At 47.3% G+C, this 60,948-nt stretch overlaps 2 protein-coding genes across 3 annotated transcripts; one reads left to right on the top strand and one right to left on the bottom strand.

Moving 5' to 3' along the window:
* Positions 1-8,577: 8,577 nt before the first annotated feature.
* YAE1 (YAE1 maturation factor of ABCE1) lies at positions 8,578-13,018 on the bottom strand. 2 transcript variants are annotated; one of them, XM_001507196.5, is made up of 3 exons: positions 12,843-13,018; positions 9,776-9,897; positions 8,578-9,058 (listed from the first exon to the last, which is right to left on the bottom strand). In XM_001507196.5, the coding sequence occupies exons 1-3, from the start codon at positions 12,969-12,971 to the stop codon at positions 8,623-8,625; spliced, it is 687 nt and encodes a 228-aa protein (XP_001507246.1). In that variant the 5' UTR covers positions 12,972-13,018; the 3' UTR covers positions 8,578-8,622. The 2 variants fall into 2 exon arrangements, with proteins under 2 accessions (XP_001507246.1, XP_028917930.1); XM_029062097.2 differs by lacking the exon at positions 12,843-13,018 and adding an exon at positions 10,490-10,762.
* Positions 13,019-24,060: 11,042 nt separating this feature from the next.
* Positions 24,061-54,666, top strand: RALA (RAS like proto-oncogene A). The gene is made up of 5 exons (XM_029063495.2): positions 24,061-24,169; positions 38,488-38,632; positions 42,027-42,235; positions 48,974-49,148; positions 52,627-54,666. The coding sequence occupies exons 2-5, from the start codon at positions 38,519-38,521 to the stop codon at positions 52,747-52,749; spliced, it is 621 nt and encodes a 206-aa protein (XP_028919328.1). The 5' UTR covers positions 24,061-24,169; positions 38,488-38,518; the 3' UTR covers positions 52,750-54,666.
* Positions 54,667-60,948: the final 6,282 nt, after the last annotated feature.

Raw genomic sequence — 60,948 nt, forward strand, 5'->3', positions numbered from 1 at the left:
CCTGAGTTTTGGGCCTCATGTGGGTACTGTGATTTCTTGCTGCCCCCTTGTGTCATCCTTCTTTCCATGCTATTGACCTTGGAGCCTGGACTCACGGCAGGACCTGGCTCCTGGGCTGCAGAAACCAGAGGAATCTGGAGAAGCGGTGAGACCGAGTGGAAGAGCAGGGGCCTGGGAGTCAGAGGATCAGGGTTCTAATCCTAGCTCCACCACTTGTCTGCTGTGTGACCCTGGGCAAGTCAGCCTGGTCTAGTGGATAAAGCACAGGCCTGAGAGTCAGAGGACCTGGCTTCTAATCCCAGCTCCTCCACTTGTCAGCTGTGTGACATTGGGCAAGTTCACAAATAGTCTCTGTGCCTTGGTTTCCTCATCTGTAAAAATGGGGTTTAAGACAGCGTTCAACCTAATTAGCTTGTTTAAACCCCAGTGCTCCCTATAGACTGTAAACTCACCGTGGGCCGGGAGTAAGTCTACCAACTATTTAATTGTCCTGTCTCACGCACTCAGTACAGTGTTCTGCATACAGTAATCGCTCGGTAAATATGACTGGGCACATAGTAAACGCTTACCGTGTAACATGATTGTTATGATTATTATTAGTATTGAAGTATCACCATCCTTCTTCCAGCTGGCCCCTGTGGCATCTCGCTGACTGTCATCACTATTGGAAGTTCTCAAATCTTCGGGTCGGCTGAGCGCAGGCAGCTATCCTTCTACTCTACCGTTTCCTCTATGTATGATTTAATGTCAGTCTCTCCCACTGTCAGCTCCTAGATGGCAGAAATCATGTCTCCCAAATCTCCTGCGCTGCACTCTCCCAAGTGCTTAGCACAGGGCTCCGCACATGGGAGGCACTCAATAAATGTCATTGATTGACTGCATTCATTCATTCAGTCATATTTATTGAGCGCTTATTGTGTACAAAGCACCGTACTATGATTGATACAGAGACCTGGAAAGCCAGCGGTTGAAAATGGAGCTGTGGGGAAAAAAAAGATTGACACCTGAGAGAAGCAGTATGGCCTAGTAGGAAAGGCCTCAGTCTAGGAATTAGTGAACTTGGGTTCTGATCCCACCTCCACCAGTGCTGCTGCGTGACCTTGGGCAAGACACTTAACTTCTCTGTTTCCTCTTCAGTAAAATGGGAATCAAATCCTACTCCCTCCAACCTAGACTGTGAGCCCTATGTGGGACAGGGACTGTGTCCAGCCTGATTATTTTATATCTACCCCAGCACTTAGAACTGTGTTTGGCACATAGTGCTTAATACTGAAATTATTATTATTATTACCTAAGGGGACCAGATTTTCAGGTGCCCACGGTTAGGACAGGGGTGTGGTAGAGAAGAGGAGAGGAGGAAAAGAAGAGAGAAAGGAAGAGACTGAGAGAGGTAGGGAGAGAGACAGAGGGATAGACAGAAAAGTCAGGAGAGAAGGCCAGAGGAAGAGGGTGTGAGAGGGGCCTGGCCCACTACCATCATCCTCTGACTTGTGGGTAGGGAATGTTTCTATTTATTGTTGTATTGTACTCTCCCAAGCACTTAATACAGTGCTCTACAGACAGTAAGTGCTCAATAGATATGATTAAATGAATGAATGAAATGTATCTGAAACCCTTCCGGAAACTCCTGCAATGGCCTGGGAAGGGCCAATAATAATAATTATGGTATTTTTCAAGCGCTTACTACATGCCAAGCACTGTTCTAAGCACTGGGGTAGACAGAAGATAATCAGGTTGTCCTTTGTGGGCCTCACAGTCTTAATCCCCATTTTACAGATGAGGTAATTGAGGCCCAGAGAAGTGAGTGACTTGCCCAAGATCACACAGCAGACAAGTGGCCAAGCCAGTCAGAGGTGGCAGGAGAAGCAGCAGGGAGTCACTGGGTGTCGCTGAAGGAGGGGAAGGCGTTGGCACACGTTCTGCCCCAACCCCCATTGCCCACCTGCTTCGCCGTCCCCACTCCTCCTACCTCTCTTGCAGGGCCGCTGTCACCACCACCCCTGCCACCCAGCCACCATGTCCCCCTCTCCGCATCTGGGCCGAATGCCAGTGGGGGAAAATGTCCCAACCCCTTACCTACACCGTGCTCGGAGGGACCAAGGAAGAAGCATAGCCTAGTGGACAGAGCCCCGGCCTGGCAGTCAGAGGACCTGGGTTCTAATCCCCGATCCGCCTCCTGTTTTGTGACCTTGGTCAAGTCACTTCACTTCTTTGTGCCTGTTACCTCATCTGCAAAATGGGGATTAAGATTGTGAACCCCATGTGGGACGGGCACTGTATCCAAACTGATTAGTTGGGATCTACCCCAGTGATTAGAACTGTGCTTGACAAATTGTAAGAACTTAACAAATACCATCATTATCATTATTATTAGGATGGGAAGCGGGAGCACGGGGTTGAGGAGAGAGGCCTAGGAGAGGGGAAGATGGCACTATGGAATCAAACTCGTTATTTTTATTTGCATCTCTGGGTCTGTCACTTCTGTAGAATGCCGTAGCAGTTGAAGATTATTTGCTTTTTGTCGGTGCTAATTCCCTCCCTTGGCTTTAAGTTTTCACAAGCAATTAAACAGATATTCACAAGCAGCTAGTTCATGAGAGGGGCGGCACGGTCAAGAAAAGAGGGGATCAATCCGGGAAGCCCTACAGTGGGAAGTTTTTGTTGTTGTTTTTTCCAAAGGCCTGTGAGATGAGGAGCAGCGTGGCTGGGACGAATGGAGGAGAAGAGGAAGTTCCAGACAGGAGGAAAAGCGACAATGAGTCAGAGGTTGGGAATCAAGAGTAAGGCACGATTAGGACATTAGCTTGGAAACAGCGAAGACAAGCTGGAGTGAAGCAGAACAGAGTGGAAGCTAAGAGGGAGGCAATTGGTGGCAAGGTGGGGGCTTTTAACCCCAATGAATAGTGGTCAAACTTATGGAATTAAAAGACGACTGGGTTTTGACAAAAGAAGGGAAAGGACTCCTGAACTATATGGGCAAGATGGTGGCGGCGTCACCATGGCTTGAGGGAGTCCTCGGGGCGGGTGAAATGTCTCTAACAGAGAGACCGACGGATATCTCGTCCCACGTGGGGCTCACAGTCTTAATCCCCATTTTACAGATGAGGGAACTGAGGCACCGAGAAGTTAAGTGACTCGCCCACAGTCACATAGCTGACAAGTGGCCGAGCCGGGATTCGAACCCATGACCTCTGACTCCAAAGCCCGTGCTCTTTCCACTGAGCCACACTGCTTCTGTACCTCCCCCAGCGCTTAGAACAGTGCTCTGCACATAGTAAGCGCTTAACAAATACCAACATTATTATTATCGATAACAAAATAAATAGAGTAATAAATAATATATACAGATATGCACAGTACTGTGGGGAGGGGAAGGGGGAAGAGCAGAGGGCGGGAGAAGGGGGAATGGGGAGGGGAGGAGGAGCAGAGGGAAAGCTCGCTCACCCACCAACTTGGACACACACTTGATCTCATCATCCCTAGTGCTGTACAATCTCTGCTCTCACCAACTCTGAAATCCCTCTTTCTGACCACAGCCTTCTCACCCGCCTTCTCTCCCACACGCCTCTTCCCGGCCCACCCGTCTTGTTGTCCGCCGGAGACCTCTCTGACCTTCCGAACCCATCCAGTTTTCCCGGTTAGCCTCCGTACCCAAACTCCCTTCCTTTGGTGACCAAACCGATGCTCTTGACACCTCCCTTTCTACTGAACTCAGCTCATTCGGCTCCCCTACGCCCTTGTCAATCCCGTACCACTAATCGACGGCCCTGGATCGCTTCCTTCACTCCTGTGCACCAGCTACGGAGTGCTACTGGCAAAAATCTAGATATCAGGTCAACTGTGTCCCCTTCCAGTTTATCCTAGAGTGCTTTAACTCTGCCCTCTCCTCTGCCTGGCAATATTATTTCTCCATCCTTATTAGACCGTTGCCCTTGGCCAGTTGTTCCAGATGTTTAACTCCGTCAATCCCCCTGCCCCCCCATCTCTCTCCCTTAGGTCCCGGCCACCTACTTTATTGAGAAAATTGAAACTGTCAGGCGCGGCCTGCCTAAAAGCTCCCCTGCTCTTCCCCGGCCCCTCCCTCCTCCCACTCCTCCTTCAGCTCTCCCATGTTTCCCGGTAGCTTCACAGAAGGAGACCTCCTGCCTTCTCTCAAACTCTACCCCCTCCACCTGCCCATAATAATAATAATAATGTTGGTATTTGTTAAGCGCTTACTATGTGCACAGGACTCTTCTGAGCGCTGGGGTAGTTACAGGATGATCTACCTGGGGTAGATACAGGTCCCTCGTGAGGCTCCCAGTCTTCATCCCCATTTTCCAGATGAGGGAACCAAGGCCCAGAGAAGTGAAGTGACTCGCCCACAGTCCCACAGCCAAGTGGCGGAGCTGGAATTTGAATCCATGACCTCTGACTCCCCAACCCAGGCTCTTTCCACTGTGCCCCGCCGCTTCTCTAGTCCAACCCCATTCCTTCGCACCTTATCAAAGCACTTGTCCCCTCCTTTTTTCCCTCCCTAACTGCCATCTTCCACTGTTCACTCTCCAATGCAAGTGGGAGCGCTTGGCCACTGCTTTCAAACCTGCCCATGTTGGTATCTGTTAGTGCTCTGCACTAAGCGCTGGGGTAGATAGGGGGTCATCAGGTTGTCCCACGTGAGGCTCACAGTATTAATCCCCATTTTAAAGATGAGGGAACCGAGGCACAGAGAAGTTACCCCTACCCCCCCACAAAAAACCCTGCCTTGACCCCATGGCTCCTTCCAGTTATCGCCCCATCTCCCTCTTACTGTGCCTCTCCAAACTCCTTGAGTAGTCTCCACTTTCTCTCCTCCGGTTTTCTCCTTGACCCCCCCTCCAATCCGGCCTCTGTCCCCCTTCACTTCACAGAAACTGACATCTCAAAGGTCACAAATGATCTCCCAATTGCCACATCCAGTGGCCTCTATTCCATCGTAGCCTCCTCGAACTCTCAGCTGCCTTTGAACACTGTCGATCCAACCTTGGCTTTACTGACACCGTCCTCCCCTTTTTCTCCTCCTTAATAGCAATAATAATGTTGGTATTTGTTAAGAGCTTACTATGTGCCGAGCACTGTTCTAAGCGCTGGGGTAGACACAGGGTCATCAGGTTGTCCCACGTGGGGCTCAAAGTCTTAATCCCCATTTTACAGATGAGGTAACTGAGGCACAGAGAAGTTAAGTGACTTGCCCACAGTCACACAGCTGACAAGTGGCAGAGCTGGGATTTGAACTCATGACCTCAGACTCCAAAGCCCGTGCTCTTTCCACTGAGCCACGCTGCTTCCTTTCTCTCAGACTGCGCCTCCTCGGTCTCTTTCACTGGCTCCTCCTCGGCCTCCCATCCCGTCACTCTAGGAGCCCTTCAGGGGTCAATTCTGGGTCCCCTTTTAGTCTCCATCTACACCCACTCCCTCGGAGAACTCATTCGCTCACATGGCCTCAACTACCACCTCTAATTGGAAGATACCCAAATCTACATCTGCAGCCCTGATCTCTCCCTCTCCCCCCTTCCCCCCCGCAATCCTCTCTCTCTCCTCTCTCTCTCTCTCTCCCCCCTCGCATATCCTTATGCCTAAAAGACGTCTCTACTTGGATATCTCACCGGCACCTCAAACTTAAGATATCCAAACTGTAACTCCTTATCTTCCCTCCCAAACCCTGTCCTCCCCTTGATTGTCCTGTCACTGTAGACAGTACCACCATCCTTCTTGTCTCGCAAGCCCGTAACCTTGGCGTTATCCTTGACTCATCTCTTTCTTTCAACCCACGTATTCCATCTGTCACTAAATCCCATCAGTTCACCCTTCACAACATCACAAAAATCCATCCTTTCCTGCTATCACGATAACCCAAACACTTATCCTCTCCTGCCTTGATTACCGCATCAGCCTCCTTGCTGACCTCCCTGCCTCCTGTCTCTCCCCGTTGCAGTCCATACTTCACTCTGCTGCCCATTTCATTTGTCTACAAAAATGTTACGTCCACATTTCCCAACTACTCATGAACCTGCGGAGGCGGTCCACCCAGATTTATTTATTTATTTATTCAATCGTATTTATTGAGCGCTTACTATGTGCAGAGCACTGTACTAGGCGCTTGGAATGTACGATTCGGCACCAAAAAGAGACCATCCCTGCCCAGTGACGGGCTCACAGTGTAATGGTATCAATGTCTGTCTCCCACTCTCGACTGTGAGCTCATTGTGGGCAGGGAACGTGTCTACCAACTCTGTTGTATTGTGCTCTACGAAGGACTTAGTACAGTGCTCTACACATAGTAAGTGCTCAGTAAATACAATTGAGTGATCGATTGGAAGGGCGGACTGTGGTTTCCGAGCCATGGGGAGATGTTTGCAGGGTGACATTTTAGAAAAATGAACCTGGCAACAGAGCGCAGATTGGAGCACATTAATGACTGTCTCACCATTTAGACTTTAAGCCCATTGTGGGCAGGGAATATACTGTACTCTCCCAAGCGCTTAGTACAGTGCTCTGCACACAGTAAGCGCTTAATAAATACCATTGATCGCATATAGAGGCAACATGACCTGTTGGAAAGAGCACCGGCTGGGGAGTCAGAGGACGTGGGTTCTAATCCTGGCTCCGCGACTTGTCTGCTGTGTGACCTTGGGCAAGCCATTTAACTTCTCTGGGCCTGTTACCTCATCTGTAAAATGGGGATTAAGACCGTGAGCCCCATGTGGGGCAACCTGATCATCTTGTATCTGCCCCAGGGCTTAGAACAATGCTTGGCACATAGTAAGCGCTTAACTAATGGCATCTTTGTTATTATTATTGTTATTATTATATAGCAGGTGCTCTGAAGATGCTGTGGATTGATGGGCGAGCCCAGGGCCGAGCAGTGGGCAGCCAGCACTACCGCCCTCCTCCCCTCCTGTTGCCAGTGGAGGGGCCCGACTCGGAGTGGGCTGAGCCCGTGGGGAGGGCAGTGGTGGTGAGAGAGGCCATCTGGGCCTCTCTGGAGAGCCTCAGCGGGCCCGGAACAGGAGGGCGAGTGGCCCCAGAGTGGCCCCTTTCCTGGTCTTCAACACCCTCAGTTTGGGTTTGCCTCTCGGTGGGCTGGCCCGCCTCCACCACCGACCCCCTCGGCCCCCTCACTTCTCTCCGGCCGAGGAAGGGAGACTTGGCTAGGACTGCACAGGTTGCCCATCCACCTATGCCTCAGCATTGGTTTTAAAACACTCAATCCCCTTGCCCTCTTCTGCCTCACCTCGCTGCTCTACTACTACAATCCACCTTGCACACTCCGCTGCTCTAACCTTCTCACTGCGCCTCGATCTCGTCTGGCTCGCCCGTGTCCTGCCTCTGGCCTGGAATGCCCTCCCTCCGCAAACCCTCCAGAGCCCCTTCCCTTCCTTCAAAGCCTTATCGAGTCTGTGACCTCCGTGTGGGACAGAGACGGTGTCCGACCCGATTCGCTTGTATCCCTCCCAGCCCTTGGTACAGTGCTGGGCACACAGTAAGCGCTTAACAGATACCAGGATTATTATTATTGTTGTCGTTGAGGCCACATCTCCTCCAAGAGGCCTTCCCTGACTAAGCCTTCCTTTCCTCTTCTCCCACTCCCTTCTGCATCGCCCTGACACGCTTCCTCTGTTCTCCCCCCGCCACCAGCCCCACGGCACTTATGTACAGATCTGTCATTTATTTATTTCTATTAATGTCTGTCTTCCCCTCCCAACTGTTAGCTCGCTGTGGGCAGGGAATATGTCTGTTTACTGTTGTAGTGTAGTCTCCCAAGTGCTTAGTACAGCACCATCCCCCCTTTACCTCTCCGCAGCTTAACCCTCTTTTTCCTCTTTTTCCCCTTTTCCCTCTGCTCCTCCACCTCTCCCTTCCCATCCCCACAGCACTGTACTCGTCCGCTCAACTGTATATATTTTCGTTACCCTATTTATTTTGTTAATGAATTGTACATCGCCTCGATTCTATTTAGTTGCCATTGTTTTTACGAGATGTTCTTCCCCTTGACTCTATTTATTGCCATTGTTCTCGTCTGTCCGTCTCTCTGTCCGTCTCCCCCGATTAGACTGTAAGCCTGTCAAACGGCAGGGACTGTCTCTATCTTTTGCCGACTTGTTCATCCCAAGCGCTTAGTACAGTGCTCTGCACATAGTAAGCGCTCAATAAATACTATTGAATGAATATCTACTATCAACATGCAAACGTTTTGGGGTCCAAGAGCAGAAGCACACTAGCAGTGAAATGCGTCCTGAGAATCGGCTTCCAAGCGTATGAAACAAATTTCCCCGAGAAGATTATGCAGACTGAAATACCACTAAGGCTCAGGAAGTGTTTCCACAACTTCAGAGTAATGAGTGGGTCCATAATGAGTTACTAAATGAAGCAGAGAAAGGTGCACCTCTAGGCAGACTGCTTAGGCAATACAAGAGCCATCATGCCCTCCTACCGTTGGGCATGGGCAGTGGACACCCACTGGGCAGTGACAAGGACAATAATATTACTAATAAAGTGTCCTATATTGAAAACAGCTCTGATAGACCAGCCACGGCATGAATGGAAAGACACAAGAACTCTTGTGCATAATAATTTTATTATATTTTTGTTGGAAAACCGAATTTAGCTTGTCAAGTTCTTGATGTGCTCTAATATGTCTAACTGTATACCGAGCTGCTCCGTTAAAGTGGAGGTTTCTTGTACAATCCAAGTGAAATTCTCCTGCGTGGAACGGATGTGCTCCCATGTTCTAGGAGCTGTAGACAGTGAACTGTCCGTTCCCCCATCAATCTTGTTGCATGTTTTCTCCAGCTCGGCACTGTACTCTGCAGATCTTCCCTCTTCATCTCCATCCTCCCTTTTCTGTGTTGGAGCTGCGGCACAAAGGTCCATATCCTGGATAGAATCCAAGATGTCCACAACGTGAACCTCGGAAGTGACAGAAGTCAAACACCTGAGCGCCGAATCTTCGCACTGGTCAAGTGCGTCCAAAAGGCTGTTGATTCTCCCGATGGCTGCTGAGCCATTATCTTGAAGCTGACACCAGGAGAGCAAGGCACTAGGCGAGATCAAATTAATAAAAGAGAGTTACGCTGCATGGCCTAGAGTACAGAGCATCGACCTGGGACCCAGAGGAACTGGGTTCTAACCCCGGATCCGCCACCTGCCTGCTGTGGGACCCTGGGCAAGTCATCTAACTTCTCTGGGCCTCAGTTTCCTCAACTGCAAAATAGCGATACAAATCTGTTCTCCCTCTTTTTTTAAAAAGGTATTTGTTAAGCAATTACTGTGTGCCAGGCACTGTACTAAGCACTGGGGTGGATACAAGCAAATCAGACTGGACACAGTCCCTGTCCCACGTGGGGCTCACAGTCTTAATCCCCATTTGACAGATGAGGTAACTGAAGCACAGAGGAAGGGAAGTGACTTGCCCACGGTCACAGCAGACCAAGGGCAGAGGCAGAATTAGAACCCAGGTCCTTCTGACTCCCAGGCCCACACACTATCCTACTTAGAATGTGCGTCCCATGTAGGACAGGAACTGTGTCCGAAATGATTCACTTGTACTTACCAGAGTGCACGACATGTAGTAAACCATGAAAAAATACCATAAAACAAAAAAACTAAAAAAACCCCACCACCATCTAGAAAACCAAAAGATTGAGCAGAGGGTGGTCTAAAAGCTACATGGGATATCAATATGCTTGTCATCACCATCAATCTCATTTATGTCTCAGGTGTTCAGTAAATGCTGAGGACGACGTGCTCCCCTTACCTTAATGTTCCCCTGACCTGTCCATACATCAGAACTTTCTCGGCCGCCTGTCTGTAACCTTGACGGAAGCCTTGTTCAAGTGCAAAGGCTTTACCTGCATCCACTCCCTCTCTGTAACCTTCCTAGAAGATAACAAAGGAAAGGTCAGTAAACAAAAGCTTCAAGACCCAATCAGAATATAGGGTTGTTGATGAGTGGCACGTGCCGAGTGAACTCTGTAGGCTGCAGGTGCATGGGGGAGTCAAAGCAAACATCAATCAATCTGTGGTATTTATTGAACGCTTACTATGTGCAGAACACTGTACTAAACGCCAGGAGAGTACAATGCAACCGAGTTAGCTGACATTCCCTAAGTTCACAGCAAGCTTACATCAAGGGCATTTGGAGTGCCCTTAGACTGTGAACCCCATGGGGGACAGGGACTGTGCCTGACCTGATTATCTTGAACCTACCCCTTCCTTTAGAACAGTGCTTGGCACATAATGCTTAACAAATTCCACAATCATTATTACTAAGTGGCTCCATCAGCAGAAGACTCTCCCAACTCAACAGGCTAGGATCCCCAGCGAATATCTCTGAGTTTGGTTTCCTCAACCTATGTATGTTCCAGGAGGGCACATTAAGAGCCACTTTACCAGCACAGAGATATGACCCAACACAAGGCTGCCCCAGACTGAAGTTAGGAAATGGGTTGTTTCTGAAAAATCCAAGTACCCAGAGATTTTCATCCACAGTGCAGACCCGAATACTGGGACAGTCTTCCATCTAGGCAGCTCGTTATCCAAAGAGGCATGAAGGGATGAGGAAGAAGAAAAACCCAGGCCTGAAAGTTAATGTGCTTTTAGAAGACTGGGAATTTAGGAATAACAGGGAATTGAGAGGTAACCCAAAGATGCTCAGTTCAAGGCAGCCAGGAGAGGATTGAGTATGGATTTTATTTTTTTTATGTTTTTTTTTGTAATTCTTTAGGCCTCAGTTCCTTCGTCTGTAAAATGAGGATTAAGACTGTGAGCCTATATGGGACAACCTGATTACCTCGTAATCCCAGCATTTAGAACAGTGCTTGGCACATAGTAAGCATTTAACAAATACCATCGTTACTATTATTAAAATGTTTACTATGCATCAGGCACTTTACTAAGTACTGCGTAGATCCAAGCTAATCAGGTTTGACACAGTCCATAGCCAACATGGGGTTCACAGTTTTCATCCCCATTTTTCAAATGAAGTAACTGAGGCCCAGAAATTCAGTGACTTGCCCAGGTCAAGCAGCATACAAGTGGAGGATTTTGGGATTAAAACCAGGTCCTCCTGGTTCCCAGGTCCATGCTGTTGCCACTAGGCCACACTGATTCCCTGGATGAACTACTGACAGTCTGATTTGCTCCAAGCTCACTCTTCCTCTACAAGCACTGCACCAACAAGTCGCCTCCCACCCTTCAGAGTGGGAAACATGGTAATTAATTAATAAGTGTATTTGTTAAGCACTTACTATGTGCTGAGCACTGTACTAAGTGGTGGGGTGGCAATTATAAGATTGGAGAAATCTTAAACATCAAAACAAGTACACAGGCATCGATATAAACAGAATTACTTGTCTGCTGTGGAACATTGGGCAAGTCACTTTACTTCTCTGTACCTCAGTCATCCCATCTGTAAAATGGGGATTGAGGCTGAGCCCCACATGGGACAGGGACTGTGTCCAACCCCATTTGCTTGTATAATAATAATGACGCTATTTGTTAAGCTCTTAACTATGTGCCCGGCACTGTACTAAGCACTGGGGTGGATACAAGCAGTGTGGCTTAGTGGAAACAGCACGGGCTTGTGAGTCAGAGGTGGTGGGTTCTAATCCTAGTTTTGCCACTTGTCAGCTGTGTGATTTTGGGCAAGCCACTTAACTTATCTGTGCCTCAGTTCCCTCATCTGTAAAATGGGGATTGAGACTGTGAGCCCCACGTGGGACAAGTTGGTATCTATCCCAACGTTGGCACATAGTAAGCACATAACAAATGCCATTATTATCATGTGCCAGGCACTGTACTAAGCGCTGGGGTGGACAGAAGCAGATCGGGCTGGATACAGTCCCTGGTCCACGTGGGGCTCACAGTCTGAATTCCCATTTTACAGATGAGATAAAGCAGCATGGTGGAGTGGATAGAGCCCGGGCCTGGGAGTCCAAAGGTCATGGGTTCTAATCTCAGCTTCGCCACTTGTCTGTGTGACCTTGGGCAAGTCACTTCACTTTTCTGGGCCTCAGATATCTCCTCTGTAAAATGGAGACTGAGACTGTGAGCCCCACGTGGGGCGGGGACGGTGTCATTCAATAGTATTTCATTCAACAGTATTTATTGAGCGCTTACTATGTGCACAGCGCTGTACTAAGCGCTTGGAATGTACAAATCGGTAACAGATACAGTCCCTGCCCTTTGACGGGCTTACAGTCTAATCTTGTCCAACCCGATTTGCTTGTAACCACCCCAGCACTTAGTACAGTGCCTGGCACACGGTAAAGGCTTAAAAAAAGCAAGTGACTTGTCCAAGGTCACAGAGCAGACGAATGGAATCCACCCCGGCGCTGAGAGCAGTGCCTGGCCCATGGCAGGCCCTTAACGAAGGGCGTCAGGATCAATTATTGTTAGTACAATACAATGAGAGAAGCAGCGTGGCTCGGTGGAAAGAGCCCGGGCTTGGGAGTCCGAGGTCACGGGTTCGAATCCCGACTCCGCCGCTTGGACGGCTGTGTGACCTGGGGTAAGTCACTTGACTTCTCTGGGCCCTCAGTTCCCTCATCTGTAAAATGGGGTTGAAGACGGGGAGCAACTTGTAGCCCTTGGAACAGGGCTGGGCTTCTAGTAGGCGCTTAAAAATACCAACATTATGATTATTATGAATAATCCAGTCTTGGGAGGAGAAGCGCTGGGGGAGAGCGCTCTGCACCTAGTAAGCGCTCAAGAAATTGAATGAATGAATGAATGAATGAATGAATAAGTTGTCCGAGGGCGCCTCCTGCCGTTGTCCCTTAGGTACTGCGGGCCGGGCCGCGCGGGGCCTGGAGGCGCCGGACCTTGAGGCGCCGGTCCATTCGGCTCTTCCATTCCCGCCGGGCCGGCAGCGTCTCGTCCGCCTCCTCGTCGAACACATCGTCGTCGTTGTCGGCGGCAGCCAGAGCGGCGACCGCCCGGACCCACGACATGACCCGGCCGGGCGGGCCCCAGCGCCTGACCGGGGTCAGCGCCTAGTCCTTCCGGGTCAAGGCGCGCGGCCCGGCGGCAACCGCCGCCATCTTAGCTACGGGTCGGCGGCGAGACCAATTTTTCTCCGGAGGCGCGGTGCCCCGCCCGGCCTCGCGAAGGTCGCTCTAAACCCTGGCAGCGGGCAAGGGGGAAGCTATTCACCCACTGGGGTCTAGTAGTCGTCAGAGTAGACGTTAAGTGCTTAATGATAATAATAATGAGAGCATATGAGAAGGGTTTATTGATAAGAATGAGAGTGTAAGTTAAGTGCTCGATGATAATAATAATAATAATAAGGCTATATGTTAAGTCCTTATTGATAATAATGAGAGTATATGTTAAGTGCCTAATGATAATAATAATAAGAGTACATGTTAAGTGCTTATCCATAATAAGAAGAGTATACGTTAAGTGCTCAACGATAATAATAATGAAAGTATAGGTTAAGTGCATATTGATAATAATGAGTATATGTTAAGGGGTTAATGACCATAATAATAATAAGAGCACATGTTAAGTGCTTATCCATCATAAGATGAGTATTCGTTAAGTGCTCAACGATAATAATAATAAAAGTATAGGTTAAGTGCTTGTTGATAATAATAAGAGTATATGTTAAGGGCTTATTGATAGTAAGAGTATTCGTCAAGTGCTTATTGATACTAATAAGAGTATACGTTAAGTGTTCAATGATAATAATAAGGCTAGATGTTAAGTGCTTATTGATGATAATAAGACTATATGTTAAGTGCTTAATAATATAATAAGAGTATACATTAAGAGCTTATTGATCATCATAAGAGTATATGTTAAGTGCTTAATGTTAATAATAAGAGTATATGTTAAGTACTTATTGATAATAATAATGTGAGTATATGTTAAGTGCTTAATGGTAATAATAATGAGAGTAGATGTTAAGTGCTTAATGATAATAATAATAATAAAAGTACATGTTAAGTGCTTATCGATAATAAGAAGAGTATATGTTAAGTGCTTATTGATAATAATAAGAGTATACATTAAGTGTTCAATGATAATAATAAGGCTATATGTTAAGTGCTTATTGATGATAATCAGACTATATGTTGAGTGCTTAATGATAATAATAGTAAGAGTATACGTTAAGTGCTTATCGATAAGGGTATATGTAAAGCGCTTATTGATAATAAGAGTATAAGTTAAGTGCTTATTGATAATAATAAGAGTATACGTTAAGTACTCAATGATAACAATAATAAGGCTATATGTTAACTGCTTATTGATGACAATAAGACTACATGTTAACTGCTTAGTGATAATAATAATAAGAGTATACGTTAAGCGCTTATTGTTAATCATAAAAGTATATGTTAAGTGCTTAATGATAATAATAAGAGTATATGTTAAGTGCTTATTGGTAATAATAATGAGAGTATATGTTAAGTGCTTAATGGTAATAATAACGAGAGTATATGTTAAGTATTTAATAATAATAAGAGTAACAATAATAATAATAATAATGTCACTTCTCTGGCCCTCAATTCCCTCGTCTGTGAAATAGGGATTAAATCCTACTCCCTCCTACTTAGGCTGAGAGTGCCGTGTGGGACGATCAATCAGTCAGTGGTACTTACTGAGCACTTAATATGCCTAGAGTACTGTATTAAGTGCTTGGGAGAGTACATTTGAATAACTTTCTTCTACCACAGGGCTTAGTTCAGTACTTGGCACATAGTGAGGGCTTAAACAGTATAATAATGACAATAATAATGACAACAACAATAATAATAATAGTAATTATAGATACCGGATCCTCCCACAAACAGGAAGCTTGAGGGGCAGGCCCCAGAACCCCAGAGCCCCAAGAATAACCCAGTCCAGGTCACTAAGAGCTTTCTCATGCCTCCTTCCCTCACCACCTCCAAATGAACACCCTTTACACCTTTCTATCTTTGACTTGCTTCTTGTATGTGTAATAGAATCAGAGTTAACTTAGAGATGCGGTTCTTCCCAAATGTATGTTTTCCCAGGAGTTTGGGACAGTTTCAGTCATTCAATAGTATTTATTGAGCACCTATTATATGCAGAATACTGAACTAAGCGCTTTGGAGAGTCCAATGCAACAGAGTTGTTAATAATAATAATAAGTATGGCATTTGTTAAGCGCTTACTATGTGCCAGGGACTGTACGGAGAAGTACTAAGGTAGATACAAGCAAATCAGGTTGGACACAGTCCTTGTCCCAAGTGGGGCTCACAGTCTCAATCCCCATTTTACAGATGAGGAAACTGAAACCCTGAGCAGTGAAGCAACTTGGCCAAGGTCACACAGCAGGCAAGTGACAGAGCCAGGATTAGAATCCATGACCTTCTGAATCCCAGGCCCGTGCAGCCACGGTCCCTGCCCATAACAAGTTTAGAATCTAGAGGGGGAGATGGGCATTCATATAAATAAATAATTTCAAGAATGGTGTTAGACACTTGGGGAAAGGTCCCCTGACCACGCACATCTATTTAGGTAGGATGCATCTCTATCTCTAGAATCCATGTTGATGTCAGAAAACCTGGTTATGCTTCTGCACACAGCATCAGTCATGGCATATGTGAAGCAGCGTGGCTTAGTGGAAAGAGCCCGGGCCTGGGAGTCAGAGGTCATGGGTTCTAATCCCGGCTCTGCCACTTGTCAGCTGTGTGACCTTGGTCAAGTCACTTAACTTCTCTGGGCCTCAGTTCCCTCAACTGTAAAATGGAGATGAAGACTGTGAGCCCCACATGGGACAACCTAATTCCCTTGTATCTACCCCAGTGCTTACAACAGTGCTTGGCACATTGTAAGCGCTTAACAAATCCCAACATTATCGTTATTATTATTATTATTATTATCATCATTATATGTACTTGAGGGTGAGTTTTCCTTAATGAAGATTCATCAGGAACATCACCCAAGTGTTATAGAACTGAGCGTGCTCTAATTGCACCTTCTATTCAAGAACCTCAAAGAATTTTGTGGATATTAATTCCTCATAACATACCTGTGAGTCAGACATCTAGAAAGTCTGGCGTGGTTTCCCAGTGAGAGAAATTAGAGCACTGAAAAAATGACTTCTCCGATCAGGGGAAATTCACAAATGAAAAGAGGGCTGGATATTAGATCTCTGACTCTTCCCAATGCTCTCTATAGGGGAAGAATTAAGGCGATAATACTGCGCTTGAAAGAAATGTAGAAATTTTTAAAAATCAGGAAATTCAGAATAAAGACATTCATCCTATTATCTATATAAAGTGTACATTGACCATTATCATACTGGAAGGTGATTCATGTCTGCAGATAAGATTGAAAGGCCCATACAAAGGCAGTTCTTTCTAGGTTTTTGTTTTGTTTTGCTTTGTATGGTATTTGTTAAGCACTTACTGTGTTCCATGGGTAGATACAAGTTGAGATTGGACACAGACCCTGCCCCACATAGGATTATGGTTCTTATCCCAACTCTTCCATTTACCTGCAGTGTGATCTGGGGCAAATCACTTCACTTCTCTGGGCCTCAGTTCCCTCATTTGTAGAATGGGGATTCAAAACCTGTTCTCCCTCCTACTTAGTCTGTGAGCTCCATGTGGAACCTGATTATCTTGTATCTACCCCCACGCTTAGTTCAATGCTTGGCACATAGTAAGGGCTTAAGAAATTCCACAGTTATTCCTCTAAACTGTAATCTCGTTACAGACAGGGAACCCGTACACTAATTATGTTGTATTATACTTTATCAAGTGCTTAGTACAATGTTCCCTATATAAGTACTCAATAAATACCATTGATTGATAACCAGAGGCTGAAACCGCTGGTAGAGGGAGGCTGAGTTGATGTCAAGATAGGATGGTGTGAGGGATCAGAACCACCAGGCAAAAGCAGACTTTTTTCGGGATTTGGTGCCAAGGAGTAAGTTTCAGAGGGGGCCTAAATTGGATTGAGTAGCCTCTTTTATTGGAGGGATTGAGGGGTATCAGTCAATCAATGGCATTTACTGAGCACTCTCTGAGTGCAGAGCCCTGTATTAAGTACTTGGAAGAGTATGATAAAGTAGACAGTGTCCTTGTGCTTAGGGAGCTTACAGTCTAGTGATATCAACACACCACATTGAAGAAAAGTACTACAGAGGAATTTTTTTTTTAATTTCAAGCCATTGTTTAAGGGGAGAATGGCAGCCTCACCCCAGAAATGGTTTCCTGTCCCATTAATATAGTAGTAGGAGTTCTGTTTAGAAAGTCAACTTGATGTTTTTAGTTTAATTCTTCCTAAATAATCGAGGATAGTGATTTAAAGTCTTGGAGATTCCATATTAGTATATTTGGGGTTGATCTAAAAAAAAAATTCCAAGTTGGCTGGAAAACTTCATGTAGCAAATGGCCTTGATTGGGGCAGGGGGTGGTGGTCAGTGACAAGGAAGTAACTGCAAAGAAGAGATTTCATTCATTCATTCATTCATTCGATAGTATTTATTGAGCCCTTACTATGTGCAAAGCACTGTACTAAGCGCTTGGAATGTACAATTCGGCAAAAGATAGAGACGATCCCTGCCCAATGACAGGCTTACAGTCTAAACGGGGGAGACAGACAGCAAAGCAAAACAGAACAAAACAAGAAGTCATCATCGAGATAAATAGAATCATGGGGATGGACACCTCATTAACAAAATTAATAGGGTAATAAATAATATATACAAATGAGCACAGTGCTGAAGGGAGGGGAAGGGGAAGGAGCAGAGGGTGGGGGGAGGGAAGGGGAAGCAGAGGGAAAGGGGGAGCTCAGTCTGGGAAGGCCTCCTGGAGGAGGTGAGCTCTCAGTAGGGCTTTGAAGAGGGGAGAGAGAGTTAGTTTGGCAGAGATGAGGAGGGAGGGCATTCTGGGACAGCGGGAAGACGTGGCCCAGGGGTCAATGGCGGGACAGGGGAGACCGAGGGACAGTGAGGAGGTGGGCGGCAGAGGAGCGGAGCGTACGGGGTGGGCAGAAGAGAGAAGGGAAGAGAGGTAAGAGGGGGCAAGGGGATGGAGAGCCTTGAAGCCCAGAGTGAGGAGTTTTTGTTTCGTGCGAAGGTTGATAGGCAACCACTGGAGGTTTTTAAGAAGGGGAGTGACATGCCCAGAGCGTTTTTTCAGGAAGATGAGCCAAGCAGCAGAATGAAGAATAGACTGGAGCGGGGAGAGACAGGAGGAAGGGAGGTCAGAGAGAAGGCTGACACAATAATCCAGCCGGGATATTACAAGAGCCTGTACCAGCACCGTAGCCGTTTGGATGGAGAAGAAAGGGCGGATCTTGGTGACATTGTGAAGATATTCAGATATAAAAAGCAAATACATAACTGACTAGTGTATGGAATATTCGTAAAGTGAAAACTCAGTTCAATTGTTGGTGTTAGCGAATACAGAATTTATATGCTGTAAATTTAATTATCTTACATCAGAATCAGAAATTTAAATACCTAATTAAATTCCTGTACTGTGTACTAAGCAATGGAGTAGATACAGTACAATCAGATAAGACACAATCCCTGGACCAAAGCATCTCACTGTCTAAAGGTTAATCCCCATTTGATAGATGAGGAAAATGTAGCCCAGAGAAGTTAAGTGACTCGACCAAGGTCACTTGACTCTATTTATTGCCATTGTTCTTGTCTGTCCGTCTCCCCCGATTAGACTGTAAGCCCGTCAAACGGCAGGGACTGTCTCTATCTGTTGCCGACTTGTTCATCCCAAGCGCTTAGTACAGTGCTCTGCACATAGTAAGCGCTCAATAAATACTATTGAATGAATGAACACGGCAGGAAAGTGATAGAGCCAGTATTAGAGTCCAGGACTCCTGACTCGCAGGCCCCTGCTCTTACTCAGAGAAGCAGCGTGGCTTAGTGGAAAGAGCACAGACTTGGGAGTCAGAGATCGTGGGTTCTAATCCCAGTTCTGCCACTTGTCAGCTGTGTGACTTTGGGCAAGTCACTTAACTTCTCCATGCCTCAGTTCCCTCATCTGTAAAATGGGGATTAAGAATGTGAGCCCCCCGTGCAACATCCTGATTACCTTGTATCTACCCCCACGCTTAGGACAGTGCTTGGCACATAGTAAGCGCTTAATGAATACCATTTTTATTTTTATTATTGTTATTATTGCTTGTTCTCCCTCCCCCTTTGTCAGTGATCCCATGTTGGACAAAAACTGTGTCTGTTCTGATGTATCTATCCCAATGCATATTCATTCAGTCATATAGCATAGTGTTTAGCAATAGTATCTAATTAGATAATAATAATAACCATTATTATAATTACTACTACTGCTGTTGCTGACCACCGTAAACTCAGCCAAGTGGACCTGGGTCAAATGAACCATCGTCACTGTATTATTTATCTTGCATGTGCTGCATAAAGAAGTGTAGGTAGCTGATTGTGGGCAGGGAATGTGTCTGTTTATTGTTATTTTGTACTCTCCTAAGCACTGAGTACAGTGCTTTGCACACAGTAAGCGCTCAATAAAATACTATTGAATGAATTAATATATGAAGTCTGGATGTCTGTGTACATTTGTTATGCGGTTTCTCAAACATGATTGGAAGGCAACTTTACATCTCGGAGATCAGCTTTTGGTATTGTTCCTATGCATATCTCTGAGAATGTCTTGTCGCTATTTCCTCTGATGAGCAATGTGAAGTTTTGATGTATTTTTGCAATGTCCTTAATGATTATGTTGGATGAATGATAAGATTGGGGGATGTAGTGATGGAATGTAGGAGGGAAGAAACATAGGGAGGAAAAAATGAAGCGAATTTGACAAGAAATTATTATAAGGGAGCAGTGTGGTCGGGTAAGTAGACTTTCTCTTTGGATATGGAGGTTTAGCCTGCAGGGACAGGGTAGGGGTGGAGCACAGTATACGAAGGAAAGGGCAGGTGACTGGAAGTCAGAAGACCTGGCTTCTAATCCCACCTTGGTCACTGGCCAGTGATGTGACCTTGGGTAAGACCCCTTTGAGTCTCAGTTGCCTCATCTGTAAAATGGGGATAAAATACATGCTTTCTCTCTCTCTTTCTCTCCCCTTTAGACTGTGAGCCCCATGTGGGACAGGGACCACATCAGATCTGATTCTCTCATATCTACCACCTTGCTTAACACTGTGCTTAACACTGTGCTTAGCACACATTAAGAATTTGATAAATACCAACATTATTATTATGCAATTTTTTACAGAGATGGATTTTTAATTGTGATATACCATAGCTCTTATTACCATTAATGTATTGATTTCCTTTATCATGTTTTTTTTCTCTCTGAAGGCTGCCCTCCCCATTTCTAGACTGTGAGCCCCTGTGAGCCAAAAACTGAGTTGGCTTTTGGTTTCTTGTCCTTTCCCAGAGTCTCCACAACCTCTTTCCCCACCCTACTGCCACTTCAGCATATCTGCATTACCAGAACAGTTGGGTACTGAACACTCCCATCCCCTCTCTCTCCCCATAACATTTATGAACATCTTTATCCTCCAGTGTTTCCCCCTGCTTAAAAGTGCCATCCCTGCTTTATCTTAGTGTCTGCCTCCCCCACTAATTTGTAAACTCCTTGAAGGGAAAGGTCATATGTACCAACTCTGTTGTATTGTACCCCTCCAAGTGCTTAGTACAGTGCTCTGCTAGGAGCTCAATAAATACAGCTGACTGATGTAAAGGAGAAATTCACATTCAGGTTGAGCAAAAGCCACAATAACAATGATGGCTTAGGGCAGGGAGCCTAGATAAGATGTGCTGACCTTCTGTGCAGCAGAGTGTATAGATGCTTCTCTTCTAGTCTAGGGTGCTGTGGTACCTCAGCAATGTGTGGCACTTTGTAAATGGGTAATTTTTTTTATATGGTATCTGTTAAACATGTAAAATTCCTGAAAACACTTTGCAGGGAGTGACAGTCACTGCCCTATCGGGTGGGCGACTGGAAGAAATTATTGTTTATTATTATTTTGGCGTTTGTTAAGGCCTTACTACATGCCAAGCACTACTCTAAGTGCTGGGGTAGACACAAGGTTATCAGTTTGAACACGGTCTTTTTCCCACTTTGGGGCTCACAGTCTAGGAAGGACAGAAGAAGATTGAATACCCATTTTTACAGACGAGGTGCACGGGGTACATTGCAAATCATTCTCTAACAAGCAGGGAATCGTACCGTTTCTCTATCCTAGAATCTTTGTGACTAGACTGAGGCTTGTCGGGAAACCCCATTAACTCTGTTTTTCTATGGTATATTTGTTAAGCACTAACTATGTCCCAGGCACTGTTCTAAGCGCTAGGATAGATATGAGCAAATCAGGTTGACCACAGTCCAGGTCCCACATGAGGCTCACAGTCTAAATTCCCCTTTTTCAGATGAGAAAGCTGAAGCCCAGAGAAGTGAAGTGACTTGCCGAAGATCACACAGCAGACGAGTGGAAGAGCCCTGATCAGAACCCAGGTCCCTCTAACCCCCAGGCCCGAGCTCTATCTGTAAGGCCACGCTGCACCTTATAAAGCACCTATTTTGCACCCAGATCCTTTCCACGGGCAGATAGGTGGCCATCACTGCTCCCAAAGGACTTGACCCGTGGGTCTCAACCTCAAGCAGGCCTAGTGGGTAGAGCTCAGGTTGGGGGGGGCAGGGGCAGAGGGACCTGGGTTCTAATCCCAGCTCTCCCACTTGTCTGCACTGTGACCTTGGGCAAGTCATTTAAGTGCATGGCACCTCATGGTCATGGGTTCTAATTCTGGCCTTGCCACTTATCCAGCCGTGTGACTTTGGGCAAGTCACTCTTCTTTGTGCTTTAGGTACCTGATCTGAAAAATGAGGATTAAGACCGTAATCCCCATGTGGGAACAACCTGATTACCTTGTATCTACCCTAGCGCTTAGAACGGTGCTTGGAATAATAATAATAATAATAATGTTGGTATTTGTTAAGCGCTTACTATGTGCCGAGCACTGTTCTAAGTGCTGGGGTAGACATAGGGGAATCAGGTTGTCCCACATGGGGCTCACAGTCTTAATCCCCATTTTACAGATGAGGTAACTGAGGCCCAGAGAAGTTAAGTGACTTGCCCACAGTCACACAGCTGACAAGTGGCAGAGCTGGGATTTGAACTCATGACCTCTGACTCCAAAGCCCGTGCTCTTTCCACTGAGCCACGCTGCTTCTGGAACATAGTAAGCGCTTAACAAACACTGTCATTATAATTACCTGTTGCCCTATCTGTGAAATGGGAATTAAGAAAATGGGGCCCACGTGACGCAGGGACCGTGTCCATCCCAATTAACTTGAATCCACCCTCGTGCATAGAACACTGCTTGACCCATAGTAAGCTCTTAGAAGCAGAGTGGTTTAGTAGAAAGAACCCGGGCTTGGGAGTCAGAGGTCGTGGGTTCTAATCCCTGCTCCGCCACTTGTCAGCTGTGTGACTTTGGGCAAGTCACCCAACTTCTCTGTGCCCTCAGGTACCTCATCTGTAAAATGGGGATGATGACTGTGAGCCCCACGTGGGGACAACCTGAATACCTTGAATCTATCCCTGCGCTTAGGACAGTGGTTGGCACATTGGAAGTGCTTGACAAATACCATCATTATTATTACTATTCCAGTGTTTGGAATGGTGCTTGGCACATAGTAAATGCTTAACAAATACCATCATTATCATTACTTCAGTTACCCTATCTGTGAAATGGGAATTAAGACTGTGGGGCCCACATGACGCAGGGACCGTGTCCAACGTGATTAGCTTGAATCCACCCTGGTGCATAGGACCCTGCTTGACCCATAGTAAGCTCTTTCGAAGCAGTGTGGCTCAATGGAAAGAGCCCAGGCTGGGGAGTCAGAGGGCACGGGTTCTAATCCCGGCTCCGCCACTTGTCAGCTGTATGATTTTGGGCCACTGCTCTGTGCCCTCATAATGTTGGTATTTGTGTCCTCAGTTCCCTCATCTGTAAAATGGGGATGAAGACTGTGAGCCCCACGTGGGGACAACCTGAATACCTCGTTTCTTCCCCCGCCCCAGCGCTTAGAACAGTGGTTGCACATAGGGAGCGCTTAACAGATACCATCGTTATTATTCTTTTTATTATCCCAGATTACGGAAGGGTGCGTGGCACGGAGTCAGTGCTTCTGAGGAGCATAAGAAGCAGCGTGGCTCAGTGGAAAGAGCCCGGGCTTGGGAGTCCGGGGTCATGGGTTTGAATCCCGGCTCTGCCACTTGCCAGCTGGGTGACTGTGGGCCAGTCACTTCACTTCTCTGGGCCTCAGTTCCCTCGTCTGTAAAATGGGGATGAAGACGGTGAGCCCTGCGTGGGACAACCTGATTCCCCCGTGTCTACCCCCGCGCTTAGAACAGTGCTCTGCACAGAGTAGGTGCTTAACAAATACCAACATGATTCTCCGTGCCTCAGTTCCCTCATCTGTAAAATGGGGATGAAGACGGTGAGCCCCACGGGGGCCAACCTGATTCCCCTGGGTCCGGGCCCGCGCTCAGAACAGTGCCCGGCACGTAGTAAGCGCTCGACAGCTCCCAGCAGGATTACTTTTGGAAGGGGGCTGGGCACCCAATAAGCGCTCAAGTACCGTCATTACTCTCACCTCGGTTACCCAATCTGGGAAAGGGGAATGAAGACGGGAGGTGGGGGGGGAGGGCAGGGACCGACTAGCCGGAACGCCCGCCTCTCAGGGCGCTTCCCGAGCCCGGCTAAGCGGTCAGGGAGAAGGATCACGTCGAGGGGCGGGGCGGGGCGGGGCGTGGCGGGGCGGGCCGCGCCGCCAAAATGGCGGCGGGAGGGCCGGGCCCCGCTTCCCCCTCCCTCCTTTCCCCCTCCCGTGTCCTCCCCCAGGCCCGGCCGGGCCCGGCTTGCCCTCGCTAGTGCGCAGGCGCCGGCGCTCGGGGCGGCTCCGGCATTGTTCGGCTCCCCGCCGAAAGTGGCTCGGCCTCCTCGCCCTCCGACCCGGAAGCGCTCGGCGGCTGCAGCAGGAAGGAGGCGGGCGGCTCTCCGGGGAGCCCAACCCTGCCCTGCCCACTGCCGCCCGGCCCGCCCGGCCCGTCCTGCCCGCCCGGCCCGTCCTGCCGCCTCCTGCCGCCTCCGTTCTTCTTTCTGCCTTCCTTCCTTCTTTCCTTCCGTCCGCCCCGCAGCGACCTCCTCCCGCCGGCAGGTGAGCGGGGCGATGGTGGGCGTGGTTGGGCCGGAGCCGCGGCTGGGAGCGGGGGTCTGCGGCTTGGCCTGCGGGCCCCCTCCGCCCCCGCCCGGCCCGTCCTCCTCCCCCTTCCTCCCTGGTGGGCCGGCAACGTGCCTGCCAATTCCGTCGCATTGGACTCTGCCCCCGCGCCTAGTCCTGCCCATTCATTTTGATGGGATGTTCTCCCCCTTGACTCTGTTTGGTGGCCATTGTTCTTGTCTGTCCGTCTCAGGGCAGGGACCGTCTCTGTCTGTTGCCGACCTGTCCATTCCAAGCGCTTAGTACAGTGCTCTGCACCGAGTAAGCGCTCAATAAATGCTATTGAATGAATGAATGAATGAATGAATGAACGAAGTGATAATGTCGGTATGGGTTAAGCGCTTCCTCGGGGCGGAGCGCTGGGGGAGACAGGCACAGGGTCATCAGGTTGGCCCACGTGAGGCGCACGGGCTTCATCCCCGTTTTGCAGGTGAGATCACTGAGGCACGGAGGAAGCGAAGTGACTTGCCCCCAGTCACACGGCTGACAAGTGGCAGGGCCGGGATTCGAACCCATGACCTCCCACTCCCAAGCCCGGGTTCTTTCCACTGTAGTATTTATTGAGCGCTTCAGAGCCCCTAGTAAGCGCTCTTTAAATACCACCGATTGATCCGTCCGGGGGGAGCCCCGGGGAGCCGCCCGCCTCTCCCCCGCCCCCTTTTCCATTGAGCTCATCCTCTAATGATGATGTTGGTATTTGTTAAGCGCTTACTCTGTGCAGGGCACTGTTCTAAGCGCAGAGGTAGATACAGGGTAACCAGGTTGTCCCACATGAGGCTCTCAGTTAATCCCCATTTTGCAGATGAGGTAACTGAGGCACAGAGAAGGAAGCTCCTTATGGGCAGGGATGGTGGCCACCTAGTCTGCTTTACTGTACTTGCCCGAGCGTTTTAATACCGACCTCTGCCCATAGTTTTCAATAAATGTCAATCGATGGGAAGAATCTCGAGAGCAGAACGTGTTTTTTGCTTCCCGGGCGCTCCCCCAGGCACCGGTACGGTGTTCTGCACACCGGAGGCCAATGAATAGTATTGCTAATAAACACCGGGGTCTTGGTTAAGTGCACGGTATGTGCTAAAAGCTGGGTTAGATAGAAGATAATCAGCCCAGACTCCGGTCCTGTTTTCTGGGCCTCACAGTCTAAGGGAGAGCTGATTTTTTTTTTATGGTATTTGTTTAGCACTTACTATGTGCCAGGCACTGTAATAAGCACTGGGGTAGATATATGCTCATCAGGTTGGACACAGTCCCTCCCTCATGTGGAGCGCAGAGCCTTAATCCCCATTTTCCAGATGAGGTAGCTGAGGCCCAGAGAAGTGAGGTGATCCATCCAAGGTCAAACAGAGAAGTGGCAGCACCAGCATTAGCACTCAGGTCCCTCTGACCTTCCCAACCCCACGCTCCATCCACTAGGCCATGCTGCTACTGGTCCCTCACCCCCGGGGCTTTTTTAGTTCTGTGCGAGTCCAGCATAGGGCAGGGCTGGGTATATAATCCCCATTTTACAGGCAGGGAACTGAAGCACAGAGAAGGGACTGGCTCGAGGTCTCCCAGCAGACAGGTGGGGAACTTGGGTTTAGAACCCTAGTCTCCCGATTCCCAATGGTGGGCTCTTTCCATGAGACCAGACTGCACCTAGTTTCTCCCCTGCACGCTCTCTTAGTTGAGTGATGTGACCCCAGCCTAAGGCAGGGATGGAGCCCTCTGCTCATGCATAGGCCCTCCCAACCCTGGGGGGGAGGGCAAGAAGTGGACCAATTTCTGCCGGATGGAGGCCGCTGAGTCTCCGTGCTGGCTGAAATCATCCCTTCTCAGGCCTCACCCTCACAAAGCTTTCCTCAGCAAATTTAACAGGCTTCTCTGACAGCTGATACAGCGTTAGACCGCCTGCCACTAGATTCACCAGCCAAACCCCTGCTCTGTCGTAAGACTGATTTCGGAACTAAAGTCAGGTGCTGATGCCTCCGGTAGTCAAAGGAGATGGTGCATCTCTTCAGGGGAGGGGGCAGACGTCTGGTGGGTATGGTACCTTGTCTCTTGGCCCTTGTTGTAAACTGGTTTTCAAATGGGTACGATTTGATTGGGGTGGGGGGAGGGGGGATTAAGGGGGTTGTAACCTGCATTTACCCGAAACCTGAATTTCCAGACTTGGGAGAAGACTGCCCGTTTCATCCAAGGCTCTGGGTGATTAACGTCAAAACTTGCCTGCCCCGCCCTAGTTGTCATCTGAAGAGCACTTGATTTCCAGATTTTATCAGGAGTGCCAGGGGATGTGGGGGTTCATGTGCTTCTTTCTAAAAATCATAACTTTTTTCTTTGTGCATGGACTTCTCCGTGCCCCTTCAAAAATGCAAGCCCCTTCCGTACCCTCCCCCCAATAAAATGAAGAAGGCTGGCTTTCCAGTGAACAGATCCTCTGGGTTAATGTGGGAGAGGGGCTGGCAGTGGCACAGTGCGGAGATTTTTTGGCATGAGGTCCGGTTACTCTCAAAGGAGCGAAGGGAGGCCGGCGGCCCCGAGGTGGCGGCAGCCCAGCCCACCGCTGTCGTACCGCCCCTCTGGCCGGACTCGCTGATGAGGTGAACTGAGCCAGAGACGACAGAGGAGCTGCCGCTACCGCCAGAAGTCCCACCTCTGGCAGCGCAGCATGAAATGGCTCCGCGGCCCAGGAGCAAAACTCACCGTCCAGTCGGGCCAGCCTTTCGCAGGGATTTAAGCGATGGGATGGAGTGACTCCAGAAGTGAAGTGCCCCTCTAGACTGGAAGCTCTTTATGGGCGGGGAACGTGGCTACCAACTCTGTTCTCTTGGTTTCTCCCAAGCACTTAGTCCAGTGCTCAGCCCACAGTAAGCTCAATAAATGCCACCGATCGATTGAAATATGTTTGGCTGTTGCAGGAGCCCACTGCTGCCTGTCCCATGACCAGGCACTCCACCCAGGCTGCATGTTTGGTCTTAAAAGAGATGGTTGAATTTGTCCTCTGGCTTCCGACCTGCTGTAGCTCTGTAAGCTGGCTGGTATCTAGGCGGGAATTATAGGCCTGCCCACCCTGATGTCTCAGAGCAATGGGTAACTGGATGGGCACTGGGATAAGAGAAGCAGAAAATGACAGTTATGTGAATGGCTATACTTTGTAGACATCTACGTGCCAAGCACGGTGCTGAGCACTGGCGTAGATACAGGGCAAACTGATGGGACAAAGTCCCTGCCCTTTTCGGGGCTCACCATTTAAGAGGGAGGTAGGGCTAGTATTGAATCTCCGTTTTACTGAGGAGGAAACTGAGGCCCGGAGAGGGTGAGTGACTCACCCCAGGTGTCACAGCAGGCAAGTGGCAGAGCCAGGACTAGAACCCTGGTCTCTTAATGCCCCGTTCCATGCTCTTTCCAATAGGCCACACTGTCTCTCCTCGTCATGTGACAGAAGAGAGCTAGCAACATGTATGTCCTTGAATCAGTGTGGCTCAGTGGAACAGGCACGGGCTTGGGAGTTAGAGGTCATGGGTTCTAATCCCTGCTCCACCACTTGTTAGCTGTGTGACTTTGGGCAAGTCACTTAACTTCTCTGGGCTTCAGTTACCTCATCTGTAAAATGGGGATTAAGACTGTGAGCCCCACGTGGGACAACCTGCTCGCCTTGTATCATTCCCCCCCACCCCCCGCAGCGCTTAGAACAGTGCTTTGCACATAGTAAGTTCTTAACAAATCCCATCATTATTATTATTATCTGTAAGAAACTGGGGTGGTTTGATCTGGGAAAGAAGTCCCATAAACATATTTCTAGAATCCTTACCTGATGTTGTCCTAGTTTGATTTTTTTTTTTTTTAATTCTTCTGAGACATGAAAGGGAGATCCAAGGGAGTGCTGCCACTTCACATTTTTCCACAGCTGAGGTCTCCTAATGACTCTCCCCACTCTGACGTCTGACTAATTGGTGTTCTTAGTTGCTGGCCGCTAGCCCTCCTTGGGACACCAACACACAATTTTAATGAGCTTAATTTGAAGGATGAGGGAATGCAATGGGAATTTTCAGTGTTGAACTTTAACCAGGAAGTGGGTTATGAAGTTAAGAAAGAAGCAGCGTGTCTTAGTGGATAGAGAAGGGCCTGGGAGTCTGAAAGACCTGGGTTCTAATCCCAACTGTGCCATATGTCTGCTGAGTGACCTTGGCAAGTCATTTAACTTCTCTGTGCCTCACTTACCTCATCTGGAAAGTGGAGATTAAGAGTGTGAACCCCATGTGGGACAGGGACTGTGCCCAGCCTGATTAACCTGTGCCTGCCTCACTGCTTAAAACAGTGCTTGGCACATAGTAAGCGCCAACAAGTACCGTTATTATTATTCTGCAGTCTTCCGGTCCTCTGAGGCTCTTGAGAACCTGTATTCACTTCAGCATCCATCAGCTTTGAGAAGAAAAAAATATCTCATGCTAAAAATATGTGATTAAATCTGGGAGCTCAAAAATCCATTTTTCTTAGTCTGTGGCTCTGAGTTCAATCTACTTTATCAAATAACTCTAGCTAAATCAATTGCTCATCCACAACCTTACAGTTTTTTGCCTTCCACCTCAAAGGCTAAGTAGCACACCAGTTTGTTACAGCGTTCAAAGAATCAAACACTTTCTGTGTCCTTGCAGATTTATTATATAAAGAGCCAAATAATTCTCGTGTGCTTGTGGTAGAGGCCTGTGACTAGGAGGAAACTGGTAAAATTTTGTCCCTATTCAATTCGGGGACCAATTCTCTTTAGGACTGTAAAACAGACAATGCAGTTTGCATATTCCAACCCCTGGCGGGAAGGGGAAATGGTTTCTATTCTCCAGGTAACACTTAAATGTCAAATAACATTTCTGTAACCTATAACTTTCTCAGTTCCCATATGAGATAGCTATCACAGGGATGGGCTTGCATTGTGTTTTGAGGAAGAAGCATTGCAAAATCTTGTTCCACTTTCTTTTCTAAATACGCATTCTTAACTTGGACCTACAAGGGAGGTAAGAGTTTCACCTTTTTACTGTCGATCAGTGGTATTTATTGAGTGCTTACAGTGTGCAGAGTGCTGTACTTAAGCACTTGGGCGAGGATGCTCCAACAGAGTTGTGAGGCATGATCCCTGCCCACCAGGAGCTTAGAGTTTGGAGGAGGAGACAGATGTGAAAATAAAGTGCAGATAGGTACGTAAGTGCTGTGTGGCTGAGGGTCCGGTGAATATCCAGTTTTTAAAGGGTACAGCTCCGAGTCCATAGCTGACGCAGAAAGGCCATAGGCAGCAAGATCCTTGTGGGCAGGGAATGTGTCTGTTGATTGTTATATTGTACTCTCCCAAGCACTTAGTACAGTGCTCAGCGCACACTCAGTGCTCAATAAATACGAGTGAAAGTACTGCACCACAGGAAACGCTTAATAAATACAATCGATTGGCTATAGGGAAGTAGGGAAAAAGTGGGCATCATCGGGGAAGGCCTCTTGGAGGAATTGTGATTTTAATAAGTCTTTCAAAGTCATCTTCCCCTCCTGCTCATTTGTACTAGGCCCCGGCTGATAATATAAAGTAGGCTGCTTAAGGGAAGTTAGGGGAAGTAGCCGTTTAGGTGAAACCTCGATGATAGGTAACGAGAGAAGAGAAAAGGGGTCCCGGCCTGCTCTGTCCCTCTGGAGGCAGCTGTCCCCCAGAGCACCCCGAGACTGCAGCCAGGGCGGAAAGCCTTGCCGGGCGGCCGGAGTCATGGAGCAGGCCTGGGACTTTGGGCGAGTCACTTCATAGCTTAGCGGATAGAGCACAGGCCTGGGAGTCAGAAGGAACTGGGTTCTAATCCCGGCTGCGCCGCATACCTGCCCTCGGGCGAGTCACTTGGCTTCTCCGGTCCTCAGTGTTACCTCATCCGTAAAATGGGGATTAAGTCTGAGAGGCCCATCTGGGACAACCTGATGACCCTGTATCTACCCCACTGCTTAGTACAGTGTCTGGTACATTGTAAGAGGCAATTAACAGATACCACAATTATTTAACCCAGGTAGAGGGCTCCCGGAGGTGGAGGGGGGGTGGCCGTAGTATTGAGCACAAGTATGCGTTAACACTCCATAGTTAGCCACTTCTGCCTGGAAGCAGCCCCAGATACTGGCAAGAGCATCATGGCTTCTTCAGGGTTGCAGGAAGTTTATTAAGCAGACATGAATGGAGCGGGAGGGGGGCTTTTGGCCGAGGTGAGATCGACCAAGCAATGGTATTTATTCAGAGCTTTCTGGGCACAGAGCACTGTACTACGTGCTCAAGGCCAGGGAAGAGGGCACAGGAGGGAACAGGGAGGCCTTCAGTGGGGGAAAGCTTGGCCACCTCTGTCTCCCCCCTCTAGACTGTAAATTGGTTGTGGGCATGGAGTGTGTCTGTTCATTGTTGTGTTATACTCACCCAAACGCTTAGTACAGTGCTGTGCACACAGTAAGCGCTCAGTAAATACAGTTGACTATAATGGTCTGCACTCAATAAATGCCATTCATTGCCAGTGGGGATGGAAAGGCTGGATGTTGGAGTGTAGTATTTCTAAAATAGGTTAACACCAACTGTAAGAAAAACGCTCCTTTTTCTTGGCATTTGAGCCAAACTGTTGGAGATGGGTGTGTCTGTGTACACACATTCATTCCATCCTAATGGTGTTGTAAACTCCTCCCAACTTTCAACTCTGGTGCCCGAGGCCGTGCTTTGCTGTGTTCTTAAAGCACCTCCTGTCAGTTTTAATTTGGTTGTCCCACTTCAGCTCCCCTTCCAGCCGGATTTCCTGCTGTCACTCACCCAGAAAAGTGGTGTTGAGGTGAGACGGGCTCTATTCCAGGACTTCATTATTGTGGTCTTGTCTTGTCGTCATCATTATCATCGGTATTTATTGAGCACTTACTGTTTGTCCAGAGCATTGAACTAAGTCCTTGGGAGAGCACAGCATTGTAAGCAGGGAATGTGTCTGTTTATTGTTATATTGTACTCTCCCAAGTGCTGATATGATTGAATGAATGAGTGTTTTCCAACTCAATTTTATTGTCCTCTCCCAAGCACTTAGTACAGTGCTCTACATGCAGTAAGCGCTCAATACATAACATTGATCCAGTACAACAGAGTTGGCTGACATGTTCCCTGCCCACATTGAGTTTACAGTCCAGAGGGGAAGCAGACATTCATGTAAATCATTTCTAATATATAATCATAGATGTGTGAATAGTGCTGTGGGGCTGAAGTTGAGGGGATTGTCACATGTCCAAAAGATCCAACTGTCTAGATTCAGAAAGGAGAGGGAGTGGGGGAAAAGACATAATCAGGCTTCCCCAGCGATGTGGTTCATAGGTAATAATAATAATTGTGGCATTTGTTAAGCACTTACTATGTGCCAAGCACTGTACCAGGCTCCAGGGTGGATACAAGCAAATTGGATTGGATGCCGTCCCCGTCTCGCATGGGGCTTACAGCCTTCATCCCCATTTTACAGGTGAGGTCACTGAGACACAGAGAAGTGACTTGACCAAGGTCACACAGCAGACAAGTGGCAGAGCTGGGATTAGAACCCAGTTCCTTTGACTCCCAGGCCTGAGCTCCAGCAAGTAGGCCACGTTGCTTCCCCATCAGTACGTGACACTGATGCAACAGCCCAAAGAGTAGATTATCAGCCATGTAGCGGGATGGGTAGCCTGTCTTCTTCCATTCCCAAGAACTGGGATTTGCCCTGAAGGTGACAGGCTCCCAAAGGATATGCCACCCATATCTCGGTGGGTAGTCGGCCTGGATTGATCTGCTTTTTGCCTCCTCTCATTGTGGGCAGTGAAAGAGACTTCCCTGTGGGACTTGCCCAGAGTCACCCAACAGACAAGTGGCGGAGCTGGGATTAATAATAATAATAATAATAACAATAATGTTGGTATTTGTTAAGCACTTACTATGTGCAGATCTTCTAAGCGCTGGGGTAGAACAGGGTAATCCGGTTGTCCCACGTGAGGCTCACAGTCTTAATCCCCATTTTACAGATGAGGTAACTGAGGCACATAGAAGTTAAGTGACTTGCCCACAGTCACACAGCTGACAAATGGCAGAGCCAGGATTAGAACCCGGGTCCTCTGACTCCCAGGCCTATACTCTATCCACTAGGCCACTCTGTTTCTCTATTGGTCGCAACCCTGTTGCATTATTTTTTTAATGGTATTTGGTAAGTGCTTATTCTCGGCCAGGCACTGTACTAAGCGCTGGGGTAGGTACAAGATCTGCCAGTGATATTTATTGAGCACTTCATGCAGAGCACTGTACTAAATGCGTGATTATCAAGTTAGACACAGTCCATGTCCCCAAATGGGACGGTGCCTGGCGCAGAGAAACATATGCCATTAAAAAAAGTACTTGGGAGAGTACAGTATATGGTTTCTCCATACCCGGAGGCAAAAAGCCCAGATGTGACCCTCTTCCCCAGCAGTACCCCATGTTCTCAGCTAGGCCTGTGGGGCTGGACAGACAAGGAACCCAGGAACCCTAGAACTGGGTTGAAGGTGGCACCTACAACTGCCAGGAGTGGGTGATTAGTCACAGGGGTATTTAAGCGCTTACATGTTGAGCGCTATTCTAAAACCTGGGGTAGGACTAAGATCGTCATGTCTTATGTAGGACTCAAAATCAGTGGCATTTATTGAGCTGTGAACAGATCAGTGTACTAAACGCTTGGGATAAGGTGATAGAGCTGCCCCCAACAACCTTACAGTAATTGAATCCTTATATTGCGGGATGAGGGATCTGGGTCACTGAGCAGGAACTGAGGGACAGAGGAGTGAAGTGAGTTGTTTGAAGTGACTTGTCTAAGTGTAGTGCTCAGCAAATAGTAAGCACTTGACAAATGCCACAGTTAGGAAACAGGCAAGAGAACAGGAACCTAGAGCTTTCCGTAGGGCTTTAGTGAGGCCTGCCAGCAGGTGACATCGTGGGAGGAACTGGAAGTTAACTCTTCTGTCAGGAAGCAGTTCCAGGCGGACCCATCCCTCCTCTCCAGTGGCCGGGAAACAGAGGCATTCCAAGAGTTTCCATAGACTTGATGAGTTTGGTTCCCTCACCCACTTAATACAGCAGCAGCAGTAGCTTGAAGGAGCAGGATTCCCAGGATTTCCTCTAGGTTACAAGCTCCTTTTGGGCAGGATTCTTGGCTACCAGCTCTATTATATTTACTCCACAAGTGCTTAGTCAGTCTACTTCTATCTCATCTGTTTTGCCACCAACCTTGCACCCACATTTCATTCAAAAGTATTTATTGAGTGCTTACTATGTGCAGAGCACTGTATTAAGTGCTTGGAATGTACAGTTTGGCAACAGATAGAGACAAGCCTTGCCCAGTGACCGGCTCACAGTCTAAGTGGGAGAGACAGACAGCAGAACAAAACAGAGCAAAACAAAAACAAGACAACATCATCAAGATAAAAAGAATCAAGGAGATAAATACCTCATTAACAAAATAAATAGGGTAATAGATATATACAAATGAGCACAGTGCTGAGGGTAGGGGAAGGGGGAAGAGCAGAGGATGGGGGGGGGAGGGGAGGGGGAACAGAGGGAAAGGGGGGCTCAGTCTGGGAAGGCCTCCTGGAGGAGGTGAGCTCTGGCCTGGAATGCCCTCCCTCTTCATATCCAACAGATAATGACTCTCCTCACCTTCAAAGCCTTACTGAAAGCACATCTCCTCTGAGAGGCCTTTCCTGACTGAGTCCTCCTTTCCTATTCTCTCACTCCCTCCTGCATCGCCTTGACTTGCTCCCTTTATTCATCCCTCTGGCACTATGTACCAAGAGAAGCAGCGTGGCTCAGTGGAAAGAGCACAGGCTTGGAAGTCAGAGGTCATGAGTTCGAATCCCGGCTCTGCCACTTGTCAGCTGTGTGACTATGGGCACGTCACTTCACTTCTCTGTGCCTCAGTTACCTCATCTGTAAAATGGGGATTAACTGTGAGCCTCATGTGGGACAACCTGATTACCCTGTATCTACCCCAGCGCTTAGAACAGTGCTTGGCACATAGTAAGCGCTTAACAAATACCAATATTATTATGTACATATCTATAATTGTATTTTTTCATATCAGTGTCTGTCTCCCCCTCTAGACTGTAAGCTTGCTGTGGGCAGGGAATGTGCCGGTTTTGTTCTTCTGTTGTACTCTCCCCAACACTTAATACACTGCTCTGCACACAGTAAGCGCTCAGTGAATACGACTGACTGACCGACTGCTCTGCATATAGGAAGCACTCCATAAGTGCCACAGATTGACTGAAGAACTCCAAGTCCCATGCCGAGAAGTAGCAAAGTGAGAGAAGAAGTAAATGGGCTTCTTCCATCCTCAAAGTTGGCAACCTAAGAGCAGTCTTTGTTCGACAAGTACACCCTGTTTTAGGAAGCACTGGACTGTGTCAAGTTCCCTGAGAGCCCTAAACGCGTTGTGTTCAAAGCACAGTCCCTTCCGAGCTAATGGGAGGTAGCATAGCCTAGTGGAAAGAGCCCAGGCCGGTGAGCCAGGACCTGGGTTCTAATCCCACTTGTCTGCTGCGTGTCCTTGGGCAAATCACTTTTCTTCTCTGGGCCTCAGTTTCCTCAAGTGCCAAGGGGGGATTCAATTCCTGTTCTCCCTCCTACTTAGACTGTGAATCTCACGTGGGGCAAAGGACTGAGTCCACCATGTTGATTTTGTACCTACCCCAACGCTCGGCGCATAGTAAGCACTTAAGTACCAGTAAACAATCCCCAGCAATCCAGCGGGTCCCAAAAGAGTAAGGAGAGAGCCTCTGTTTCCAATTCATCCTCTCCCAAAAGAAACTGAGGGGGTGGTGGCAAAGTCATGTCGATTCTCTGTATCTGGTCCCGAATGAATCGGCAAAACGGGAATCAAGACTGTGAGCCCCATGTGGGACAGGGTCCATGTCCAACCTGATTGGCTTGTATCTACCCCAGCGCTTAGCACAGTGCCAGGAACACAGTAAGCGCTTAACAAATACCATTCAAAACAAAAAAAAGCCCCTGGGCCAGAGGGAGCTGGGATCATCAGACCGAGGTGAAGTTGGAGCTGGCCCCTCTAGCAAACATCCCTCCTTGGCTGAGACTGAGTGTGCCCCTCAGCAAGAGCTGAGCTTCCTTCTCCCTCAGCACAGGGACCTGGACTTGTGTCTCACTGAGGAAAAGTTGGAGCTGGCCCCTCTAGCGAACATTCCTCCTCTGTCATTCCCGGACGATGGTTCAGCATAGGTCTTGAAGGCTCTAGTAACCTTGCCATTCTTGTCTGGAGTTCAGATCCCCCTGGTCCTCGACAGCGGGTCCGCCTGCCTCCTCTTCTTCGCCCGTTCCAGAAGACCCACGGAAAGAACGGTTTATACGTAGCCTTGTGTCGTGCCATGTAATGAATGGTTGATGACCACTGGACACTCCCCTCTACAAGGAGAGACTCTGGAGTTGCTCCTTTTAAACTAACCTACTTACTCTGCCTCGTGTCTTCTCGCTCTCGTTGCCGATTTGTATCTACCCTAGCGCTTGGTACACTGCCTGGCACATAGTAAGTGCTTGACAAGTACCATAAACAAAAAACTAAAGTGTGCCCCAGCGGGGCATTCAGTTTCCACTGGCACATCCATTTTACTTTAGATGAAGTAGAAATCAGCTCCCTTATCAAGAAACCTCTCTGACTCGTTACAAAGATATTATTGTTGCTGTGTTATTTCTGCCATTGAGTACACAACTCTGAGTAGTTTTGGAACCAAAAAGGGAGGGGAGGGTGTCTGATCTTGGTTTAGGAACCAATCTCCAAGTTATGACATTATTTAGATAAGAAAATTGGTTCTGACTTGTGTTTCAGGAACCAAATGTAAGTCTAAAGACTTCCTACAGTATGTCTGATCATAAAGGTGATTTGCTGACATAGTAAACTACTATCCCAAAATTAATTTTCCCCACTTCCAAAAGTCAATCAGTGGTATACTCTCACAGTGTAGAGCACTGTACTAAGTTCTTGGGAGAGTGCATTACAACAGGGGTGGCAGACATGTTCCTGTCTGACAATGAGTTTAGAGTTTAGAGGAGTTCTTGCAGTTTGATAAATGAACATAGTTGAATCAAGTACTCTGTGCATTTCGTTTCCTTTTCTTTCCCATGGAAAGAAGCAACATGGCCTAGTGGGAAGAGCACAGGCCTTCAAGTCCGAGGACCTGGGCTCTAATCCCTGTTCTTCCAAATGCTTGCTGTGTCACCTTAGGCAAATCACTTCATTTCTGTGCCTCATTTCTCTTGTTCTTCCTCTTCCTTAAACTGTGAGCCCTATACAGGACAAGGGACTGTGTGCAACCTAATTCATTTGTATCTATCTCAGCCCTTAGAACAGTGTTTAATACATAGTATGTGCTTAACAAATACCATTAAATTAAAAAAAAAATCTAGCCCAGGACTCTGTCTTGGATAAAGACAGCCAGGAATGCATGGGAGAACAGTACAGTAGTGGCTTTTATATGCATCCTCTCAGCCTCCTAAGATCCCGAACCCTAACCTCTAATAATCTTTCTAGACTGTCATCCAGTAATAACCAAACTGTCCTTGAACCTATTATCATCTTTGGCCTGCATTCCTTCCTGGGGTTACCAATTCCTTGACAGTATCACCTACCTGTAGGCCTTTGTCTTTTTGCTTCAAACTTACCATCTTCCGGCTCGACTAAATGCCCTCCAATTGTGGTTTAAAAAAAAGATGTCACTTGTTTAGTGCTTACTCTGTGACAAGCACTAAGTTCTGGGGTAAAACAAGTTACTAAGGGTGGACACAGTTTCTGTCATACATGAGGCTCACAGTATAAGTAAAAGAGGGAGCAGGATTTAAACCCCATTTTACAGAGGAGATAAATGAGACACAGAGAAGTGAAGTGACATGCCCAAGGTCACACAGCAGGTCAGTGGTGGATCTGGGATTAGAATCCAGGTCCTCTGACTCCCAGGCCCATGATCTATCCATTAGACCATGCTGCTTCTCTGGTAGTTTGGGGAATGCCAACTCGTCTTCACCCTGTCTGAATCCATCGTGAGTTTTTGCCAAGTGTCAGTCGACACTGACCCCCGACTGAGGAGACCTAGCCTGGACCCAGACATCTGTGTTGTTGTTATATTGTCCTCTCCCAAGCATTTAGTACAGTGCTCGCACACAGAAGAATGCTCATTAAATACAGTTGACTGATTGACTCATTGAACTAGCAGAGGTCTGTCACCCTAGAGCTTGTGATCCCGAGATAGTGCCAGCGAACAGGTAGGAAGCATTGAGCTTGAGAAACAGCGTGACTTAGTGGAAACAGCCGTGAGCATGGGAGTCAGAGCACCTAGGTTCTAATCCCGCCTCCATCACTTGTCTACTGAATGACCTGGGTCAAGTCACACAACTTCTCTGTGCCTCATTTACCTCATCTGCAAAATGGGGATTTAGACTGGGAGCCCTATGTGGGACAGGAACTGTGTCCAACATAATTATCTTGTATCTACCCCAGGCCTTAGTACAGTTCCTGGCACATAGTAAGCACTTAGCACATACCTTTTAGGACCGGGAGGGGGGTGGAGGGGTGGCGGGGAGACACTCTGGAAGCCAGAGTTTAAGAAGGCTGGGCCAGAGGAAGAGGGGAAAACCTGATTTTTGCTAGTAAGAGATGACAGTTGTGTTTTGAGCCCCCACTTGCATACCCTGTCTTTGGCCTCTGGATTCTTAGTTATCCCAAATCCATCGCTCCTTGTGCCTGAGTAGAGACTTAAGCCACAAAATTTCCCATCCTAGTCAGTTTGGGGTTTGGTTTTGGGGAGGGGAATAAAGACAGCCTATCACCATTGTATACCTGAAAATGAAGTTCTGGAAAGAAAGGCAGCAGCCATGGGGCTATCTGGTTACTACTTGCGTGTTTCCCCCAAATGAGTGCACTTGATTTGCATTGGCAAAATCAAAACAAAAGTTAAATTGGGCAAGTCCCTTCATTTCTCTGTGCCTCAGTGTCCTCAACAGTAAAATGGAGATTCAATCCTTGTTCCCTCCCCTAGCTTAGACTGTAAACCCCATGTGGGACTAGGACTGTGTCCAATCCAATTTGTATCTATCGTGGGCTTCAAAAAATGCTTGACACATAGTAAGCCCTTAACAAATGGTATTAGAAAACAGGGTGTTTTTTCCACCCTAAAGGATCTCCTTCACACATTGGAGTTCTGTTGAGAAAAATTGACTAATGCAATTATGTTTTCCTCCTCTCCAGATTGAGTTGCACAAGAGGAAAAAGAGCCAAGATGGCAGCGAATAAGCCAAAGGGTCAGAATTCCTTAGCCCTGCACAAAGTCATCATGGTGGGCAGCGGTGGTGTGGGGAAATCGGCTTTGACTCTGCAGTTCATGTACGACGAGGTAAGGCTTGTGTCCAATTCATTGTAAACCAGGTTCCTCATGGCAAATGGATGTGAAACACGGTCTCCACCCCACACAGCCCATAGAGAAGCAGCGTGTCTCAGTGGAAAGAGCACGGGCTTTGGAGTCAGAGGTCATGAGTTCGAATCCCAGCTCTGCCACTTGTCAGCTGTGTGACTGGGCAAGTCACTTAACTTCTCTGTGCCTCAGTTACCTCATCTGTAAAATGGGGATTAAGACTGTGAGCCCCACGTGGGACATCCTGATTCCCCTGTGTCTACCCCAGTGCTTAGAACAGTGCTCGGCACATAGTAAGCGCTTAACAAATACCAACATTATTATTATTATTACAGTCAGAAGGCTGGGGCAGGGGCCTCCCTGAAGGCCGTGAGACACATCACAAGAAGTGAGGGGAGGCAGGCATCCGAGGAGGTCGGGAGGGGGGAAGTCATTGGGCAGGTCCACGTGGGTGTCGTCTCTGGGGATCAGCGTCGAAGAATAGAATGAGAAAAGGAAGAAAAGAAAAGGGGTCAAAGTCACACTTCTGAAAGGGGAGCAGGGAACAAGGAGTAGTTGTTGAAAGCTAAGTAATGGTCAGGGGTAGTAGAGGTGGGCAACATGGACTTTTTATAATGGTGTTTGTTCAGTGTTTATTACATGCCAGGTGCTGTTCTAAACACCGGGAAAGATACAAGCTATTCAGATGGGACACAGTCCATGTCCCATATAGGGCTCACGGTCATCACCCCCATTTTAGAGATGAGGGAAGAGAGGCCCAGAGAAGGGAAGTGACTTGGCCATGATCACAGAGCAGACAAGTGGTGGAGCTGGGACTAGAACCCAGGTCCTTCTGACTGCCTGGCCCGTGCCCTGTCCACTAGGCCATGCTGCTGGGTTGGAGTGCATGGGTTGGGAAGAAGGCTGGCTCCCCCCCGACTCAGGGGGAAGGGGAGAGGAATGTGGTGGCGGCCGGAAGGGGGCGGAGCCTCAGGATCAGCAGAAGCAAGTGAGGCAAGAATAGTCTGGGATGAAAGGGTGTAGCTAAATGCTATTTAAGTGCTTTCTTCTATCTGCTTCCCTCTTAGACTTGAAGCCATATGGGGCGGGTACTATGTCCGACAGGAGCCCAGTGCTTAATGCAGTGCTCGGCACAGGAAGCACCTAACAAACACAATTATTATCATTACTTGCTCTATACTAAGCAATTAGGTAATTCAGTACCTTTCGTCCCTCCATGCATAAGCTCCATGTGGGACAGACACTGTGACCTGATTAGCTTGCGTCTATTGCAGCACTTAGAATAGGGCTTGACATTTAATAAGCACTTAACAGATACCATATATTATTATCATTATTATTCAGTGCCAGTAGTTCATTCTTTCATTCAGTCGTATTTATTGAGCACTAAATGTATGCAGAGCACTGTTTGAAAATACTGTACAACCATGAACAGACACATTCCTTGCCCACACTGAGCTGACAGTCTAGACGTGGGGTCCCTGTCCTAGATGGAGTTCATAGTCCAATGGGGGGAAGATCGGGGATCTAATCCCCAGTTTTACACAAAAGTGAAGGGATTTGCCCAAGGTCTAACAGCAGGCAAGTGGCAGAGGTAGCATTGGAACCCAGGTCTCCAGGTTTCAAGGCCCATGCTCTTTCCACAATGCTTCTTTAATGTTGGATCTGCTTGTGGTAAAGCAAGGGTTTATCAACTGCATCATCCTTCTGGATTTTGAGTGAGGGGAAAGAAGGCAAGTGTCGGGGGTAGAAACGGATGGGCTAGGATTGAGGAATCTGGATGATGTTGGGCATGGATGTCATTTATATTAATGTCTCTCTCCATCTCTATACTGTCAGCTCGTTGCGGGCAGGGTTTGTGTCTATTGTACTGTGCCAAGCACTTAGTACAGTGCTCTGCACACAGTAAGCGCTCCCTGAATATGGTGGACTGACTGGTGGGGACTGTGGTGAGAGAGGAAGTGGACAGAGAGAGTGGGAGGGTGTGATGCACAGCGTCTGCTACTTGGGAGGCATATATGGGCGCACCTCTGATGAGGCATGATCTAGTAACCCTGATGTTAAGAGTTGATTGGCAAGAAGAATAGCCGGAGGAAGAAAGGGTCTGAGGGACCCATCCCGAGGGTTAGTGATGTCTGAGAGGAGTCAAAGCTTTCCATCTGAATAATACTAATGGTATTTAAGTGCTTACTGTGAGGCAGGCACTGTTCTGAGCGCTGGAGGCACTTTAAGTGCTATCAACCGTAAGCTCTTTGTGGACAGGGATCATGTTGAACAGCTCTATTGTATTTTGCTTTGCTGTGTGTCTGTTGTGGTACCTGGGGCAGGTCTCTTCACTTCTCTGTGCCTCATTTCCCTCATCTGTAAGATGTGAGCCCCACGCGGGACATGGACTCTGTCCATCTGATATCTACGCTAGTGCTTAGTACAGTGCCTGCCACATAAGTGCTTTATAAATAGTTTAAAAAGTGTTTGTTGAAGAAGCACTTAGTGCAGTGCCTGGCATCTAGTAAGCGTTTAACGTATACCATTTAAAAAAAAACAGTACAGTACTGCGTACACAGTGCTCAGTAAATACCAGAAACTGATAACTGTCTGACCCTTTGGGTGCTGGAACAGGGTGGGACCAGCTCCTTCGGGGCCCCACAGTGACTGGAGCAGGCTGAGAACAGCCAGACTGGAAAACAGAATCAAAGGTGCCCTAGTTTAAAGGAAACCGTGTTCTCATTATGTAGTTTACTAACGCAGATGTCTAGATCGTAGTAATAGAATTTACTGGTACATCTCCCGGGGACAGGGACTGATTTTAGTGGCTGAAGAATTGGGGCAAATGCTGGCCCCACAGGAGGCTGCTCAGTAAAGGGCCATGGGTGTGCCCCTTATAAGCACCTGGGCGAAGCTGAAGCGCCCTCTGTCCAGTTGTCCCACTGGAGACCGATTTCCTCTGGAAGTTGCACTTGGATATGCACCCTTTATTCACCCCTCCCTCAGCCCCACAGCACTTAGGTTCATAGCCTTTACTTATATTAATGCCTGCGTCCCCCTCTAGACTATAATCTCCTTATGGGCAGGGACTGTTATGCTGTACCCTTCCCAGCACTTAGTACAGTGCTCTCTGCCCACAGTAAGCGCTCAGTAGACACCGTTGATTGAGAAAAGAGATCTGTTGCTGTCCAGAAGCAGTGTCGTCTACCCATGGCATCTGCTGCTGAGTCCTGGTTGGGGGCTTTTGTTGGGCTCCAGAGTGGGCTGGTTAGTTTTTCAAAGCCAAGCAATTATGCATGGCGGTGCTTATTTTAAACCATTATCTCTCTGGGAGACAATATTGCAAATGCGCTAAAATAGAACAATGTCATCTGTTTTATACTTTTTCCAGTTTGTAGAAGATTATGAGCCCACCAAAGCGGACAGCTACCGGAAGAAGGTGGTCCTGGATGGAGAAGAAGTCCAGATTGATATCTTAGATACTGCGGGGCAGGAAGACTACGCTGCAATAAGAGATAACTACTTCCGGAGCGGGGAGGGTTTTCTCTGCGTCTTCTCCATCACAGAACTGGAATCTTTCGCAGCCACAGCGGACTTCAGGTATATTAAGGGGGAACGTTTTTGCTACTCCAGGTGCTGTGTAGAACCAAGCTCTGGGGCCCTGAAGCAAGGTGGGAAAAATCTTCATGCCCCGTGATCTGTTGCTGGCTCAGTCACGTTTGATGTAGCCATTCAACATCCTCTAATAATGGAAATTCCCATCTGCCCTTGGTTTGATGAGGCGGCACTTCTCGTTCTCTCTCCGGTTTAGTGTCGCCTCCTCATCTCCTTTGTCCCTGTACCCTGTAGGGTAATAAAAATATATACAAATGAGCACAGCGCTGAGGGGAGGTCATGCCTCAGTTCTCCTGCTCTCCCTCTGACTTAGACTGAGCATCATAGGACTGTGTCCAACCTAATTCACTTGCATCTACCCCCACGTTTATAATAGCGTTTGACATGTAGTAAGTGCCTAACAAATACCATAAAAAGTATGAGGGAGATTTCTCCCCCATTAGATCCTGAGCGGGGACTCCTTGTAGGCTGGGGTCATGTCTTCATTTATTGTCCTCTTCCAAACACTGTTTTTGCACTCTATCCATACAGTAGGCTCCCAAATGCTATTGATCAGTAAGGGACTGTTAATGGTATACATTAGGAATTGATGTGTGAGAAGTGAAGGGTCATTTCTAGTCCTTGGAAATATCAGGCCGCTTAATTCAATCTAGACTGTAAGCTTTCTTTGGGCAGAAAACATGTCTACCAACACTTTTGTGTTGTACTCTCCCAAGTGTTTGGCACAGTGTTCTGCACATGGTAAGCGCTCAAATACCACGGATTGATTGGAAAGTGCTTTTCTGGTTCACGTTTGTCACCAAAGATACTTTGGTTCCTGTTAGTACAGAGCCAAATTGGGTTTCTATTGAACTTTCCTAAGTGCTTAGTACAGTGCTCTGCGCATAGTAAGTGCCCAATAAACACCATTGATTGAGGTAAATGGGCTAAACCTATTTTAACTAAGAGATGTCTTCGGCCCATTTTCTAAAAAAAAACATTAAGTGAATTCATTCAGTTCATTCAATTGCATTTATTGTAATAATAATAATAATGTTGGTATTTGTCAACTGTATATATTTCCATTACCCTATTTATTTTGTTAATGAATTGTACATCGCCTTGATTCTATTTAGTTGCCATTGTTTTTACGAGATGTTCTTCCCCTTGACTCTATTTATTGCCATTGTTCTTGTCTGTCCATCTCCCCCGATTAGACTGTAAGCCCGTCAAACGGCAGGGACTGTCTCTATCTGTTGCCGACTTGTTCATCCCAAGCGCTTAGTACAGTGCTCTGCACATAGTAAGCGCTCAATAAATACTAATGAATGAATGAATGAAGCACTTACTATGTGCCAAGCACTGTTCTAAGCGCTGGGGTAGATACAGGGTAATCAGGTTGTCCCACGTGAGGCTCACAGTTAATCCCCATTTTACAGATGAGAAAACTGAGGCACAGAGAAGTTAAGTGACTTGCCCACAGTCACGCAGCTGACAAGTGGCAGAGCCGGGATTCGAACTCATGACCTCTGACTCCCAAGCCCGTGCTCTTTCCACTGAGCCATGCTGCTTCTCGTGTTGAGCGCTTACTCTTTGCAGAGCACTGTGCTAAGCGCTTGGAAAGTACAATTCGGCCACAGATAGAGACAATCCCTAGCTAACAACGGGCTCACAGACTTCAGGGTCACCATGTCACTCTTGTACCCTCCTGCCCCCAAAATGGCCAGTGCTCATCTTAAACTCTAGGTCTTGGTAAAGGGAGTGTTTCTGGCTACCATGATCAGTGGTAATCAATCAGTCAGTGGTGTAATCAATCAGTAGTGTTTCTTGAGAGTGCTTACTGTGTGCAGAACACTGTACTAAGTGCTTTGGAAAGAACAATACAGTAGAGTTGGTAGGCATAATCCCTGCCTTAGGATACTTCATCTTACGTTATTACCTAGCAACACAAGGGACAACGTAATTATATATAAATTTACTCAAACACAAGTACTTAAAACAGCCTTTGCTGTATAAACAACAAGCATGAGACAGTTCTGAAGAGCACTGCACATTCTCTAATCTTAAATGACCCCTGTCTCCAGGGAATGACCTCTTGTGCTAAATCAGGGGTCCCTCCTTATTTTTCCTGTTTTTTTCTTGATTCCCTTATCACGTGCCATGTAGCTCCTTGCGTTTCCAACTTGAAATCTTAGTACTGAGGGTCAGAGGGAGCCCAGATTTCCCATCTGCAAACTCAGAACTTTCCATTTCTCTTTTTCCCTTGCTTCTGGCCTTCCCTTCATCCATTTCTTCCTTTAGAGTGGCTCTTTCTCTCTCCTCAAGCTATTTCTAAGGTTGCCCCAAATTTTGTGGGATGGGGTAACCAAGGCAACCTGGAAGAACTCCACTCCAACATTCCTTTCTAGGGCTGTGTCCTTTTAACCCCTACAAAAAAACCTTTAAGAATTAACCCGAGGATTTACAGACCTGTTGCTCTCCGTCACCAGTCATTGACACTTGGTAGAGCGTAGTGCCTGCAAGGTGCTCAGTAAATGGTACTCCTCCCTGTCTCCACACTTGGTAAAGCCAATTACCTGCTAAGTGTTTGATGAATAGTGCTCCTCCCCCCCTTATGTAGTGGTAAAACCAAGACTTAACTTTTTCAGAAGAAGAAGTGGCTGACTGCACTGGGGGCTGCTGAGTTGTCTAGGATTAGGGCAAAGTGTACAAATTTTGAAATTATGTATTTATAAATTACAGTACAGTCCAGAGGAAGAGGAAGACATTAAAGTTGTTATGGGCAGCAAACGTGTCCACTAATTCGGTTGTATTGTACTCTCCCAAGCAGTTACTACAGTGCTTGACACGTAGCACTCAATAAATACAATTGATTGATTGAGTTGGAGTCTAGTAGTGCCAGCCAGGGAGAGGTCACTGGAGACCTTGATGAACCCAGCAGTCTTGGAAGCAAAGTGGGCCAAGTGCACGGTGTAAATCAAAATTCTTTTAATTTTCCAAACCATTTTCTTGACTCTTCTCCAATGTTTGCTCATTTCAGAAGTCCTCATCAGGGGAAACCCCACCAATTAAAAAGACTGGTTTTTTATGAGGGGCTGCTGAATTCACCCCTTGGTCTCGGTTTGGGCTTGAGAGAGGCGAATCTCCCTCTTAGTTGCCCCATTGCTGAGCCAGGCAGGCATATCCATTCAGCGACTGTGGGTCACTTTCCTGGGTCAATTTACCTGGCTGTTCTGGCTACAGCAGAGTGGGACTACTGCTTCACTAGCACTCCCGTCTTAGCTAGGCATGACCTAACTGGTTAGTCCTATCTCATCCTTTTCACGCTCCTAACTTTTCGTTCAGTGTCTCCGCAATGACCCTGGCCTCTGCCCTCTTTAAGAAATCCTTTTCCAAAACAGTATCACTACCGGATTACCATGTTACATGACAAACGCTGCCCTAGTTTCAGTAATAGTAAGATCATTATCCTAGCCTTGCTTCGTGTGTTTTGGGTGTTTAATCTGATTTATTAAAATATTTAAAACTTTGGGCGGGTCGGGGGAGGCATTGTGGAGTGTGTGTCTGATTTCCTAATTAGTGATTAGGGTTTTCTTGAGGTTTTACTGTTCTATTTCCCATGGACAAATCTCTTACTATCACTGCACCTCTTCTTCCACTGCCAAAGAAAGATGTTCTTCTGTTTCTCTCTTTCCCTGATTAGTTTTAATTTTCTCAGGGCCCTCCCTACCTTTCTTCTTCTTTTTTTTTTTTTAAACATACTGCAAGTACCAGCCAGTCCAGAGAATCAGTCAATCTGTGGTATTTATTGAGCATTTACTGTGAGCAGTGTTCTGTACTAAGCATTTAGGAGACTACAGTAGAACAGAGTTGGTAGACACAACGAGGTCTAAAGGGAAGTGAGAGAACCCAGCAGCAGCCATTGCCATGCAGAAATTTGAGGGACAGGACTCCTGTTGGCTTCCAGAGTGGTCACAGTATAACCTAATGCTCAGATCCTCGGCCCGCTAGCTCACAGGGTGGACCTCTTTGGAGGAAGGGAGAGCAGGAATTGTGGAAATTAAGGCTTTGGGTTTGTTCTGTCCCTGGAGTAAGGCCTACATCTTCTAGAAAGATGAAAATGTAAGCAATCGAAGTTTTAGCATTGAAGCGCAAACTCTTGGAGAGTCCTCCTTTGCCTTGTGAAGTGTCCCATTTTCCCTCCTCCTTTCCCTCCCTCTCTTTCCCCTTCCTCCTTCCCCCCCCCAGGCCAGGCCCAGTGGGCTGGCGAGCCAAGTGGCTCCTGGAAGTTTCTACACTCTGCCACATAATTCTGCTTTCCCTAAGCCAAGGCTCAGAGAGGGACGGAAGATGTAAAGGGCCTTCTGCTCTTCAAGCCTCCCCTCCCCCCACTCCCTCCACCCCAGCTTCCACGGTCCAGCTCTGAAAATGACTGTTCTGTGCAAGCTATAACCAGCCCCAAAGGTGGAATTGTTGGGGTTGAGCTGTGACAGAAGCATGTGTGGTGAATAAGGTATAGTGCCCTGGTGAGACTCCCAAGAGGTCTGAAAGAGCTAATGATCTTACCAAAGTGCCTAACCTCCTATCAGGGAGGAACTGTAAGCATTATGATATTCAGTTTTCCTTTGTGCTCCGCCCCCCCCATATAAAACTCAAACTGGACAGACTCTGGCTAGAGCATTTTGTGTTGAGTGGTCCTATCGTGACCTCAAGGCAGGTTCATTCACTCATTAATTCAGTCGTATTTATTGAGCACTGGCTTAATGCAAAGCACTGTACTTTGGGAGAGAATGCTTGGGAGAGTACAATATAACAAACAGGCACATTCACTGCCCACAACGAGCTTACAGTCTAGAGATCTTAGAGTAACAGGCCTTGTTAATATCTTTCCACCCCATCAATTCCCTCAATATTATCAATTTTGTTATTATTATTGTACTTGTTAAGCACTTTATATATGCCAAACACTGTTTGATACAGGTTAATCAGGTTGGATACTATCACTACCCCACATTTTACAGAGGAGGTAACTGAGGCCCAGAGAAGTGAAGTGACTTACCCAAAGTCACACAACAGATATGCGGCAGAGCGACATTAGAACCCAGGTCCTTCTGGCTCCCAGGCCCATGCTCTATCCACTAAGCCACGCTGCTTCTCTGATGACAGAAGCAGGGAAACCCTTAGGGAGGACCAGGTTTGAATTGAATTTTGATTTAATAAGAGAAACAGGTACCCTATTCAGCCCGTAACCTTAGCATTTGCCTCAAATCCTGTCTCATTCAACCCACATATTCAATCTGCCACCAAATCTTGTCAGTTCTATCTTCACAAAGTCTCTAAAATCCAAACTGCTACCATGCTGAGCCAAGGACCTATCATATCAGAAACTCCTTACCGTCGGCTTTAAAGCACTCAGTCAGCTCACCTCCTCCTACTGTACCTTGCTGATTTCCCACTACACCTCAACCCACACACATTGCTCTCTGTCTGCTTACTGTATCTCATTCTCCTCTGTCTTGTCTCTGATGGCTCGCCCACGTCCTCCCTCTGGCCTGGAACTCCCTCCATCTTCATATACGTCAGATTGTCCCTCTCCCCACCTTCAAATGACATCTACTCCTAGGTATCTCCCTCGATTTTGCTGTCTTTTCCCTTACTCCCTGTCCCTTCTGTATCACCTATACATTTGGATCCGAACCCTTTCAGCACTGGATATTCACTCCACCCTCAGAGCACTAATGAACATATCATGGTATAGTGGCTAGAGCCTGGACCTGGGAGTCGGAAGATCATGGACTTTAATCCTGACTCTGCCACTTGCCTGCTGTGTGACCTTAGGTAAGTCACTTCACTTCTCTGGGCCTCAGTTACCTCATCTATAAAATGGGGATTGAGACTGTGAGCCCCTTGTGGGTCAGGGACTGTATCCAACCCAATCTGCTTGTATCCACCCTAGTGCTTAGTAGAGTGCCTGGTGTAAATGTCTAACAAATATCATCATGATTATTATTATTATTTTATCCTTAATGCCTGTGTCCCCCACTAACCTCTAAAGCTCCTTGAGGGCAGGGAACATGTCTTACCAACTCTGTTGTACTGTGCTCTCCCAAGCGCTTAGTACATTGTTCTACCCACAATGAGCCCTCAATAAATGCCAGTGATTGATCAATATTCAGTGGGCATTCTGTGTATAAAATATGCCCTTAGGTTGCAAGAATTCTTTCCTAACAGTGAGTTAGGAAACTAATTAACATGTATCTACCCCAGCCCTTATAACAGTGTTTGATACATAATAAGTGCTTAACAAATATCATTAAAACAATAGTTGTCCTCTAGACTGTGAGCTCTTTGTGGGCAGGGAATGAGTCTGTTATATCGTTGTATTGTACTCTCCCAAACACTGAGTACAGTGCTCTAGACAGAAAGCTCTCAATAAATACATTTAACTGACTGTCTGACTAAGGTCCAGAGACAATGGTGATGGTGAAACAGAGTTTGTTAGAAGCTTCACTTAGACTTAATTCTATATCTGATTCCATTTTTGATACAGGGACAGCAACTTGGACCATTTTGACAGGGCAGTAGAGAAATTCATTAAAGGGATCACAACCTTAAGGAGTAAATAGAATCATCCTTTTGGAATTAGGTAACAAGTAGCTCCCAACAACAGATTTATTTTTTTTTTTTAACCTGACTTCCCTGTAATCCAGAGCGAATGCTAATACTTCCTTTCACTCTTTCCAGGGAACAGATTTTAAGAGTAAAGGAGGATGAGAATGTCCCTTTCCTTCTAGTTGGAAACAAATCTGACCTAGAAGACAAAAGACAAGTTTCCGTCGAAGAGGCAAAAAACCGAGCCGATCAGTGGAATGTTAATTACGTGGAGACATCTGCTAAGACCCGAGCCAATGTGGACAAGGTAAGAGCTGGCCACTCTCCGCTCCTCTTTCCTGAACGCACTCTCTGGGCCGGGCCAGCATGGTCTCATTGCAGCCGGGTCTTGGGTGGTCCCGACATTGATTCCCCCATCACGACTGTCCGGTACGAAGAGGATGGGGTTGGCCGATAGGCCCAGTACCTGTTTAGTTCAAACTCCATTCTCCATCCCCTCAGCAGTTGACTTCCCCTGCTCTTGCATAAGCCTAGTTCTAGGGCATCCCTTCTCTGAGAGAAGAAGCATGCCCTAGTGGAATGAGCCCGGGCATGGGAGTCAGAGGTCCTGGGTTTTAATCCCAGCTCTGCCACACTCCTGCTGTGTGACTGCAGGCAAGTCACTTCACTTCTCTGGACCTCAGTTCCATAATCTGCAGAATGGGGATTCGATACCTGTTCTCCTTCCTAATTAATCCGGGTGGGACTTGATTATCCTGTGTCTACCCCAGTGCTTAGTACAGTGTGTGACATATAATAAGCGCTTAAATGCCATTATTATTATTATTATATTATTCCTGTTGTTGTTATACTCCAGGCCTTGGTTTCCTCATCTATCTATGGAGATTGAATCCCCTGTCTCCCTCGTGCCTAGAATGTGAGCCCCATGTGGGACAGGGACTCTTGTCTGCCCTGATTGTCTTGTATCTCTCCCAGCGCTTACAACAGTGCTTTGACACATAGCAAGTCCTTAAACAAATGATGCTTTGTTACTATTCTTTCCCAATCACCCAGGACAGAGCTCTGAACACAGAGGGTGCTCAGTCGATACTGCTGAGTTTTTGACCGCGTCTTTGACTACCATTTTAAACAGGTTTCTCTAGCTGCTGGGTAAAAATTGTCTTCTGTCACTATATCCTTGGGCCTTTGATTCCTTCCGATTTAGCAGGGAGTTAAAGGGCTTATCTGCTTTAGTGCCTGCAGCGGTCTGGCCTACTGGTCGAAGAAGTCTTTCAGCTCAAAGCAGTTGATAAACTCCAACTCGAAATGTCCAGATTTTGAAGAAACCCCCAGAGGCAGACTTGCCTCCCTTTGGCAACTGTGGAAAACTTCTTGGTTTTCAGCTTATTTTTTTTCCCTTCTTAAAGCCCTTTCCCATTTCTCCTGGCTACTCTTGAAAATATAAATATGTATTATATATTTTATGCTATTTGTTTAGCACATATTATGTGTTGGGAACTGTTCTAAGAGCTTTGAAGGTAGCTACAAAGGTCTGGCACAGTCCCTGTCCTACATGGGGCTGACAGTCTAAGAAGGAAGGAGAAAAGAGGTTGAATCCCCATTTTGCAGTTGAGGAAACTGAGACCCAGAGAAGTGAAGTGCCTTGCCCAAGATTCCATAGCAGACTAGTGGTGGAGCCCGGATTAGAACCCCAGGTCCTTCTGACTCCCAGGCCCATACTCTATCCTCTAGGCCCCACTGCTTCTCTTATTTGTTTGAATAAGAAAGGAGAAAGGGAACTTGATGGGAAAGGCCCATAGTACAGTCGTATATTTTTTTTTGATGGTATTAAACGCTTACTCTGTGCCCACCACTGTACTAAGCGCTGGGATAGATGCAAGCTTATCAGGTTGGACACAGTCCATGTCCCACATGGAACTCACAGTCTTAACCACCAATATACAGAGGAGGGAACTGAGGCGCAGGGAAGTGAAATGACTTGCCCAGGGTCACATAGCAGAAAAGTGGCAGAGCTGGGATTGGAAGCCAGATCCTTCTGACTCCCAGGCCTGTGCTCTTCTGTAGAATCCCAGTGGCAGATCTATCCTGGGAAAACGTGTGGGTTGAGGGGGAGCCCTAACTGTGTGAACAGCATTCTCGAGGATTAGCTTTGCCTCAATCCAACAATGGTATTCATTGAGCGTTTACTGTATGCAGAGCACTGTACCAAGTTCTTGGGAGGGTACGGTACAACAGAGTGAGTAGACCTGATCTGTGCCCACAAAAAGTTTATAATCCAGTGGATCTCCCACACCAACTCTATCACATTGTCCTCTCCCGAGGCTTTAGTGTACTGTGCTCTGCACTCTGTAAGTGCTCAAGAAATATCATTGGTAGTTAAATAAGAACCAAAGCGTCATGTGGAAAAAGGATGAGCTCCGCCCAATTAAATCCAACTAGAGGTTGCAGGTACCCAGCCTGGAGGAACTGCTCCAAGCGTGCCCTGTTCCTTCAGAAAAGGGTCTGTGCTCCGAGAGACCACCTCACCAGCTGACCAGAAGAGCCCCTCCCCTCCAAAGCCCTCTCGTGCTAGTTGAATTGGGTGGAAGGTAGACATGCACTCTCCTTTTCCTTGGTTAGCCGTGGACTGATGGATGCCGGGTGGTTGCCTTCCCAGCTGGGTTTTGTGCCCTCCCCTCTCCCCACCCAAGGTGAGTAGCCATATATTCTCTGGGGAAGCCACCTGGACATTTACCTCACTCAAATAATCAGTGACCACTTGAAAAAAATAGCCTGGAACTTGGCCCATCTGAAGGGAAAAACAAATCTTTGCAGCCTTGAGCAGCGGATGGGGTTTGATTCAAAATAATGCCATCCCCAGCACTGAGGGCATGTAACAGCCCGTTTGTGTAGGCTGCATTCTTTTTGGGGTCTTTTTTCCCCAAACCTGTGACTTCTGCAGGCCAGTGGGAACGACACTTCCTCTCTCTGTAGCCCTGAGCAAGTCCCTTGGCCTGCATTGTACCTCGCTTTCCCCTTTCATAACCACCTGTTAGGGAGTTGGAGAAATAAGATGTCAGGAAGGAGCTCTGACCTCCTTGTAACATGGTCTCCAACTTCACAAACTCCAGTCATTGAGAGTCTGGAATTCCTGGAAATTAGGACAGAGAAAATTCACCCCAGACATGTAGTTTTTCCCCATTTCAGCAGTTTGGGGTCCGCTCTACAAATGTAAAATGCAGAAATACTCAACCTTCTCAATTTAGCTTTTACCGAGAAGGTTGCGGATTTAACGTATGCCCCTCCCAGCAGCTTGCATTTTATTTGATACTTAAAACGCAGATCAAAAGGATCCCAGTGGTTTCTAACTAGCCCTGATGTGCTAGAGGACTTCTGAATCTGTATTTTGGGATTAGAAATGATCTTCCTAGAATATGCATTTCAAATACCGTAGTTATGCAGGACTGCGGGCTCCACAAATAAGCGTCCATGCAGTTAAAGGGGAGCAGTCCAGGTGACCTGGGGAGAGAATCAACCAATGGCGGAGGCTGTGGGGTCTTCCAGGACGAGGGGTTCTCCCATCTCTACTCTCCCAGGTGACTAGTGTGGAGCTGATCCACTAGCCCACACTTCTTCTCTTAACTAACCCAAACCAACTGGTAGGCAGTTCACTTATCCCTAAACCATACATAGCTACTGGGCATAGATCCCTATAAAGACCAACTGAGACAGAGAGAGAGAGAGAGTTGCTGCAAGCGCACACACTGAACATGCTGACCGTTCTATCTCCCCTCCATTTTTTCCAGGTATTTTTTGATTTAATGAGAGAAATCAGGGCCAGAAAGATGGAAGACAGCAAAGAGAAGAACGGGAAGAAGAAGAGGAAAAGCTTAGCCAAGCGAATCAGAGAAAGATGTTGCATTTTATAATTAAAGCCGAAACTCCTTTCTTATCGTGACCGTACTAAAAGTATAATTTATAAGCATCGCCATTGAAGGCTCATGGAACTGAAGTTACTTTTAATATTTTGGAAATTGCTGTGTGTCACTAAAGCATGAATTGGAACTGCACTGAAAGTCAGATTCACTGAAAAAATCATTAGTGTCTTCAAGAAACAAAGATCAACCCATTTCATAATTGCCTTCATTTGTCAGGGGCCTCCTGAGTGTAATGTATTTCATGGGCAGTTTTCCTGAACTCTGTAAGATAGCTCCCCGAGGTCCGGGGAAGGAGGCCGGGGGTGGGTGGGATTCGCGGGCTTGGATGGAAGGAAGGAAGGTAGGTAGCCTCCAGCGGTTTCTTTATAAAGGAAAAATTTCATATCTTGAAAAGTCATCTCAGGCTTGTCTTCTACTGCCTTGAAAAACGATGAAGGTAAACAGGTCAACAAAAACAGGCGTGCGGCTCTTTGTCGCCAAGCCTCCCAAATGCAAGGAGAAAAGATGACCGGGTCTTTGCCCGCAGCTGCCTTGTGCCTCACGTGTGGGACTGCGTCACCCGGGGGCTAGTGTAAAGTGGTGCAAGCTTTTCTCATGGCGCTGGGTGGAGATGCCTTAATTTACCAATCAAAAGAGCAAGAAGCCGAGCTGGGCCGCCTCGCCTAGATCCACGGCGACCCGCTGTCTTTAGGTGGAGGGCCAATCTTGCTTAACGGCTGCCTGCCAGAGGCCCATGGGAACTTCAAACGTGTGCCATACTCTGGGCCTTGAAAAGAAAGATCCAGATCCCATCCGATTAAAGAAAAAAAAGGGGGGCGTGCACTTCAAGGAAAGAGCCAGCATGTGCCTGTGTCAGAAATGGCCGAGGCCTGCTCTAGGAGAATGTGTAACTGGGTTTCCTCTGACCTTGATCCTCCTGGGGCTCGAGCACTCCCCTTTCAGAGGTGGGTGGTTAGAGCCTCCTCGTCCGATGGGTATCTCCTTGGAGTTGGGCGGGGCGAGACGGTATTAAGTCCCCAAATGCTTTTTGCATTGGCATATGTTGGAGGAGTTTTCACGTGGACCATCTCTGATCTTTGTCCTCATAAAGGACCGTAGTAGGACTGTATCGGAGTACTCTCTGTTTTAGTGCGTGCTTGTCATGGAGAACCCTGTAACTTATTTCTTCCCCCAATTATAAACTCTTGGTTTCTAAACAACCCGTAGGGGATGCAGTCCTACAATACAGCCACTCCGTGACCCCCTTATGGGTACATATTAAGGTATTAACTGATGACATTTGGCATATAAGTTCAAAAGCCTTTAGAATCTCTCCAGGCAGTGCCACGAAACTTTCTTGTTTATGTTCTGACATTATCGCAGTAATACTAGCACAAAGATATACCAGCGCATTGTTTTTGTTATTTGGTTTTTTGTTGTTGTTGTTTGGGTTTTTTACACTTTTTGGAGGGGGATGAGAGAAAAGTACACTACATACGTAAACCTAGAACTGACCATTTACAGGTGTTTTGAGGCATTCAAGGTGATAAGTGTATGCTTAAAAGAAAATTTAGGGAATCAACTCTTGAGGAATTTCACACGACTTGTCGACTTAAATATTTATCATTGAAGGGTTTGTATGTACGCTCATTTAGTAGGTTATATTATGTGCAGAATTAAAGTTTCTGATGTACTAATGGCCACCTAGGTCGTATACCCAAACGTGTATTCATTTTCTGGTCTTCTTTAACAAGGGTTCCAACCACTAACATTGTGACTTTGCTTTGAAAACTGTATTCGGGGAGTTGAGGTGCTATGAAGCCATTCGACAAAACTACATCATATGTCGTAGGCTGATGCCATTTCCCAATTCTTTTACGTACTATTTGAGCCATTTAAAGACCAATAAACTTATTATTTTTTTTTTTAGTATTTTGTGTTATTTGATATTCAGAAAATTGCACATTTACCTGTACAACTTCTCATTCAGTCCATCGGACCCCCTCTGCCCCGGAATCAAATCCTCAAAACCTTTGGAGTATTTTCAGAATTATTTGGGGTCTAATTTTTGTAAAACCAATCTCTGGACAGATGCACTAATAATACTGTCTTTATAGATTGGAATATCGCTTTTGTGACATGGATAGCAGAATCAACCAGTGGTATTTATTGAGCACTTACTGTGAGCCCAGTACTGCCCTAAGTGCTTGGGAGAGGACAGTACAACAGAGTTGGTAGACACGTTCCCTGACCACAGTGAATTAATAGTCTACAGGGGAAGAATTTAGGAGAAGTGGCACCACTTTATGCAATTTCATAATTATTGGTGGGGACTGTTGATGTGATATTCCTAGCAAGAAACTTGACAGATTAGCCTTCAGGTTGGCTCTAGAATGGTTTTATTCCATTTAAAAAAAAAAACAAACCATCACAAGCAACAGTTTCATAGTTAATTCAAATGACTTAAAGATATTTTCACTTCCAGAGGTGGCAATCAACCATTGTCTTTGCTACATTTTTTTACAATAATAATTTTGGTATTAAGTGCTTGTATGCCAAGCACCGTTCTAAGCACTAGGGAAGATCCCAGGCTATCAGATTACACAAAGTCCCTATTCTGCATGGGGCTAAATTTGTGGGGAGTATGATTTAATCTCCACTTGACAGAGAAGTTACCCAAGGTCACACAGCGGACAAAGGGCAGAGCCAGGATTAGAACCCAGGTGCTCTGACCTCCAGGCCCATGCTCCTTTTCACTCTATGCAGTCAGGCTTTACCATGCTCTGTTTTTGACCTCCGAGATTAAGGGCGAATCCATTGTAGCTAATGGCTACATGGAATCAAACTCTAGATTCTGAACTGTCAGCTCACTGTGGGCAGGGAAAGTGGCTGCTTATTGTTGTATTGTCCTCTCCCAAGTGATCTCCAAATAATATAGCCCATGTGGGGCTCACAGTCTTCATCCCCAGTTTACAGATGAGGTAACTGAGACACAGAGAAGTTAAGTGACTTGTCCAAAGTCACACAGCTGACAAATGGCAGAGCCAGGGCTCTTTCCACGAATGCTGGCCCAACTGACACAGAACAAATCCTCCTTTAAATACCCTTCGAATTAGTCCCTCCTCAGAAACGTGAGCACACGGGATTCTGGAGGTGAGTAAGGATGTGAAGAGTTAGAGAAGCAGTGTGGCTCAGTGGAAGGAGCATGGGCTTGGGAATCAGGTCATGGGTTCAAATCCTCGGTCATCCACTTAGCTGTGTGACTTTGGGCAAGTCACTTAACTTCTCAGTACCTCAGCTACTTCATCTGTAAAATGGGGATTAAGACTGAGCCCCATGTGGGACAACCTGCTCACCTTGTATCCTCTCCAGCACTTAGAGCAGTGCTTTGCACATAGTAAGCACTTAAATGCCATTATTATTATTATTATTGAGAGTTGGGATTGTCTCAGGCTCAGTCAGTGAATCCACTCTGACCCCTGGGGGCATCCATAGTTGGAAGGGGAAGTCATTGCTCCTGAGCCAATACCTATCTTCCGTTTCCAGGCTTCCTGCTTGCCTGAATTTTGGTAAATAACAATTACCCGTTATGATGGGCTAGGCAGGCCAGACCATAAATGACCTGTGGGCTGAGGTCCCTGGGTGAAGGGTGGGTGGCCGGGGGAAGCTGTGTTCAGAAGCTGTCGAGCAAGTTTCTAGAATCAGCACGACAGGCCTCTCAGACCAGTATGAATGGAAAGGTCACCTGCGTACCTGCCTCCCAAAGGGGTCATCCGTCTGGTGACATCAGACCAGGGTGGAGCCCAGCCATCAGGGACCGAAAGTTGAGGAGGAAGACCCAGGAGAAGACAAGGTGCCAAGACACTTTCTCTGCCTCAGGACCAGAGCATGAGCTGAATAATTAGTAATTACAGTATGTTTTTTTAAGCGCTGTGGATAGAAGCAAACCGGGTTGGACTCAGTCCCTGTTCCACGAGGAGCTCACAGTCTTGATCCCCCTTTTACAGGTAAGGTAACTGAGGCACAGAGAAGTGAAGTGACTTGCCCAAGGTCACACAGCAGACGAGTAACGGAGCCGGGATTAGAAGCCACGACCTTCCGACTCCCAGGCCCGCCGCTCACTGTGCCGTGCCACTTGAACCAAGGGTCAAACCATGTAGAGAAGGCCGAAAGTAGGGAGGAAACCAATGGAGTGGGTAAAAGTGGAAATTGGGAGCTCTGGTTAAGATCAGGAAAAAGTATGGGATAAGGACAACGCATCTTGTGCTAGAGCTGGGAAGTAGCATGCCCTAGTGGAAAGAGCCCGGGCCTGGGAGTCAGAGGAACTGGATTCTAACCCCGGCTCCACCAGTTGTCTGCTGTGAGACCTTGGCCAAGTCAGTGAACTTCCCTGTGCCCCAGTTTCTTTATCTGTAAAATGGGGATTCAATACCTGTTCTCCCTTCCCCTTACACGGCGAGCTCAATATGGGATGGGGACCGATTAACATATCTATCCCAGCACATAAACGGTGTTGACACAGTGAAAGCTTAACGAATACCATAATAAATAAAGTTTAAAAAATTAGATTTGGCTGACCCTAAGCACTGATGCTATTTTCTATCTACTTTAGCTCATATGATTCTAACAGTTAAGCTTTTAGAGTGGAACACTCAATACCTTTCTGAAACCAAGAAAATATTCTTCATCTCTTGCTAACTTGGAGATGTTGATTGGGTGGGTGTGCACTACATCGGATTGAGACCAGGCCACCTTGGGAAGGGGTAGGGAGTTTGGAAACCCCTCCAACACCCAGCTCCCAGCCCCCACATGGAGCGGGACGGGGGAACGGAAGTCTGAGAGATTCCCGTGCCTTGGGGGTCTTTACCATGAAGACTCAGGCTGGTGGTCTGCAATTTCCACTATTCAATAGTATTTATTGAGCATATATATATATATACATATATATATACATAAGTGCTGTGGGGCGGGGAGGTGGGGAAGAGCAAAGGGAGGGAGTCAGCGTGAGGTGGAAGGGAGGGGTGCTGAGGAAAAGGGGGCTTAGTCTGGGAAAGCCTCTTGGAGGAAGTGAGCCGTCAGTGGGTCTTTGAAGGGAGGAAGAGGCAGTGGTGGATTTAGGAAGGGAGGGCGTTCCAGGCCAGAGTAGGATCGGTGGAGAGATGGAGGCACAGTGAGGAGGTTAGCACCAGAGGGGCGGAGTGCGGGCTGGGATGGAGAAGGAGAGAAAGGAGGTGATGTAAGAAGGGGCAAGGAGATGGAGAGCTTTGAAGCCCGTAGTGAGTTTTTATTTGATACGGAGGTTGATGGGCAACCACTGGAGATTTTTGAGGGGGGCGGGGGGTGACATGTCCAGAGCGTTTCACATGTCCAGAGGTAATCCAGGCAGCAGAGTGAAGTATAGACTGAAGTGGGGAGAGACAGGAGTTTGGAAGGTCAGAAAGGAGGCTGATGTAATAATCCAGTCGGGAGAGGATGAGTGATTGTGCGAATGTGGTAGCAGTTTGGATGGAGAGGAAAGGGTGGATCTTGGCGATGTTGTGAAGGTGAGACTGGCAGGTTTTGGTGACGGATTGGATGTGTGGGGTGAAGGAGAGAAGCGGAGTCAAGGATGACACCAAGGTATGGGCCTGTGAGACAGGAAGGATGGTCGTGCCATCCACAGTGACGGGAAAGTCCAGGAGAGGACAGGGTTCACGGGGGAAGATAAGGAGCTCAGTCTTGGGCATGTTGAGTTTGAGGTGGTGGGAGGACATCCAAGTAGAGAGATCCTGAAGGCAGGAGGAGATGCGAGCCTGGAGGGAGGGAGAGAGCTCATGGGTAACCGATAACCTTCTTCTCACCAAGTCTCACAGCCTCTGCTCTGTCTTAATAATAATGAGAAGCAGCGTGGCTCGGTGGAAAGAGCACGGGCTTTGGAGTCAGAGGTCATGGGTTCGAATCCAGGCTCTGCCACTTGTCAGCTGTGTGACTGTGGACAAGTCACTTAACTTCTCTGTGCCTCAGTTACCTCATCTGTAAAATGGGGATTAAGCCTGTGAACCCCATGAGGGACAACCTGATTTCCCTGTGTCTACCCCAGCACTTAGAACAGTGCTCTGCACATAGTAAGCGCTTAACAAATACCAACATTATTATTAATGATGGCATTTGTTAAGTGCTTACTATATGCCAAGCAGTGTTCTAAGCACTGACCTCCTAGACCTCTCAGCTACCTTGGACACTGTGGTTCAGCCCCTTCTCTTTGAAATTTTATCCAAACCTGGCTACGTGGACACTGTCTTCTCTTGGTTCTCCTCCTGTCTCTCGGGCTGCTCCTTCTCAAGTCCCTTTGGCAAGATCGTCCTCTGCCTCCCACCCTCAGACAGTGTTGGGGGGGGGGGGTCCCTCAAGGGTCAGTTCTGGATCCCCTTCTCATTTCCATCTATGCCCACGCCTTTGGAGAACTCATTCACTCTTATGGCTTCAACTACCATCTCTGTGCTGATGATTCCCAAATCTGTATTTCCACCCCTGACCTCTCTCCTCTGCCATCAGCCAGTCAATCAATTGTATTTATTGAGCAGTTACTGTGTGCAGAGCACGGTACCGAGCACTTGGGAGAGAGCAGTGTAACAGACACATTCCCTGCCCACAATGAGCTTACAGTCCAGAGGCGGAGACAGACATTAATATAAATTATAGATATAATAATAATGGTATTTAAGTGTTTACTATATGTCAAACACTGTTCTAAGCACTGGGGTAGATAGAAGGTAATCAAGTTGGTTGTCCCATGTGGGGCTCACAGTCCTGATCCCCACTTTTCAGATGAGGCAACTGAGGCCCAGTGAAGTGACTTGCCCAAGGTCACACAGCCAAGTGGCGGAGTGGGGATTAGAACCCACGTCCTCTGACTCCTAAGCCCGTGCTCTTTCCACTAAGCCATGCTACTGCTCTTACATATACAGAGACATATACAGTCACGAGACATATACAAGTATGTATATGTCTCACATTTCCTCTGGCCTTCAGGACATCTTTAATTGCCCCACCAGGACCTCAAACTAAACATGTCCAAAACAGAACTCCTCATCTTCCCCCGACAAAAACCCTGCCCTCCCTGTTTCTTTCCCGTCATTTTAGACAACGTCATTATCCTCCCTATTTCACCAGCTCAGAGCCTTGTCATGGTCCTCCACTCACCTCTCTCCATTCAGACCACATATCCAGTGTCGCCAGATCCTGTCGGTTCTACCTTCACGACATGGCTCAAATCCGCCCTGTGTTCTCCATCCAGACGGCTGCTGATCCAAGCACTTAACCTATCCCTCCTTTATTAGTGCATCAGCCTCCTTGCTGACCTCCCTGCCTCCGATCTCTCCCCATTCCAGGCCATACTTCATCTGCTGCCCGGGTCACTTTTCTACAAAACCATTCAGTCCGTGTTTCCCCACTCCTCAAGAACCTCCAGTGGTTGCCCATCCACTTCCACATCAAACAGAAACTCTCTACCGTCAACTTCAAAGCCCTCAATCAGCTCACCCCCTCCAGACTTACCTCACTGATCAACCACAGCCTAGCCCGCACGCCTTGCTCCTGTAGCAGCCAGCTCGCTCACTGAGCCCCAATTTCGTCTATCTCACCGCCGACGCCTTTCCCATATCCACCCTCCGGCCATGAACTCCCTCCCCCTCCGTTGATGTCAGACCGCCACTCTCCCCACGGCTCCCTCTCCCTTCTACTTCTTCTGTGTCCTTGGATCGTCTGCGCACCTCTGGGCATTTGATATTTGCCCCACCCTCAGGCCCACCGCACTTAGGTTCACATCTTGAAATGTTGTGCTCTGCACATAGTAAGCGGTCAATAAATATGACTGACTGAATGAATATATTATAAATGATTTATTTACATTAATGTTTATCTCCCCTGTACACTATAATTCATTGTGGGCAGAGAACATGTAGTGCTTAGTGTAGTGGTCTGCACACAGTAAGTGTTCAATATGCACACGGTAAGGGCTCAATAAATACAACTGAATGAAATACCACAGACTGATTACTGATTGATTTGAGAGGGGTCAAAATTAAAATCCACAAAATCCTGAAGGATCCAGACTGGCTATGCTCAGAATTTTCTTTCAAAACCTCCTTCCGCAGCAGGACCAGGGAAGGCTTTCCCCCTCAACCCCCTTATGTTGTCTGTGAAGTGCTTACTATGTGCCAGTCACAGCAC

Source organism: Ornithorhynchus anatinus, chromosome 4 (assembly GCF_004115215.2).
Source record: "Ornithorhynchus anatinus isolate Pmale09 chromosome 4, mOrnAna1.pri.v4, whole genome shotgun sequence".
Classification (NCBI taxonomy): Eukaryota; Metazoa; Chordata; class Mammalia; order Monotremata; family Ornithorhynchidae; genus Ornithorhynchus; species Ornithorhynchus anatinus.

Bases quoted from the DNA above. Each gene is read 5' to 3' on its own strand.
- YAE1 (XM_001507196.5), bottom strand. From the start codon at position 12,971: ATGTCGTGGGTCCGGGCGGTCGCCGCTCTGGCTGCCGCCGACAACGAC. The intron at 9,898-12,842 runs GTCCGGCGCCTC...GTTATCTTCTAG, and splicing joins GAATGGACCGGCGCCTCAAG to GAAGGTTACAGAGAGGGAGT. The intron at 9,059-9,775 runs GTAAGGGGAGCA...GATCTCGCCTAG, and splicing joins CAGGTCAGGGGAACATTAAG to TGCCTTGCTCTCCTGGTGTC.
- RALA (XM_029063495.2), top strand. From the start codon at position 38,519: ATGGCAGCGAATAAGCCAAAGGGTCAGAATTCCTTAGCCCTGCACAAA. The intron at 38,633-42,026 runs GTAAGGCTTGTG...TACTTTTTCCAG, and splicing joins TGCAGTTCATGTACGACGAG to TTTGTAGAAGATTATGAGCC. The intron at 42,236-48,973 runs GTATATTAAGGG...CACTCTTTCCAG, and splicing joins GCAGCCACAGCGGACTTCAG to GGAACAGATTTTAAGAGTAA.